A 72089-nucleotide genomic window follows, 5' to 3' on the forward strand; every position below is an offset into this window, starting at 1 on the left:
ACGGTGAATAGACCCTCAATTTTATCGAGCCCTCCCTCAGCATGGTTGGGCGAGATAATCTGCGGCCCTCTCGCCTCGACGCCATCATTCACATCCTCCACCGTATCTGCGTCACCTCCCAACGTTACCCCATCAAGCCCTCCACCAACAGTAAGGTCCACAACAGTATTCTCCTCCTCCCCCACTTTCTCGGACTCTCCCTCGCTTACACCCCCGACCTCCTGCGGCTCCTCTACCCTTTCTTTGCCATCCTCATTGTCAGCGTTTTCAAAGGCACCCTTCACTAGTTCCGTACTCCTATTCTCCACAGTTTGTGTGCACATTTTTGGGACAAACAACACCTTACGACACCCAACTATTTCCTCTACCTCCTCCTGCATTTTTTGAACCCCTCTGCGAGGCGTCGCACGTAAAGTTTTTGACCAACCCATAACCTTGTCCTGAGCATCATCATCCACATTACAACAGTCCCTCTCACTGTGACCAATTATACCACACAGAAAGCAAAAAAACGGCAAACGCTCATACGCAATGGCCACCCTCACGACACGACCATCCCTTCCTTTTATGCTTTGGTATCGACACAAAGGCTTAGTAATATCCATATCAATTCTAACACGACGATACGTATCTAAATGTAAAGGGTTCTCCTCTAAGTCCATAACCCGTCCAATTTTTCCCGCAATGGCAGTACAAACAGGGATAGTGCAACAATTAAAGGGAAGATTTTTGATACGAATCCAGAACGGAGAATGTGTCAACTGTACCTCAGATGGTTGTTCGTTCCCTGTTATCTCGTTCAGGACCACGAGTTGATTATCGAAGCACCATGGCCGACCCGCCAAAACTTTCTCTTTATCTCTCCAATGAAAAAACTGAAAAACAAATCTGTTAGGGCCAATCATTCTAATCACCAATCTTTTTGACACCCCCCATGCTTGCGTTATAGTACGCTTGAATGCCTCCACATGAAAGTTACGATCAGTAACCACTCGACCCACAAGCAAAAGGGATACTTTTTCATCATTTGAAGCGTCCCCAAGGACCCCTGTGTCCAGCACGTCTGCCTCCGCATCATTGATTCGTAGACGTTGGCACTTTTCGATCAATTCTCCAGCCATGATTGCAGGAGAAAAGCTCGAACCCCTAGGGTTAGGGCACGCCTTTCTTTCGAGGTAGCGCTCGCCTTTCTTTCGAGGCAGTTTTTTGTATCTAATAATGGTTAATTTGTTAATTCAACCGTTATTGTCATTGATTTATCTAACTTAGGTTAACCCCTAACCTCCAACCACCACCTAATCCACTGTCCCACCCCTCAACCGCTGTCCCACCCCTCCAAGATAGAAGAAAGAGGCGATCAGGACAGCAGTGACGCAGGCAGAGGAGGTAGGAAGACTCAAGCTTAAGAGAAAGAGAGAGCATCGCCCGACCCCGAAACACCAGCATTAGCAAGGAGAAGAGAACAAAGTGTGCGGCGACGCAAAAGAGACAACTCCGGCGAGATAAAGGAAATGGCAGTGGAGATCTATGGAGGCAGCAGCGAAGAAGAAAGAGAGATTAAAAGATAAGGAAGTCATAGGAGGGAGAGACTGGCAGGCAGAGAGATAAAGTCACGGGAGAGAAAGACTGGCAGGCAGAGAGAGAAAGCCACAAGGAAGGAGATAGTGACGGTGTTATGGTATTTCCGGTTGAGGGGTGGTGGTGGGGTGGGGTATTAGTGGGTTAGGTGGTGGTTTGGGGTAACTTGGGTTAGGATAGTAAATATGTTTAATCAGTTTAACCATCATTAATGTCATAGTTGTATAATATTAAGTATATGGTTATTTTTTAAACTAAAAAAAGTGATTTACCATTATAAACTAGTTGTTCGTCCCGAGCTATTCTCTGGGTAAGGAATTTTTTTATTTATTAATATTATACTTTAAGATGATAATAATAAATATTACTTGGTCTAGTGGTCAAGACTTTAGTATATTAACTTGAAGTCACATTATCTAACCCTATACTATGCAATTTCTAACTTTTTTTATTGTATATGGATTACATAAAGTAAAACGTCCTCATAAAGAGCGTCACGTGGTGTGTATATATATATATATATAGAGAGAGAGAGAGCGAGCGAGAGAGAGAGAGAGCGAGCGAGAGAGAGAGAGTTGGGTTACACTGAGAACCATAACTTTTTACTTAAAACATTAACTTTTATCCCCAAAAACAGTTGAGAATAGATAATAACTTTAATTATTAACCCAAAATTGCAACTTTTAAACCAAATTCATAACTATCAGAGAATAATAACTAACTAGTTAGTGTCCCGTGCGATGGCCCGGATTGTTTCTTTTCGTAAGTTTTTGTCTTGTTAAGGAAAAATTGACGTGATAATTCAAAGAATGCAAGAAATTAGAGTAAGAGTTTATGTCTACGATAGTCTACTATCATTACCATTAATGTGTTAAGTATCCAACTACTTGTATAGTCTTTTAATGAGATATAATTACAAGACTTTATTATATTTTATTTTGAAATATTAAACAATGATGTTTTGTTGGATCAATAGTTAAGCTTTCACTTTCCATTTCAAAGGTAACGTGTTTGATACTTTCTAACCACACAACATAATTTTTTTAGTTGAGGGGTTTGACATGAAAATAGAGCATTTGCATTAGAACCTTAGAGGAGAGTGCCACATGGCATAGACATTCTTATGAACGTCTTTTAATATATTAGTATAGATTACTCAAAAATAGTAACTTTTGACCCAATAACAATAACTATTAGCGCTTCTCGCGATTCTCACCATAAGGATGGTTCTTATATGATCCTAGATCTATATATATAGTATATTAGTGCTAGGTTAAAAGATAGTTCAAATCTTGTGTGTCATTAATTTTTATTATTGGTTAATTAAAAAGGCATACATCACAAACATTAGAATGGCCAGTAACAATGGACAAATTAATTCCTACATTACTTCCTATTTATATACACCACACTGTACACGGTACACCCAACCAGGCAACCACCACTTCACTTTAATTTGTCCATTGTTACTTGCCATTCTAATATTTGTGATGTATGCCTTTTTATCAATATCTTAACAATAATCTTGCCTAATAATAATATTTTGCCAGCTGTTTAGTTATTAGTATTATCAGTTGTGATCTCAGCTTTGGGATGTCAATTTTGTGCAGCAATTAGCAATTCTTGGTTGTTCCATTTGGCACTTTGTTTGATTATAAATTTTATAATATTCCTGTTGGTTATAAATATTATCCTCACAAAAAATTGTTCTCAAATGACAAAATATTTTTCCAACATCATATTATCACCCAATATATTATTAATTTCGTTTTGCACGATACATCCCGAGCAGGGAGGGCTGCATTGTTTAAAAGGGACATTATCTACTCAGCTTCATATTCCTACTTTATAGTGAATAGCTAATTGAACCTTGTAGGAAAAATCATAATAAACGCTTGCAGTAGTATCGGTCCTCCGTTGTAGTCTAGTTGGTCAGGATACTCGGCTCTCACCCGAGAGACCCGGGTTCAAGTCCCGGCAACGGAAATTTTTTTTCCATAAATTTTGTTCATAAGAAAGAAGTTCAGATGCAATGGATACGTTTTTTTCCCTTTCATCCCCTCCCAAACATATCTTCGAGTCCTTTTATCACATGCAAAGTGTAACAATTAAAATGAATCGGAGGGAGTATATATGTTTATGTTGGTGTCAATATCTATGTGTTAATTTTTAGTTTTATATGAAAATGGGTCTGGATAAGACAGTAAGGAGGAGGAGAGTTTAGCCCGTTCAATCCTAAAACCAATTGGTGATAGGAGGAATAACTCCTTATCTTATAAGGTGGTTTATTTTCTCCTCTTTCTCCAATGTGGGATACTCACAAATGGGCACTTAATGGGTTTCAACACTATGCTAGCAAGTTAACAAACATCTACAAAATGAAAATTTTGAGTTTATTTCTCTGGCTAGTTTCGAAATTAAGGTTACATAAGAAATAATAAAAGTTAGCATAAGATAAATCAAATATGTAATACTTCCTCCGTTCTGTTTTAAATGAAACATTGGATGAAATGACACTATTCATTGATCAATTTTGACTCCAATTGATCGCTATTATATAAAGAAAAACATAGTCAAGTGGGATCTTGTTAGATTCGTCTCGATGCATACTATCAAATTATAACTTTTTTATATTTTTTACGCGTACACAACTATAGATATTAATGACTAAAGAAGCGCGTTGGGTTGCGTGAAAAAGCAAACGTTTCATTTAAAACGGAACGGAGGAAGTATGTAAAGTGTATCAAAAGTCAACATAATTCAGTCTATATTACTCTCTATGTTTCTTTTAATTCTATATTGTGTTTTGCACAAGATTTTAGGCAATGTCACTTTCAAACTTTTAGAAGGTATTTTTTGACCTATTTGATGTAAAATAAATGAAAAAGTTAAAAAAAAGTATTTTTTTTTGGAAAAAGTGAAAATAAAAAAAAAAAACATTATTACTCTAGTGGACCAACTGGTCACTCTCCAAATAAAGAAAATTTAAACACGGTAACAGTTAAAAAAACAATTATTTTAAAAAAAATCGGAGGGAGAGGTTATACGCACAAATAGGAACATGCAGTCATGCACCCAAGTGCATGTAGAGGATGGTGCACCCTCCTCTAAATTACGTCGTTTTACCATTGTTAAACTTAAATCTTGCAACTTCTTTTACCTTTTTTAATTTATTTTTTTTGTAAAGATTCCTTTTTCAAATTTAAATTTAAAAGATATATTCTTTTACTTTAAGCACATATGTTCATTTGTTATATATGTTCTTTTCATTATAACCAATGTTCTTTTAATTTATAAATATAGATTTACATATTCTTTAATTTTAAGTCGTGTGTTATTTTTTAGGTAGAAAAGTTATTAACAAAAAATTCGTATTCTTTTATATAAATAATATGTTTTTTTAGAGTGCACAATGAGGCATTGTATACCCTAATGTATAATTCATGCTTTAAACTTGTACGCCTCTTTTGATATTGCAAAGTGCTAAGTTTAAAATCATCGTAAAATGGGATAACTAACAATTTACTCCCTCCGTCCCTTAATAGAGTGCCCATTTCTTTTGGGCACAAGTATTAAGAAAAAAAGCATGTGTGGGACCTTAGTGGTATTAAATAAGGAGTGAAAATAGAAGTTGGTACACTTTTTATAAATTGTTTATTAAGGAGAGAGAATGTGGGCCCAATTATAAAATGAAAGCTAATATTATTTTAATTAGTGGATCCATACCAAATAAGGAAATGGGCAATCTATTTGGGACAGACATAAATGGAAAAATGGGCACTCTATTAAGGGACGGAGGGAGTACATACTGCTGTACAAAAACGAAAAAAAAAATACTTTAGGTTTACAGCTGGAAGTACTTTGCAGTTGAAAGATGGTGATGATTTATTATGGATGATGGGATGACTTTGAATCTTTGATATTGATAGTGGCAATAGGAAAAAGGAAGTATAAAGGGGACTGATTGATTTGGCTTGCTGTCATGGGCGTATCTGCAATTCTGCATAACAAGAAGCTATTAAGGTGGATCCATTTACAAAGAAAAATCTCTCATCAGAATTCATTCTTGTAATAGGAAAAACAATATTCTTGTTAATTATTTTATAGATTGTAATCAATTAAATTATGAAAATTACTACTTGTTAAACAAAATACTATAGACTTTGTGTACTACTGGCAAGTAATACGTACCAAAAAAAAAAATTATGTAATGAAGGCACTATCTAATCTATTATAGGTTATCTAATTATTTACGAACTTTTTTACAATTGTTTTTATTCGAGTTTTAAACGATTATCTGTATTAAGAGTGAGAAGAATTCACATTAATCACATATGAGTTCCATGTTTAAAAATGAGAGAAATTACCAACTTATAAGCTAAATGAGTTACTTATACTATATTCAATTGATTTTCGTATGAAACTTCATTTAGACTTGTAAATATAGTTTGAATATTTGGGGAAGGCCAGAAAGAGTAGTAATATTATCTTCGACCCGAGAGTTTCGAGTTAAATTGATCTCACTGTATAAGCTATGTTCTTTTGGGTTGAAACGAGTTGAACTAAACTGAAGTAAAACACTGAGGAAAAAAAAACGCTAAACTAAACTGAAATGAGTTTGTAGGAGTTTTTTATAATGAGATGATTGGAGTCAAATTTCATAAGTTGGCACAGTTAAATCAATAAAAGAGATTAGGAGTACAACAACAAAGATTAACGTATATCGATTTATAGGACAATAATCAAAAGGGGAGGATTACACTTTTTCATTAACATAAGCAGATGACTAAATAGGAAAGAAAGGTACAGAGAAGAGCATCGTCATCCAAAACAGTGGTGATAGAGGTGAATAAAAGCACCAAAAGGAGAAACATCCAGGAAAAGTCTTTGGAACTGAGTAGAGAGAATCTGAGTTTTCTGAACAACAACTATATAATCAAATCTTTTTTTCCCATTCTCTGCCATAAAATCCCTGCATCTATACCTCATCATTGCTGATGTCATCCCTCCTCATATCAAATACAAGTACAACTTCAAGTATGTGATTCATGATCTCAACGCAACCTTTCACTCACGTGACCATGTCCTTAGCTTTCTTTTGGCGTCTCCTAGTAGCAGGGCTGGCAATGAGTTGAGACAGCTCGTAAGCTACTCGAACTCGGCTCGGTCAAAGCTCGAACTCGACTCGACAGGTTAACGAGCTGAGTCGAACAACTCGATACTCGACTCGTGAAACTCGATAATTTTTTTTTTATATATATATACTTTTAATTTTTTTAAGAAATATTAACTTTATTTTTTTCTATAAAAATACTTGTACTTTTCTTTTTTAAAAAAATGAAAAAAAGTATATAAAATGACCAAAGAGCAAAGTAAAGAATTTCTTCTATAAAATATAGAACTATATCAAATGACCAAAAAGCTTGAAACGAGTTCGAGTTCGAGCTTGAAACGGGTTTCGAGTTCGAGTTCAAGTTTAGGTTTCGAGTTTGTGTTCGAGCTTGAAAATTTGAAACTCGCGAGTTTTCGAGTCGAGTCGAGTTTGAGTATGAGTTTTCGAGTTCGAGTCGAGTTTAGTCAAACTCGAGCTCGACTCGCATCATTGTCAGCCCTAGCTAGGAGTAGGGATGAAAGTTATTCGAATAAAATCTAAAATTCAATTCAATCTAATTCGAATGAGTAATTCGAATCAGATTCGAACTATATTCTGATTGGATTCAGATTGAGCTTTTTTGAAAAATTAGATTTTCGGATTGGAATAGATTAAGGGTAATTGGATCTAAAAATCCAATATAACCGAATAGTAATATGCCTTGTATTATGTATCCGGATTGGGTTTAAGTGTTTAACTGACTTTTTTTACGAAAAACCTACTCCATAGCCTAATACCCATAACACTTCAACTCTTCTCCTAAAATACTAATTGCAATTAATTCCTCATTTCCTAAATCTATTAGGCTGATGTTGTGCTTAATTTATTTCATCGAAAAACTAGAGCTTTAAAAAAAATCAGATTTTCGGATTGGATCCAATGTAGAGTATATGAAATTCAGATTGGATTAAATCGGATTCAAACCCTAATTGGTTTGGATTCGGATTGAAAATCTGAAATCCAAATTCTATTCGGATCGGATTGGATTAGGCCCTAATTCAAACCGCACACCAAACTTTCATCCCTAACTAGGAGAGCATTTCATAAAAGTAGCGGTTATTGTAACTATTAGCTAGTTGCTTGTTGTGGTAATTGTTTTTTTTTTTCTACTTCCTTGATCATCCAATACTAATAAAGAATAGATTTCCTTTATTTTCTATAAAATACTTCCTTTGCTTTTTTTAATTTGCTACGTTGTTGTTTCACTAATTTTTAGAAGTTGTCTCTTTCATTCTTTTTTTTGTACTTTTTTACCCTTTTAGCATTAAATGAGGTGGAAAAAAGTGAAAAGTAGTACCTTTTTGGTGGAAAAAGAGGGAAACAAATATAATACTACTCCCTCTATTCCATAATATAGTAATCACATTCCTTTTAGGGTGCCTCAAAATATTGTACCTATTTTTTTATCAATTTATTTGGACTAAATTATCCTTCATTTCTACATAAACTTTCCAAAATACATCTATATTTCTTTAAAATATGTACCCTTATTTATTGTTTTACACCATTGCAATGAACAATTATTACTTTTTTTATTTTAATTATTTAAAGAAAAAAGAAAGTAAAGAGTTAGTTTCAAGACAAAGTTAGCAATAAAACACTTATTCCTTCCATTTTTCTTAATTCTCGTAAAAAATGAGAAGTAAATACTATATTATGAGATGAAGGGGGTATTATTTTTTGGTGGGCCAAGTCTCCTAATAAGGAAAGTTGAAACAATGTAGCAAATGAAAAAACAATCATTTAAGGAAAATATAGCAATTATAAAAACGGAGGTAGTACTTCACCCAATTTTTTTATAACAATTTTCAATAGACATGCATTTGACTATATATATCTTTAATTACTTCCTTTATCTCTTAATGTTAACTTTAGGCCATTTCTTTTTTATTTATTTTGTAACAATATTTTTCAGTGGTTATGTACTTCTGAATTCTTGTGCATAGTGTATGAGAAGAAGTAGATAAAGATTATCGGGACTAGGAGTGCTTATCGAGCGAGGCGAGCCCGAATAGCACTAGGCTCGGCTCGAGCTCGTTTAACTTTTCATGGACTCGGCTCAGCTCGTGAGCTCGCCGAGCTTGGGGGAACCGAGCTCAGCTCCAGCTCGTGATTAGAATTTGCGGCTCGAGCTCGGCTCGTGAGCTCGTTTAGGCTCGGCTTGTGAGCTCGTTTAGGCTCGACTCGTGAGCTCGTTTATCTTTCTTCTATTATATACCTTAGTTAATATCTTAAAAGAAATACTTAATATAATTTTCAATATATATAAATAATTTTTTAATATATAAACAATTTTTTAATATAAAATATTATTTAATATATATATTTTTAATTTAAATAATTTTTTAGTACTAAATAATAATCGAGCCGTTCACGAGCTTTACGAGCCGAGCCCGAGCTCGAGCCGAACTTTGACCAAGCCGAGCTTTGATTGAGTTGCTCGCCAACTTGTCAGGCTCATTATCACCCCTAATCGGGACCATGCATGTCAATCAAAAAGAAAATGGAATAATTTTTAATTTTAGGAAGAAAACTAAAAAGGAAAGTGGGAGTAGTCTTATAGCGGATAGACAAAAAGGACTGTATGTGTTAATTTAGATTACAATAAGTTTATGAATTTATATTTTTTTTAAAAAAAATAAAGCTCCAATAGTGCATTAATCAATGGACAAAGCGTCCAAGAGTTCATAAATACAAATCTCCGTCGGTCAATGATTCTCCCACACTTATTCTACTCCAAAAGGCATTATATCTTAGCTAAGTGATTAGCTACAAAGTTCACACTCCTTTTTACATGCGACTATACTATGGAACTAGAACTAGAGTTATGAAATAAAATGTCTTCTAAAACGTTATCAACATTAGACATAAAAACTACAACTTTCGATAAACGAGACACTAGAATTTTGCTATCTGACTCCAGAATGATATTTGCATAACCATGATGTTTAGCAAGTTTTATAGCAAGGAGTGGAGCACGACTTTCATCAATTTTCGGGGGCCACCAATTGCAAGCACGAACTCTTCTAGTAGCTGCAAAGAGCACCTTACCATCCACACCCCTGGCTAAAACACCCATTTCAACCCACCCCTCAATGGCCAAAGAAGCATCCCATTGATCTTCACCACGCCCAAAGGTGGGGTAGTCCAGCTATGCGTACTAGGGGGCTGTCGAGGCACATGGTTCTTGTAAACCTGCTGGGCGTACATGTTATGGTCCAAATTTTGCCTCGCCAGACGAGCTAGTATCACCTCATTTAGAGTTGTTTTGCCTTGAAACACCTTCTCATTCCTCTCCCTCCATATGTTCCACAAAAGTATGGCAACACATTGGCGTTGGTTGCATCACCCTTCTTCCAATCAATCAGCGTTGCACTTCAATCATCCGCATCACTTCTCGCCAAAGCTTCACAACCAGTAGTTGATCACAAGTAGCTCACCCGAGGATAGTGGATGAGAGCATGAAGGCTCGTCTCCTCGACATTCTCACACCATGGACACACAACATTGTCAAACATATGTCTATATTTAAGCAAAGCTCGAGTAGGCAGAGTTTGAGAGCAAAGTCTCCAAAGAAAATGTTTTAGCTTTGGCAATATTCCATTCCCCAAATTTCCATCCAAGCTTCATGAAAATTCTCCAAGTCTCCTCCTTTTTCTAGCATGTAAGTTGTTTTTGTTGAATACAACCCGCCTTTTGAGTATGCCCAAGTAAGAGAGTCACTGGAAAATCTTCCACTGAGCGGGATAGACAAAATACAACGTTGATCTCTTTCATTAAAAATACGGAGTATAAGATCATGCTTCCATTTCATACTCAAAACATCAATTAATTCGCTTACCTTGCTAAGATCATCAAATTCACAAACTTGTGATAAATCTACCCTCTTCACCAACAACCCAAGGGTCATCCCAAATGCTTACTTTAGATCCATTCCCAGTGCACCACAATACACCTTCTTTAGTCAAAGCGTTGACACTCCATATGCTACTCCATGAATAACTTCATGCATAACCCAAAGTGGCGTCAAGAAACGACATTTTGGATAGTACTTCGCTTTTATCACTTTACTCATCAAAGACTCCTCGTGATGAACTAATCTCCAAACTTTCTTGCCAAGTAATGCATCACTAAAAACTCTCAAATCCTTGAAATCCATGCCCCCAAGAATTTTGGAGTGCACATATCTTCCTAGCTCTTCAAATGAATATTTCTACTTGGCCCAGTTTTCCCCCAAAAGAAGCGTGCCACAGCAGAACTTATTTTTTCAATGATCGAACAAGAGACTTTATAAACACCCATCAAATAATTAAGTTGGAATCCCTTGGATAATAGACTTTAGAAGTATCTCTTTCTCAGCACGTGACAACGTTTCTCTTTCCACCCCTGCAATTTCTCTACACTCTATCCATAAAAGTTTCAAACATAACTTTTTTAGACCTCCCGGCAACAGTAGGAAGACCTAAATATTTACTATGCCTGTCAACTTGTCTCATGGTCATAATACCCATCAACTCTTCTTGTTGTTCAGCACTGATTCCTTTGCTAAAAAGACACCTCTGACTTTTCATAATTAATTTTCTGCCCGAATGCTTGTTCATACTATGAATTATTGTTCATACTGGTTAAGAATATCAACTATAGTTCTGCATTCTTGTCGGTTAGCTCTTGCCTAAAGAAGACTGTCATCAGCAAAAAGAAGATGTGATATTTTCGGGCCATTTCGACTAGCCTTAGCGTCATGAATTTTTCTTTCCTGCACTTTCCTCTGTAACATATGAGAAAAAGCATCGGCTACAAATATAAACAGGTAAGGAGAAAGAGGGTCCCCTTGTATCAGTCCCGAGAAGGAGTCACATCACCAATTCACCACATACTCTTCCATTCAGAATAAAAAAGTAAGACACTGAAGAAACACAATCCATCACCAAGTTCACCCACCTGCCATCAAAACCCATAATGAGCAGCAATTTTCGCAAAAAATACCATTCAACTCTGTCATAAACCTTGTTCATATTCAAGGTTGATAAAACGAATTTCAATAAGTTCCACATAATAATACTTTTTTCTTCCATAATAATGAATAATATGGTCAAGGTTATAAACTTTTGAAAAAGCAAACAAGTAGAGTATTGCAAGATAAAATGAGTTGTTGCAACTATCAAATTATAGCTACTGAAGATTAGATGTCAAAATAAATTTAAGAAAATTAGCAGTAGATACAAAACCAAACCGTCGGATTACATGTTCCACCTTCAAAAGCTTCAAAAGCAATATTATTATTTTGCCTTTTCCAAAGCACTATTTCAATAGTTAAGAGCTATTTTAAATTTAATTTAACATATCTTTTCACATTCAGGGGTGTTGTCTTATAGGCTTTTTTTTATTCTTCTTGTTTGCTTTATCACATTTGTTTATGCAATATATCTATTTACATATTAGTAAAAATTATAAAAGTTTTGATATTCTTAATGTAATCGTTGAGACGAATCAAACAAGGTCTCCACATAATAGTACTGTAACTTGTAAGACTGTCAAGATTACGTATATCAATTTATATATTGGAATGAATTTAGACAATTCTCTTAACTTTCAAATATTACTATCAAGATTTCAAATAGGAAGAACAAAAAAAAAATGGAGGAAGTATGAACTTCTACAAACTAATATAGAACTTAATTTTATAACATTCTAAAAGCTTTTTTTGAAAATATTTAGAAACTTATAACTCAAACTTATCTCAACTAGATAAATATATGAAAACATATAGTATGAGTTATCTATCTAAATTTATTGGAAATCCTAATTTATTTTTAGAAGGTAAAGAAATTAAACCCTTGTTCATGTTATGAGTTGGTCAAACTTCTAAAGGCTACTTAAAATATTATTGGTGAAGATATTAATTCAGTTTTGAAAATAGAAGAGGGACATGCAATTGCAAGTATAGATGGTGGTGGGTAATACCGTAATAGACCCTATCAGGAACTGTGGATCAAGGTTCATTTTTTACGGATCTAGGTCAAATTTTGGATCATATGGATCCGGCCCGTAGGGTCTGGATTCGCCTTAAAAAAAGGATTTGAACAGGATCCTAAACTATTAACTGGATCCAGATGGCTTTTACCTGTTTTTATAATAATAATATTATTATTAAATATTATTTTATCATAATATTATAATATTACTTACTATATATGTAAAAATGAATTTTTGCTTGAATTTCGAATTATTGTTCTAAATAATGTTCAATTTTTGTGTGAATTTACTGAATAATTGAGTTCGAAAATTGGGTTGATTAATCTACAGTTTGATTATTGAATAGTGGTAAATAGCTGTAATGGGTATTTTTCAGAAATTAAATATAATTTTTGGTTGATATTGAATGAATTTATTGTTTAAAATCTTTAATTATTGTAAAAATTAGGGTAGTTTGAAGAAAATAGGCAAGGATCCGTTTTAAACCCGAATCCATAATATCCATAAGAATCTGAATCGTCATTCTTATTACTTTATGGATCCGGGATCAGGATCCTGTCCAGATCCTACCCATCTAATGGCAACTAAAATAGCTAGGTCGACAGTTGAGCAATGAAAAAAAGGAGAGGGGAGATAAGTAGTGTTGTACTCCCTCTGTTTATATATAATTACTTGCTATATTAATATTTGCTTTTCAATAAGAATTTAGGAGAGGATAAGTATGATGAGAATTATAACTTTACCGAAAATGACAAATATTTAGAAAATATAAGTACCAAAAAGACAAATTAAAGGAAAATATTGGTACTTTTAAGTGAATTATAATTACCAAATATGGAAATATAATAAGTGAAAAAAACATCCATTTAAAGAAAATATACTAAGTAAAAAAAAAACGAAGAGAGTACAAGAAGAGAGGAGTAGCTAAGCTAAGGGTGACAAGTTGACAACTTACATATAACGGCGTTGTCAGTAGTAAGTAGCAAAGCTGACGTAAAAATGGGAAAAGATGTGGGGATTCATGTAGTAATCAAATCTAATCTAAGTGCATGCAGATGAGAATATAATCCTTTCTTAATTTCTTTGTTGTAATTATACATACGCAGCGTTCCAATCCATAAATAATAATCAAATATTTATAGATATGGCTGCACTATGCAATCATTTCATACCCTCTTCTACAGTCCATCCTAATTTCAAATCCTCTATAAATTGCATACTCAACAACATTCCTCACTCGCTCATAAGTCATAACCTCTTACTTAACAAACACTACCTAGTACTCACTATTTCATTATTCTCCTTCAAACTCAAAACATGGCTGCTACTACTACTAGAACTACGTTTGTTCTCATCTTCATGCTACATTCTAGTCTTCTACTCATCCATGCTTTCGCACCCGCTTCGGATTTTGGTGTCTTACACTACTCTAACAGAAAGGTTTGCTTCGCATTAATATTGCATGCATGCTCGCTCGAGAAAACGTGCATTAATTAAAAAATGAAGTAGTACGGCCTAATGCTAATACATTCAAATCGAAAACAAACAAACAAATGATACCCACTCTTTTGACGTTTAATTTGCATGTTTCTTTCTTTTCATGCATCTCAACTAGCTAGTTATCATTTTTTGAATGCAGATTCTGATGGGAGTTCCAAAAGCTGAGCTGACTGCTAGGCCCATTTATGGTGTAGAATTGAGGGATGTTCCTTCTGGTCCAGACCCATTGCACCACAGTGGGAGTCCTCAAAAGAGGCCCAGAATCAGCCCATGAAGCTAGATAGACCCAGCTAGATGTTTTATTTGTGCCATATATATGCCATCTAATATTTGTAGTTTTTTTTGTTAATGGAAAAAAGTTGTTTTGAAGAATTTTGTAATATCCATCCATCCAGCTTCATGTATCATGTATGTGTTATGCTGCAAGTTTTTATGAAATGCAAGTATATTTCAACAATGGTAGTTGAGTATGAGATTTAAATTAAGATATGGTGTACAAGTTAATGAATAATAATGAGGTTCTCTTATTTTAAAAATGGCAAAAAGATAGCAAGAGATAATGGTCTTGCACGGGAAGGGAAAGTGGTTGATATGACAAGAATACATAATACATAAAAAGGGAGAGTAGAGTGTGGTAGTGAATGTATGAATTGCAGGGAGAAAAAAAGGATTAATTTGACAAGATTTCATTTGGGCAGCAGAGACAGAGAGAGATGATGATTGTTTTAACAAGGTTATTGACACAGTGCTGTAATTTTCTTGCGTCATCATGCTTTTAAACTGATGCTTTCGATCAATCTCAACTTTGAAGTTGACCTCTTCATCTAATTCCATTAAGAGCAATACTTTTACATTTGTAATCTGCACTACCCGTAACATGAAATAAGCATCCTAGCTAGTAGCAAATTCGTGATACACCATACACTACTATAAATTTATTTCACCATTTATCTCTATATATATACCTTTAATTTTTCTGTTAATTACTAATTTGAGAACTATATAGACATCAACAAGTCTTAGTTCATTTTATTGTTTTGTTCAATAAGCATCAGCTAAGCCCCTTTTTCCCTTTTATTTTCAGTTTTTAGTTCATTTTATTGTTTTGTTCAATAAATTAGTATCTCTTTATGAGATTTTCTCAAACCCTTTTATGGGGTTTTAGTTTCTGTTTTGGAAATCTCTTTCTCCCCTATGGGAGTTGTGAGTATGTTTTTAGGTATGAGAAATTATTCTCATTGGTTGAAGTTCGAGATTCAACCTGAAGAATTAGGGTTTCACAACTTCTGTAAAATTATGGAAGACTATCGGAGTACGTTCATCCCAAAATTTCCGCATCTGCAGATCGTATGCCGAACCAGAGCGAACTCACAGATTGCATTGCTTCAGATGAAGATTTTTATTAAGGCAAAATTAAGTCAAATCTGCGATGTTTACATTTCTAGGGTGATATGTATTTCTATTAGAATTTTATGTTTTTCAGAAATGACTTGTAAGTGCCGTTTGGCGAAATATTAATGAAATCCCTTTTCTTTCAAAAAAAAAAAAAAAAAAAAAAACAAGTCTTAGCTTGTTAGATAGTATTTCTTCTTTTTTTAGGGGAGAAAGTCTGTAATAAAGTTGTTAAGTTTCGACTTTATTATCATATGACCTAATTAATAGCAAATACGGAATATACACTCGTTGGACATTTGGAATGAGGAGAATGGTTATGGTTGGTATGGTCATCAATATAAATAGTCATATTACTTCCCTTGTTCTATTCCATGTGAAATGTAAGGTCTTGGTACATGGATATAGGAGAAGAAAGAGATAAAAAGAAAGAAAAAGAGTGACCTATTTGATGAAGAGAGACATAAAGAGAAGTAAGCAACAAATATAGTAACGTTTTATTTATTCTAAAACCACCTATTTATTTTTAAATGGAGGAAGTATCATTTACAAAAGAGAATAATAGAAGTAGGGGATTAATGTGGACGACCACATGATGATATAAATCTTAATTATTGATACGGACAATTCATCTTATCATAATTATGATTATAGTGTTGTAGTTGTTGAATGGTCTTACTCAAGAGCGAGCAGACAATTCAACATTTAAATTAGTTTGTCAGTTGTCCTAGAAATTAAAGCAACATAGAAATGAAGTATAGAGAGAGAAAAAAAATATTTGAGAAACTCTGTGTATATATTCAATTGTATTTCATCAGAGAGAAAAGGGGGAAAGAAGAAGCTACTTATAGTAGCAAATTACAACAACTAACTAAGCTGTTAGTTACTTAAAACAACTAACTGAGTTTGTTGTTACAATAACTGAACAAAATTAACATAAATAGGTTTAAAACAACTAATCAACTATATACAAGTCTTATTCTTCATATCCCCTTTAAGATGGATATGTGACAAGTCCACAAGGCCAAGCTTGGAAGCCAGATAGTATTGATGTTGTAGTCTAATAAGAGCTTTAGTAAATAAATCAACCAGCTGTTGATGTGTAGAAACATGATATGTTTAATCTGAAGAAAGCCTGCTTCAATCTGCTCTCTTACATAGTGACAATTCCTCTTCAAGTGCTTAGTCCTTTCGTGAAACACTGGATTTTGAGCAATGTGTTTAGCAGTCGTGTTATTACAAAGTAAAGATATGCTGACTAACTTTTGCTTTTTAGTTTTCCAAGACACAAAATGAGATCCCATAAATATACAATAAGCACTAAGTGATCTACTTGTGTAAGCAATAGTACTCCAATCAGCATCACTGTAAGCACAGAGCTTCAAATAACTTGTAGCAGATAAAATAATCCCAAAATTGAGGGTATGTTTTAAATATCTCACAACATGCACAACTGCCTGTAAACGTGGCTTTCTAGGACAACTGACAAACTGACTTAAATGCTGAGTAGCATCGATAAATCAGGTCTGGTGATGTTAAGGCATAACCATCTATCTATATATCAATAAGCTTTTTTTATGGACGTTAATCAGTAAAATGTTCACATATTGAGTACTAACTTTAATTTCTGCTCATATATCAAATGATGCAGGCTCCTATGTCATATACACTACAATCAATGATTAACATTAAACATACCCCTAATAGTTATCGACCACTCAGACACTCACTAATGATTAACTTACTTAGTTGTAAACATGGTTATTAGACAGGATAACCCAATGACTAAAAGATTAAGGTCAATCTTATAGGGTTTTTTTATTAGACACGACTTTAATGGACAAAGTCATTATAGGACCAATAAAATAATCCAAAAATTTTGAAAAATAAAATAGATATTGCAAGAAAAATTACATGAACGGATTCCTGTTCAACTATACTCACTCTTATCTCTCTCCGTTCACTATATTTCCTGCTTGTTTCTTGACCCGTCCATTATCAACCTGATAATGACCCCCCAACCCGCACCGCATTAACGTGACCTACTATGACCTGATTTGCTTTAACTCGCACTACCCCTGACTCAAGTTAGTCAAGTACCCAACCCGTCCAATAACCAAGTCTACCTTGTTGTAGTTTGTAGTGGCGGATCAATGTCACGCTGGTTCGAAAACACGGGAATTACCCCTCTCTCTCTCAATTCTCAAACGCACGACTGACGACACTTCGTCGCCGACCACCGACGAGCAGACCTGCATTCCGGCGGTGAGGAGGCGCCCCCCCAATTCACTTCAGTCGAGTTGTCGACTCACACTCTCAAAAGCCACAATACACAGTAAGTTTTGTGTTAGGGTTTTTATTTTTGTTTTTCAATTTTCATATGTTCCTACTTTATAAGTTTATATATATTAGATTCTTGGATTAATTGAATATTTATATGTAAATTGTTGAATGTTGATATTGTTCATTAATTAGTTAGGGCTTGATTATTGAAATTCGGAAATGAAATCAAATTTTTGAAATTGAAATTGACAATCAATTAATTTTCATTAATTCAATCTGGAAATGAAAAATGATGCACCCTAGTCAACTAAATCTTATGTATTGAACAACTTTTGATATTTTAATCAATTCAAGTTTCCCCTGCTGGTAAAAATTCAGGAAACCTTGAGGCTTGAGGTCACTTTCAAGGTTTACATTAGACAGAAATACCAGGATATTGCATGACTACTTTGCAGTTAATTTGCAACTATGTGTCCACAATATTGATAGTACTCTCTCTCTTTATTTCTCTTATAAGTAGTTGTTACTTGTAAAGCAGTAAATGATAAGCAGATTCCTTCTTTAAATCTACATACGATTCTCGAATACTTTACTAACTAGACTAGATATTACTCGTCTCATGTTATCTGCTAGTATTTAGTAAGCTGTAAAAAAACACAAAATAAAATCAGGCTATGATAGATATCTTCACACAATCTACATATTGTAAGTTTGTAGGCTCCTGATGATACAAAATTCAAAGTTCAAAGTATATGACTACATGTATACAATTAATAGTTGAGGTGTTTGATCATACTATCATAATTTATCATGAAAGTAAATTGAATCAAAAACACTTTTTTAGCGAACAAATACTAAACTTAGTTTAACATAACCTTAGAATGATTTACTTTATCAACTCCTATTTGATTATTTGATGAATAAAACTACTCCAATAGTTATCTATATATCGTATAAATCTATATCTTTCCAAAGCTCTTCTTATCGCAAGATTTATACTAGGTGACTGTTGTGTAGTATTATTGTTGAACAAAATCAATGTTTTTATAATTTGGATATTTTGCTAATAAGACTTATGTATTGAGTAATTTTTGTGAACTTTTTCCCACTACTTTTGTGTTTGTTGTACGTCCGTATCCCCATATTCAAATTATTGGGTCCACCACTGGTAGTTTGCTGACTTGCTCACTATTGGATGTGGCAATTTTCTAGATTTATATCTCCTACAACATTATTGAAGTTGCTATTAAGTGAAATGTATATCTCAGGGCAAAAAAAATTATATGAGCTTATCATTATTTCCTTGTGGGATTGGTGGTGTTGGAGCCACGATAGGTGGGATTGGGGTGTGAATGGGTGGTGCAAGATGGCAGGGGAGGGGGAGAGAGAGAGAAATAGGTTTAAAGAATCTTAGCCCTTGAATTATTGAGAATTTTCAAACTCTAACCAAAAAATATGTGTATTTAGATTTTTATTGCCCATTGTCTTCATCTTGCTATCTTATGTTTTATACTGTATAATGTGCGACATTTACTTTTTCATGTTCTCCAACACGCTTAATATATAATAAAAATAAATGTTGGAGAACATGCTTCAGTAAATGTTTTTTATATATAATTTTGAGAGAATATATCCAAAGTTGGTCAATGAATAATGTCCAAAAGTTAAATGTTGCATCTAAAAATCAGTGGTAATATATAATAAAAATTATAACATCAAATTAATTTATTAATGTAAGCAATTATTGTGCCTGATAGTTTTGCGGTATGCCAATTAGCTAACTTGTCGATTTTAAATTTTCAACTACTATATTATGAATTCTATCTAACTTGTGAATTTCAGCTTCTTTTCAGCTATTATTGCGAAACATAGCCAATATATGGAAGTATATATATCCAGCCGATGGAGAAATAACAAAAAGAGATGCATTTGCCTCAACACATTGCAGCTTGTGCTTCACTTTTGGAACTCTGTTGCACAACTAAGAATCTCCAGCAACTCCAGCAAATCCACTGTCAAACCATAAAAATTGGCACTTCTTACAATGACTTTATTAGAGCAAAGCTCATCTCTTCTTACACCTCATGTGCTCAATTGTCCGATGCTCATTATATCTTCTCTGTTACAAACCGTAAATCTACCTTTCTCTATAACACCCTGATCAGAGGCTACGCTTCCAGTAAACAATTCCATCTTTCTCTTTCTTGTTTCCATCAAATGATCCTCGCCCGCAAATCCATTAATGTCAACACCCTCCCCGCCGTCCTCAAATCTGTCTCTGCACTTTCGCTCTTTACACTTGGCCGACGTATCCACACTGTCATTTTGGTTCATGGCTTAAGCTCCGACCTTGCCCACTGCAACGCCTTGATTACCATGTATGGTAAATGTGGTGACTTGCATTCCGCACGCACACTGTTTGATAGAAGGCTTGAGAGGAACTTGATTACTTGGTGTGCCATCATGGGTGGGTATGCAATGCATGGGAATTTTGATGAGGTTTTCTTCTTGTTTGATAGGATGTTAGAATCAGGTGTTTCACCTGACGGGGCCATATTCACTACGCTTCTTACGGCTTGTAGTCATGGAGGGAGAATTCAGAAAGGGAGGGAATGCTTTCAAATCATGGTTGAGAGGTTTTGTTTGAGGCCGAGCATGGAGCATTATACTTGTATGGTTGATATGTTGGGTAGAGCTGGCAAAATACAAGAAGCTGTAGAAGTGGTTGAGAAGATGGAGATGGAGCCTGACGAGGCTTTGTGGAGAGCATTGCTTGGGGCATGCAGATTTCATGGGATTTTTCAGATTACAGTTAGAAAAAGGATGTTTATATTAGCAGATCAGTGAATCAATGGGAAGTTCAATGGGAGTGCTTCAAAACTCACAAGATAGAGAAGCAATTTGATGTACAGTGACTCATGCTTATTTCCATTGATTTATAACTTTTTTATGTTTTTACATACAATTCAAAAATACGTGCACTTCAAAATGGTTATGTCCTGAATGCCTGGTGCCTGTTGGCCATCAAAAAAAAAAAAACAATAACACAATTTTTTTTGGTGCAAGCACACATAATTATTACTCACGGTCAAAGTGATTCAAGTTACTAAGGTCCTCTTCTTTTGGATTTATTTTTAGTTTAGTTAATATCAGTTTAATTTAGTTACTTTCAGTTTAGTTTGGTCCAATTTCTTTCAGCAATTCAGTTTTTAATAGTTTATTTCATTTCAGTTAAGTTCAATTCCTCTTAGGGTTTGTTCTCCCCAACTTATTTTCAGTTCAGTTCAATTCAATTCAGTTCAGTTCAGACCAGTTCAGTTCAGCTCTTGATAATACTTTTACTCTCACATATCACTATTCATTTCAGTTCAATTCAATTCAGTTCAATTCAGTTCAGATCAGTTCAGTTCAGATTAGTTCAGCTGTTTTATGCCGAAGAGAACAGACCCTTAGTCTCAAAAAAGGGACCTAAATTCTATATATAGGGCTTCAGAAACAAAACTCGATGTACGCTACACTAAGAAAAAACAAAATTCTTTGTCAGCCACAAAACAAAAATAAAGGTACCAAAAAATCGTGGACATTCCAAAGAGAGGAAAAAAATTATCTATTTATACAGTGGAGCAAACTGAATTGACTAATAAATTGACGGGCATCGGCTCTTAAGTACAGGAGTCTGCAAATCCAGTAGACCTATCAGGTATACATCCCCTGGTATAAACTCGATGTATTCACTCTTGTGCTGCAGCAATTTCTCTTGCTTATATCCCGCTTCATTCTGCCAGCCGTGTAACATCACTCGGAGTGGCAGATTGAAATCGATGCCTGAATAGTCTTCCAAGTCATCAGCAAACGCCTTCAATTGATCAACGAGTGAGCATGCTCCATATCTGGCCGATGGCCATGCAGTGCAGTGCAGTGCAGTGCAGTGCAGTGCAGTGCAGTGCAGTGCAGTGCAGTGCAGTGCAGTGCAGTGCCCTGCATGATCAGCTATGATGGTTATGATCTCATATGCTTCTCCTTTGATATCCAAAATCACTTAGCTAAATACCGACTCTCTTCAGATCGTTCCTCATCGAGTGCCTTTAATCCGTCAGAAGTTCCATCAGTACCACCCCAAAGCTGAATACATGAACTTTAGTTGTCACTTGCCCTGTAACTGAGTCGAGAAAATGAGGTTGGTTAAAATGAAAATTTGAATTTTTTTGTGCAAACAATTGACAACGTTTGAACACTAAGGTAACATTGAGCATTAAGCTCAGTAAACTGTCAAACAATAAAAGATAATAACATGAAAGGATTTTTCAAGGATGGATGATAAATGCAGTAGTAAACACAACAAGTGACATAAAATTTACAGCTACAATATCCATCCAATGGAACTAATGAAATTAAAAGCATGCTGCTCTTTATCATAAATAATTCACATAATTGCATATTTTCAATGAACAAAAAGCTAAAGTACTATTGTCAATTTGTCAGCCTAAGATGTATACAGAAATATATCATATAGCTTGCTATTTTAAATTCAATACAGCGAAAATTTCATCATAATTTCTGTAACTCTGTAATCCGTATTAGTACAAGAGAAAAAAATGGTTTGAAATGAAATAATAAAGTAAGATGGGGAGAATAATTGGAGAGATAATTGTAACATACCAGCTTATTTAGGAGCAGGATACCTTCCTGCAAGCTTAGTGCTTTAAGAGATAGAGAAGCAATTTGATCTACAATGAAGGATATGCTTATTTCCATTAAAGTTCTGTTTTTCCTTACAAGTCAAAGATACATGCACTTCAATTTTGAGGGTCACCTTATGATTCTGGTAACAAAGTTTCTGGAATATATCCATATATCCCCAGGTCATAAGACAGAAGCTCCATAATTTCGTAGATTGAATCTGTCCCACTATGAGATTTATCACCGGCCATGAATTCATGAACGCCACCCTCTATCTCAATTGAGCTTATTCCGGGTTTCTTCTGTATCCCCCGAGTTTTCATTTTCCTTCTAACCTTACCTGCTCCCTCCCAACTTCCAACAGCAGCGTACATGTTTGCAAGCATCACATAGTTGGAATCTGAGCTAGGATCCAACTCAACCAAAAATTTCATAACCATCTCTGCTAAGCCAATGTCCCCACAATTTCTACATGCTGCCAACAGCGATCCTAAAACAACTTCATTTGGCTTCATCGGCATATTTTTGACTACACGTAATGCATCTTCTAGTCTCCCTGCACGGCTGTAGAGATCAACTAAGCAACCATAATGCTCAATACGAGGAGGAAGATTGTGAACTCTTTTCATGTCATCAAAGTACTTGAGCCCTTTATCTACAAAACCAGCATGACTACAAGCAGTGAGAGCTCCTGTAAAACTTACTCCATCTGGACTGAATCCTTCCCTCTGCATCCTATCAAAAAGTGTCAATGCCTCCTCAACATGGCCATTGGCAGCAAATCCACCTAGCATTGAGTTCCATGATACCAAACTACGAGTTGACATCTTCTCGAAAATATAACGAGCAAAATCTACACGTCCACATCGTGAATACATATCTATGAATGTGTTACACAGACGAATATTATCCTGAAAGTCCTTCCCCATAACAAACCTATTAGTCCACAACCCTAAACTAAGGGCACCTAGATTAGCACACGCCGAAAGCACCGCAATGACAGTCACATAATCTGGCTCAACCCCATCAAGTTGCATCTCACAAAAGCATTGCAAAGCTTTCTTATAAAGGCCCTTTTTCACAAATCCACCAATTAAAGCCGTCCAAGAAATGGTGTCTCTTTTAGGCATTTCATCAAACAGTTGAAGTGCATTATCAACCTTGTCATTTCTCATATAACCATCAATCATAGTATTCCAGGACACAGAATTCTTGTGGAAAATGTGATCAAAAGTGAGTCTTGCCAATTCCACAAGGCCACATTTTGAGTACATATCAACGATGGCGGTACCGACTTTAACGTTAGGCCTATCAAGCCCCAATTTAAGAACATAGGCGTGCATTGAAGCTGCAAAGTGATGACCTTGTGATGGATAATGAGCAATGCCAGAGAGAAGAGTGATGAAAGTAATGTGATTAGGTTCAATGCCAGAAATTCGCATTCGAGTGAATTCATTTACTGCTGCAGAAAGTTTGCCATTTTTACAGAGATGAGCTATGGAAGAGGTCCATGGAACAATGGGATCAACCACCTGTTTGTGAAATTGCTTAAGAGAGATGTTGTTACTGTTAGGAGAGATATTGTGTTGCTGTTGGACTTGACTTAAGGTGGCAGTAATGGTAATGGTAAACCCCATTTTTTTGTTTCTGATTTCCTCAATTATACTGCTGCGTAACCTTTGAAATTGAGATACTGATGCAAGTTCTTCCGTTCCGAATCAGATAGATAGATGATATCAGAAAGAGGTTGACAAGAAATTCTTTTATAATAGATTATTTGTTGGTTTTTTTTTTATCCATATGAGCCATGAAGGTAGTACAAAGTAGAAAGAAGGTGAAGGGGTTCTAATTTGTAACCTATCGTTCACTGCACATTAATCTTAAGTTCTTAACCGTTAGACTAAGATATCCTTGTTACTATTTGTTCCTATGTTAGACTGGTGCTGGAGGTGTTCCACAAATGTCTTACTTGAGTTACTTCCCATATTGGGAAATTACTGCACTTTGACTGGTGTAGTAGGCTAGTAGCTAATGAGAAATGCACTCAATTTGCTGCCTATATCACTAGATTATTTCTTGGTGCTAAATTAATTACTTGATGGGCATACCTGAAAATACTCCTTGGCTTCAACGGACCTTATATTATGGTAATTTTATTTGCTTCTTATACTCTTAAAAGTATTTTCTAATTGTATGAATGTTATTTAGTTTAATTAGTAATTTTTTGTGAGAGTGGTAGTTGGTATCTAAGATGTTGGATCAAATCTCATCTAAATTGCTGAACTTACTTACTCATTTACACCAAAATTTTTTTTGCTAATCGATCCAAGATTATTAACTATTAAAATAAATTACTTTAGGTTAACATTGAAGACAAGTAACAAGAAAAAACATATATGGGTGATAGAATATGATTATTGGTTAACATAATTTATTACATTAGACTACATTCGTTCCTAAATAATCTGCATACTTTATTTTCATTATAACCAAGTCAAAATGTGAAAAAGTATGAGAGAGAGCGGGAAGAATTATGAAAAGTGGGGAGTAAGAAGTACAAAAAATGGAGGCAGAGAGAATTTTTCGAAATGGAGGGATCAACTTGGACTTTCTGAAATTAATTTTCAAGGACAAAACTTCACCTGGTGCAATAATCGCTCGGAGCCAGAACGTGTTTATGAAAGATTGGATAGGGCTTATGCTACAGAAGATTGGCTGCATAGATACTCAGAAGCAAGGATATTGAATATGCGATTCTTATCTCGGATCACAGCCCAATTCTTCTCATTTCTCGCCAATTTATTCAAAAAAGAAGTCACCAATTAAGATGGAATCCTGGTGTTTGATTTCAAGGAAGTGGAGACTCTAATTTCCAATCACTGGAAAGTTTCATATAGTGGATCCCCGATGTACGAGGTAGCTCAGAAATGTCGAAGCGTTAGGTACAAGCTCTTTCAATGGTGCAAAAATTACAAATTTGAGAACAATATTAATTGGGAAGAATTTCTGTCTAAGTGTGGCGAGATTCAAGCTAATTTGTCTATGAGTGGTGGAGGAAAATTGGACGAAGAAATCAAAGAAGAGAGTATTCGCAAATTGGAAGTTCAATTAAAGTTCTGGCAACAGAGAGCGAAGAGCAAATGGAAGGCATGGGAGGACACCAACTCCAAATGGTTCTTTCGAAAAGCGAAAAGACGTAAGCAGAAAAACGAGATCTTGGTAATCAAAAATTCAGCAGGAAAATGGGTTTCATCAAAGCAGGACATCCAGGGGGAATTTCTTGGTTACTTTGCAAATATTTTTCAAGGATCACAACACACTCAGGAATACTGGGAAGAGTTGGACGGGATTAGGCATCTGGTTCCACAAATCGACATCATGCAAAGGGAAGATCTGATCAAGCCAGTTACAAGAGAAGAAGTCAGAAATGCAGTGTTCCAAATGGGAAGCCTGAAAGCCCCGGGGCCGGATGGCATTCCAGCCATTTTTTACCAGAAGCACTGGTCAATTGTCGGAGAGGACATATGGAGAGCGGTATCCCATTTTTTTTTACCTCTGGATTTATTCTTCAAGAATGGAATCAGACAAATATCTGTTTAATTCCTAAGGTTGAGCGTCCGGAGCAAGCGTGTCAATTCAGACCCATTAGCCTGTGCAACGTAATCTACAAAATCATCTCGAAGATCATCGCCAACCGGCTAAAACCAATATTAAAGAGCATAGTGACCCCGTACCAGAACGCGTTCGTTCCAGGAAGGTTGATTTCAGACAACTGCCTCATTGCACATGAAGTTGTCAACCTAATCAAACAACGCAAAAAGGGTACGCATTTCTTAGCCGCTCTCAAGATTGACATGTTTAAAGCATATGACAAAGTGGATTGGGACTTCCTATTTTGGTTATTGACGCAAATGGGTTTCCCGCCATTTTGTCGACAATGGATTATGCAATGTGTCACCACTGTCTCCTATTCTATCCTTGTAAATGGTGAGCCTACTACAAGATTCAAACCATCGTGCGGATTACGGCAGGGTGACCCTCTTTCCTCTTACCTGTTTATTTTGATAATGGATATTTTGTCTAGATTGTTGCTAGATGGAGTTAGCACTGGTTCATTTCAAGGAATCAAGCTTTCTCGATCTAGCCCGGTTTTGTCTCACCTTTTTTTCGCAGACGATTCTCTAATTTTCTTCAAAACCACCCCCGAAGCTTGTGCAGGTGTGAAAGATATTCTTGCTCGGTTTAGCAGATTGTCGGGAGATAATCAATTACAACAAGTCCCATATCATGTTTAGCCCAAACACACCCCTCAGGTTTAAGAGATTCATGAGAAGTATTGTCGGCACTCCCTCTGAAGAGTCTTTAGGGAAATACTTAGGATGTAATATTGAAGTGGATGGTAGAAGTTCTAGAAAATTTCAACCATTGGTAGAGAAAGTAGAGAGGAAGGTTTCCAGCTGGCATCATCTAACTTTGTCACATGCGGGAAGGGTCATATACATTAATAGCATCCTCTCCATGCTAAGTTTGAACATTCTAAGTGTTTTCCTCATTCCTAAGACCACGGCCGATAAGATAAATGCGATTTTTGCTAGATTCCTTTGGGCCAATCCCAACTCTCCATCGCCAATATTCTGGAAGAGCAGGAAAATCATCGAACTGCCGAAAGGAGGAGGAGGGTTAGGGATAAGGAATGTCCACCTTTTCAACAAAGCACTGCTAACGAAACAAGCAATCAGAATCCATAATTCACGTCAGTCTCTGATCTCACAGGTCCTCTTAGCCAAATATAAAGCATCTCCAGTAGATATTGTTTTACGGAACAAAAAAATGGGCAGAGTATCTTGGGGATTGAGAGGACTCTGTAGGCGCGTTCAGGATTGTCGCGCGGGTTTCACAAGTCAAATTGGTGATGGATCAAATACAGACATCGAAGGTGATAAATGGATTAGGGAAGGCCCAGTCATAGTGAAATCTGGGATTAATCTAGCTCACATGGGAATTCGACAGGTGAAGGATCTTCTGAACACACAACAAAAAACATGGAATTCTTCGCTAATCTGGAAATGTTTCAACTCTGACACTGCCATGAAGATATTAGCCACTCATATACCGGCAGAAGACCTGCATGACAGATTTGTTTGGAGCGAATCAAAATCGGGTGTACCCAAGGTCAAGGATATTTATGCATTCTATCTGACCGACAAAGGAGAATTGAATATCACGCAGGAAAACAGACAATTCTGGAACAAACTTTGGGCCTCCGATCTCATACCAAAATGGAAGTTCTTCACATGGAGACTACTGAATAAGGCTCTGGCTACTAGCTCCAATCTCCTAAAAAGAAACATTTCGATACAAGAGATGTGCTTTCTATGTAAGCAATATAAAGAGAATGAGAGTCACTTATTCAGAGATTGCAATATATCAAGGCGTGTATGGGCAAACTCGCTTTTGGGAATAAGAATATGCCCATGACTGTCATATCTGTTGAAGAATGGATTAAGAACTTTCTCAAGCTATTCTGGAAGGAGGATGGCGTCAAGTCAACACGGGTATCAGAGTTCATAGCAACCCTATGGGCTATATGGATTCATAGGAATAACGTCGTCTTCAGGAGTGAAGAGGTGAATCCGGTCGCAATTATGAACTTAAGAATAGCTCTTCTCAAGGAGATTGAGAGAGTAGCAGATTCCGGGATAGAAACAACCCTCTCTCTCACACCGATAACTCAAGTTTGGATAGATGTCACGACTCTCAGCTTAGTTCTTCTTTTGACGAATGTATAGTTAAGGTTGATGGAGCTTGGAAGAGGCATAAGCAAAAGCATCCACGAGCGGGAATTGGATGGTCAGCCCTCTTGGACAATTCCAAAATTTTTGAAGGAAATGATGCAGTAATCTCTTTGTCTTCCCTACAAAGAAGCTCATGCAGTTCTCCGAGGGTTACGTGAAGCATACGCTCATGGTGTTAACCGAGTTCGCATTTACTCAGATAACAGAGTTCTCGTTCAAGCCCTTCACAAACGTCAATACCCTTTCGAAGTTGCATCTATCGCACATGATATACAGGCTTTGCGTAGTAAATTTTTGTTTTTGTAGTATCCATTATGTAGGTAGAGATGTAGTGGCCCCTGCTCATGCATTAGCTACAGCAGCCAGATTAGGTAGTCTCATATAACTTAAATATGTTTGTACTTGTTGTCAAAAAAAAAAAAAAAAAAAGAAGTACAAAAAATAAATAAAAATATAGAGCAGAGAGAAAAATTGAGTGGGTGGAGGTTTTAAGTGGATTAATTCATTTGGTAAGTTATCATATGGGGCGAACAAAAGTGAGGAATAATGTTGGACATTTTACCTTATATAAATAAAATAACAGCGTAATCAGTAAAAAGGAACGATCCGAAAAGAAAAGTGTGTAGATTGAAAAGTAACTGAAGTAGTATCTATAAGCATTGTGGTCAATACGTACTCCATTGCTTCCTTTTTGAATTTACTAACTTTACTTTGAAATAGAACCAATGAGTATGTCCAAAAGGTGGAGTGAACAAGTGAAAAGTGATAGAAATAAATTAAAAAGGTGTAGCTGAGCTATTATATTAAAAGTGGATCACACGGATGGAAAAAGAGAAGAAAATAGATGTGATATTTTACAAAAAAATAGATTAAACAATAATATGTAGATTATAAAAATAGATCAAAGAAAAAAGTGTATAAATTAAAAATAAACAAAGAAAGTATATAATACTACTATATAGGGCCAAAATGATTTGAAAACAAAAAAATTGTTGCTACCTCTTGTAGAATGTAGATGCAGTGATCCACTATATGATAGCTGTCAATTTTCAGAAAGAAGTTATTTCCTTCAATTTAAAAGAAGAGTTGAAGACAAAGAAAAGAATAGCTAAAAGAGGAACTTATCTTCCAACAAAAGCCACTTGAGAAGAAGTATAAAAAAACCAACACCAGATTATTATTATTTTGTTCTTTTCCTATTTCAGTAGCTCTGATTCTCTAACTCTGCAAGATACAATGTTAAATCTGCATACTGAGCCTGAAGCATATGACTAGTGCTCTTCATACAAATCAAGATATAAAAGTCAAAGAAAAAAAAGGTTGAGATTCATTAAAATTTGATGGTCCTGCAATCTACTGCATTCATGCAAGTTCCCACCTCATCACGTTAGCCAAACAACAGATATAACTCCATAAGTTACTACTCCCTATATGGATATATGCATTAGTGTAATAGTACAGTACACAAGGATACATCACCTTCTGGCTTCTATCACTTGCTTCTACATTCAATTTTGTAACTTCATTTATCAACCACCTTACATTTATGTTACTCAAACATGAATTGAGTATCTACTCGAATACGTGTGTCCAAGTGTCCGACTCGGTTATTTTGTAGAAAAAAGTCAAGTTTTTAGTTTAAAATGAAGTATCCAAGTAAAGTGTCGTGTCGAACACGACACGACACCCCGTTGCTGAGGTAAATGAAGGTGTCGGAGTAACACTGCCTTACATTCAATTTAACTGCTGAATCAATAGCACATATTCTGCACCAAACATCATTCAGATTAGTTCTTATAATTACCATGAAATTAACATCTTGAATCCAACGAATAAACCAAAAGAAATATGGGGAACATTTAGTCGAATATAAAGGGTAGTCAGATCAAACTCCGCAACAATAAATTTTTTAAGTAATATGAGATGTAGCTATTCTCCAAAAAAAAACCACGAAATTATAATAATACTATTAGTATTTATACAGACGATCACAAAGCGCTGTGGAATTTTACTACCATATTTGAAGAACGATTTCAGAAACAAACTCCATGTACACTAACTAAGAGAAACCAAAATTCCTATCAGCCACAAAAAAAAAGGTACCGGAAACTCGTGGACATCTGAATTTGCAAACACTACTCCAGATAGAGGAGAAAGTATGTATTTATTCAGTGGAGTAAACTGAATTGATTGATGAATTATCGAGCATCAGCTGAAGTGAAGGAGTCTGCAAATCCAGTAGGCCTAGCAGGTATACTTCCCCTGCTATCATTCAGGCTTGTGCTGCAGCTATTTCCATTGCTTTTATCTGCTTCATCCTGCCAGCCCTTTAACATCTCTCTAAGTGGCAAATTGTAATCAATGCCTGAATAATCTTCTACGTCATCAGCAAATGGCTTCCATTTATCGACGAGTGGGGCAAGCACACTTACAGCATGCCCCATATCTGGCCGATGGTTTGGGTCTCTGGCAGTGCAATGCCCTGCAAGATCAGCTATGATGGTTATGATCTCATATGCCCCTTCTTTGATATTGAGAGATGGATCAATTGCAGCCATCAGAGTCTCTTGGCTTGTTTTTATTCTCCAAAACCACTCAGCTAAATATCGACTCTCTTCGGATCGTTCCTCATCGAGTGCCATTAATCCAGTCAAAAGTTCCATTAGTACCACCCCAAAGCTAAATACATCAACTTTAGTTGACACTTTCCCTGTCACTGAGTTGGAGGAGCAAGAAAGTTTGTTAAGATTAGAATTTGAAATTTCTGATGAAAACAATTGATAAATTTAGAACATTCAGGTCAGAAAACTGTCTAGCCATGAAAGATTACAACCTGAAAGAATTTCTCAAGTAAGGATGATAAGTAGTAGTAATTACATAAGTGACATGGATTTTCAGTTATCCATCCAGTGGAATTAATGATTTTCAAAGCATGCTTATTATAATCGCATATCGTCGATGAACAAAAAAACTAAAGTGATCGACTGATCGTCAACATAGAGCGAACTGCATATGATTCATATTATTATATAGTCAACCTGAGATGTATAAGGAACAATATCATGAAAGCTTGCTAATGTCTTTAACTCCGTTATCGGCATTGCTAAAAAAGGAAAAATGGTTTGTATTGGAATGATGAAGTAAACTAGAATGATAATTGGAACAATGAATGTAACATACCAGCATATTCAGGAGCAAGGTACCCAAAAGTTCCTGCAAGCCTCGTGCAAACAGACTTCTCTCTGTCAGGAGCAAGTTTGACCAACCCAAAGTCGGAAACTTTAGCCCTAAACTCGTCATCCAAGAGTATATTCGAAGATTTGAGGTCACGATGTATGAAACTTTGATGTGCTAAGGTGTGAAGATATTCCATCCCTCTTGCAACATCCAAAGCAATAATGAGCCTCCTTTTCCATGACAACGGTTCTAACTCAAGGTCCCTCCAATGGAAGAGATGCTTGCTTAGAGCTCCATGAGGCATGTATTCGTAAACCAAAAGCCTTTCGTTGCCTTCAGTGGAGTAACCAAATAGAGATACTAAATGTCGATGTCTGACCTTTGACAACACTGCAATTTCAGCCTGAAATTCATCCAATTGTTTAGTGTTAATCACTCCAGCCTCCATTCTCTTAACAGCTATATTAGTACCATCTTCAAGTTCTCCCTTATAAACAATTCCAAAACCACCGCGACCAAGCTGATTTTCCGGGGAAAAGTTATTGGTCACTTTACGAAGGATCTGGACTGATATAACCAGGTTCCCAGAATCTATCACATGAGAAGTAGAATTTGTTATTGCACTACTGTTTCTACTCCCAGAACTGCTACCAGTTTGGGTAAATAAGCTTCCCGTGTTGTTACTCGAGACTGCAACCTTAACCATATTGTCTGCATCATATGGGTCCTTCGGATGAACAACAACAGAACAAGGTGCCTCAACACCGCCTTTATTCTTCTTACAACAGAACATATAGAACAGGACAGAGAGAAGAACTAACACTATAGCAGTAGCAATAGCAGCAACTACAATAAGGAAGGTCAGTCTTTTGGATTTTTGAGGTCTAGTATCCTCCTCCGATGAGGAAGAGCTAGAATTATGCTTCGAGGCAACAACAGGGGAATGCATCTTTTCAGGTGACGGTGGTCTCACACTTCCTTGAGACGAGCCAGGGGATGAACTAGGTACTGGGGATCGAAGCATTGGCGGGCTAATAATCAAGGGTGGTGAATCATCAACAGGAGGTGGCAATTTTTCACTATGATTAGAAACAAGAAAAGGATTTCCATCAATGATGATTTTAACACCAGCATTGAATTTAGGCAAGGGAGGCTCAAAATCGTTTCGGGCTACATCTAACAATGTCAAAGACTTCAGCTGAGTAATGTTTGCAGGTATTTGGCCAGTTAGATGGTTTCCTGCCAATCTAACTTGACGCAACAAATCTAAGCTACCAACTGAAGGACTAAGAGTACCACTAAGATTTCTATTAGGCAAATTAAGAGCAACAACTTTGGAGTCAGAATTGCAAGTCACACCTAACCAAGGTCCTTCACAAGGATCATTACCAGACCATTCAGAAGCAAGAGCAGTTGGATAATTCAAGCCACCAAGAAAATCAATAAGAGCATTAACTTGTGGTGCACATTGAGCTCCAGGAATTGATTGACAAAATGAATTGAACTCATAAGAGACATTACCAGATTTGAACTTCGGAATCGCACCCATTAACATATTGTTGTTCAAATCCAATCTCTCCAACTCCATCAAAGCCAAGCTTCGAGGGATCGGTCCAACGAGCTGATTCCTATTAAGATCAAGATTTTTCAATGAGATTAAATTTCCAATACCTTCTGGGATAGTCCCAGTAAAGTGATTCCCATGAAGCCAAACCTCAGTAAGATAAGTCATTGAAGCAATGACATCAATAGGCCCAGTCATTCCTCCATCTTCTTGATCATTCAACCAAAGAATCTGCAACATGGACTGGTTGAAACTCAAAGGTATAAACCCAGATAGTTTATTATATGAAAGTCTCAAAACACTAAGAGATGGCAATGATCCCAGAAATTCAGGCAATGGACCAACCAAATTACAATTACTCAATGAAAAATTAGCCAATTCTGTTAATTTCCCAACATCATCAGGCAATGACCACCCTTTAGTTGCATTAAGAGGGTTATTATCCAATTCCAAAACCCTAATACTAATAAGCCCATCAAAGAAATCAGAAGGAATTTCATCAAAATTATTGAAATCTAAGTATGCAAATTCCAAGTCTGATAACCCACTAAAACTTGGTAACTTCCCATGAAAATTGTTCCTTTGAAGACCCAAATTTGACATCTTTGAGAGCTGATTTAGGTCACTAGGAAGTGTACCTTTAAGCCCTAAACTCTGAACCTGGATTTGGGTGACCCGATTACCCGAACAAAATATATGTTTCCATTTAGACCCACATGGATCATCATCATTCTTCGGCCATTGAAGAAGTTCTGGGTTTTCCAACCCTTTTCTGAATTCATTCAGGATTTTTAAGTCATTTGGGTCAGTTACACAGAAAACAGTAGAGATCAAACAAAAACCCAACAATATTACCCACATAAAAATCTCATCTTTTTGCATGATGATTCTTAATTTTGAAAAACAACACAATCCCACAAAAATTTACATCAATGTGAGGGATTTTTAATCAATCCCATTTGGAAATATTGATGAAAATGTGATCAAGAAGTGAACTTTAGCGATAGAAAATGAAAATGTAGGAATTAAAACAGCAGAAAAAGTGTAAGAAAAGAAATGAATGTGTGAGAAACAAACACAGAGACAAAGAAGATTGTACTGTATTAAGTATTTGTGTGATGGCAATGAAACTTTGTCTTACGTGAAAAATATAGATTTATGACGGTAAAAAATTAAAAAAAAAAGGAAAATAAAATTAGAATGGGATAAGAATCATGAAGAAACTCTAAACTGATCCACTTTCTTTATTTGTAAATTTGGAATAAATTTGAGAATCCAGAATTTTTGAGGAGTTTTTCTGGGGAATGCCGTACTACTACTACTACTACTACATTTATGTACAGTTGAGTGTAGTAATAGAAAGTGAGGAGGAGAGAGAAAGAGAGAGAAGATGTCAGATGAGTAAACAGTGTTAATAATTTATTATTAAGTGGAAAAATCGGATGAAAAAACGGGATTTTTCGGTTTGATTTATATTTGTAGAAAATTTCCAGAATATAATTTTCACGAGGAAGAAGCCATGTTATGGTATCTGTCACTATTGATATAAATAACGCCTTTTTCTGAAATGCCGCTTATTGAGGGTAAATTGGTAAAATCAAGTAATAATAAAAGGAGAAAAGAACAAAACAGTAACACCCTCTGCCTTTGGAAGTTGTCAATATAAGAAGCTTCTTGCCGACACATGTCACCTTTATACTATTATCACCTGAAGATCCAAGGGTTTGGTTCATATTCTACTACCATAAAATAAAAAACAAATTTTTTATTCACCATTTACCTTTGATATTTTAAATTTACCGTATATCTAGGGCCGGCTTTTACCATGATCAACATGTTCCATAGAACAGGACCCCTTAATGGTGATGGCCCAAAATAGAGAAAGTCCAAGTAGTAAAGAGAAAAGGTTTATCTGCTTATTTGGACTACTCTTTTTTCATAATCATAATTATATGAAGTGAAGAATCAAGAATGGACTAGCTATTACATTATTGAATCCTTCAAATATGAGTTTGCACAGGGCCTCTATATAGTTCGAGACGGCCCTACGTATATCATTTAATTTCTTGATAATTCACCATGTATTCTTAATAATTAAATATTATAAAGTTTTTTTTATCATTAACCCCTAAATCTGTTACCAAATCCTAATTAACCTGTATTTGAATCGTTAGTCGTAATTGAACACCATTAAAACACCATAAACTCTCTAGTTATTTTCCTCCATAACTCTCCTGCTTCTTCTTTGACCTTATGATGTGTTGTTTTAATGCTAATATGTTAGGGTAAATGAGTGAAATAGAGATGAAATAAGGTTTAGTAATGGAATTAAGGCTTAATGATTTTAAAAATTGATAATCGTTATCATTAAGGGTACATGGCAAATCATCAAGAAATTGAGGGGAATACGATGAGTTTTGAAAACATAGAGGGTATATGGTGAAAAAAAAAATTGGTCGAGAGTATAGGGCGAAAAATCCGTTTGATAAAAAAAATTGTCGAGAATATATGGTGAAAAATCCGTAAAATAAAACTAACTTGAAATGCCATTTTTCTTCCCTACTCATAAACCATTAGCAGCATCCTTTTTTAAAAAAATGTTTTTTTTTGTAAAAATAAAAGATTTAGGTACTAGGTTTAAGTAAATTTGTAAAGTTTTAATAATAAGTTTCATAATCTTTTAGTAAGTTCAATCATTCTAATATCTTTTGAATTTCAGCACATTTTCAAATAGGTTTATATAAATAGTGATAAATTAATTCTAATAAGTTCAGAAAGATAAAGGGAAAAAAAAGATGCTTTTAATTTCCTAACCAAAACTCTGCATAATATATCCACTTCTTGAAATGTTAAATTTTTTTTATTGTGCAAAATAGATTTATAAAATACTCATGTCGTTCCATTTTGTTGCTCATTTCTGAGATATTTTCTTGTTTTCTTTAAACTTGAATTGCAAACATATACCTAATAGGAGATGTCGAGATGGTATGAGTTATAGTGCACTTAAGAATGAAAGTGGATCAGAGAAGATACCTTATAGAATAGTACAAAGGTGTTATATGGAGATCATGGATGATTCGGGTACCAAAATCCTTATAATGAGATCTAACTATCCTCATATAATGATAATCGGTCAATAGAGAGAATCACTACTATTTGAGACAATTTTTAGTCACGTTGCAATGAAGCACTTATGTCAACAAAATACCAGTCGACATATTTAGATAGTAGATCCCCGTGCAACTATCATTTGGACAATATCCTAGATCAAAGAAATTTAAATTAGTACATTATTAGGGCTTGTTCTGTTTTTTTTTGAATTAATTTATCTAGACTTGAAAATTTATGAACTTTTCTTATTTGTTATGAACTTTCCTTAACTTTTCTTCTTAACTTTTTTTCCTGAACTTTTGCTCTCTTTTTTTTTTTCTGAATTTTTCTCTTCTCTTTTTAATCTTCTGAAAATAAGCCAAATTAAGGTGAAAAAAACTAGCAAGCATTGCTTATTACATGTTCTAATTATTGAAATTTAATGCAACGGTCAATTATTCAAGTGAAAAGATTGCAATATGCAGACAAGGTACTAGCTTGACAATAGCTACTTCCATGTCCAAGAGGCTTGTTTGTGGTTCAATCCTCACCATTAGCAATGTGGTGACGATTTGAGAGAGCGTGTGGCCGTGTGCCGTGTGTAATACTGTAGGCTCGCTTTATATATGTTTATAATTTGAGAGAAGACATGCAATGGTATGACAAATTATGTCTAAAAAACGAAAAAGATTAAAGAATGAAAACGGGAAATTCCCCCTAATTAATATAAAATTTATTCTTCTATTATAAAAAGAAGGTATTTCGACCAAATCTCATAATATCCTTAATTACAGATGTTGCGTAAAAAACATCTATATAACCGTAGTTAGCAGATAAAAAACTAGTAAAGTTCCACCTCTAGTTTTTGCTTTGCCAAATTCAATAATAGTTGAGATAGAAAAAAAGGAAAGATTGATGCAAGTTGATAATGAAGATGTGGATTTCTTATATAATGGGATTTAGATCCTATCTTTATCATGGATTCTCCCTGCTTACTTGTGGTGAGGCAAATCTGGTTATTGCTTTACTTTATGAAGTTGGTCTTAATAATCTGAGAGAATTAATAGTATACGTAAATGTAATATCCCACTTTTTTGTTTGTTTGTTCTCATTGGGTCCTTTTCATCTTAGGTCACTCCCCAATCAAAGGATTTATCCTTCATCACACAACGCAAATTTAGGTCTCTTTGGATATTATTTATGTTGTTTAATTATGGTTACTTACTTGCACCTATATACATCTTCTTCTCGCTACTTTTTATACCCAAATTAATTTTAATGTAATAATTAGAGGCAAAAGTTCAGTATACGGTTTGAATTAAGACCTAATCCAATCTTATCCGAACAAAATTTGGATTTTCATTTTCCATTTCGAATCCAAACCGATTCGAGTTTGAACCCGATTCAATTCAATCCGAATTTTTACACTCTAGATTGGATCCGATCCGAAAATCCTTTTTCTAAAACTCTAGTTTTTCGATGAAATAAATTAAACACAACATAAGCCTAGTAGATTTAGGAAATGAGGAATTGAGTGTTGTTAGAGTTTTAGGGGATCGGAAGGGTTGAAGTGATATGCTTATTGGGCTACGGACTAGACTTTTCTAAAAAAAAAAAATCAGTTCAGTACTTAAGCCCAATCTAGATACATAGCATATTGCTATTCGGTTATATTAAATTTTTGGATCCACTTACTCTCAATCCAACCCGATCCGAAAATTCATTTTTTCAAAATATCTCAATCCGAATTCAATCCAAATATAGTCTGAATCCGATCCGAATTACTAATTCGGATTGGATTGAATTGGATCTTATCTGAATAACTTTCAGCTAAGATAATCCATAATTTTACTCTTGTAGGACAATTAGTAGGCTTAGGCTATGTTTAGTCCACCTGAAATTTTCTGATCTGAACTTATCTAATATGATATGATATGATATGATCTGAACTTATTTTTTCTGATCTGATCTGAAATTATTTTTTCTGATCTGATCTGATTACAAGATCTTATCTTTTAGATTTCTCTCTCTATATAAGAGAAAATATAGTCATGTCAGGTATTGTTTGATTCGTCTCAATGAGTACTTTATTAATATTCAATAATTATAATTTTTACTAATATGTAATGAAAGATATTTAATAGTAAAAATGAGTTTTTAAAACTGACTGATCTGATCTGATCTGAACTTATTTTTTCTGATCTGATCTGATTAAATCTGAAATAAGCAAAAATAAGGTGAACTGAACATAACCTTAGTATAACAAGCAACTTAGAAGGTCATTAATTACTTCTTGAACTAAATAGGGATAATATATAGTCAAACAAGAGTTGGAGTACAGTCTACTATCATACCACTACTATTTTATAAGACACGTCTATGGAGAATCTTTATAGTAAACCTGGGTGTACCATGCTCATGGTACACCCAAGGTTATTTTCGTCAAATGAGTAAAATGGGCAAATAATCAAATGAGCAAATGATCAAATGAGCAAATGAGTAAAATGAGCAAATGAGCAAGTATTTTTACTCATTTAAGAAAATGAGTAAACACTTTTACCCAAATGAGCAATCTTTGTCATTTGCTCATCAACATCTTCATTACTTTCAGATCTGGAAATTTCTTTTTTTTTTTTTGCGAATTCAAAATCTCCATTGTTGGAAGATTTGGAAGGAGGAGAGAGAAGAATTGAAACAACAACAACAACAACAAAACAACTGAACAAATAAGCAACGATTAAAACAACAACAACAGAACAAATATGCAACAATAGCGTTGGAAAATCCTAAACCCCCAATCATCATGAGAAATTTCTTAAAATTAATAAAAATGGCGAAAAAATGGGAGAAAAATCATGAGAGAAAAAACGAAGAAGAAGCAGGAGAAGAAGTGGAGGTACTGGAATGAAAATTCGAAAAAACTCGCGTCGCCGTTAATGAACAGCACTGGAATGGAGAGCAGATGAAATGGAGGAGAGAGAAAGAGATTGATGCGTTGATGATTATGATTAATACGAATTGCGGTGATAATCAGCGTCATGTTTCGAGGTTTCATGGAGATTCAGATGAAGAAATGGAGGAAGCAGATGATGATGGTGGTGAAGATTGACGGAAAGAACAAATTAGAAAACTGAAGTTTTAGTTAATTACGAAAATGTCCCTGGGTGTACCATGCTCATGGTACACCCGGGTGTACCATGAGTGGACTCCACGTCTATGTGTTGAGTTCAATGTATAACAAGTTAACAACCCACATGCATGTTTAGACATTAATTGAGCCAAACGAACATTTCAGCCGGATAATCTTTTGTCTTTTGTACTATTGTTTTGAGGAGGGGGGAGGGGGGATTTGGATTTTTTCTCTCTCTGATATTAGTTCAATAATGGAATAAGAATAAGTCTATCTAGATGTACGTAACCTACTCGAGCGTTTCCCAAAAAAGCCCAGTAAAGATAGTAACGGATCTAGAAATTATATACAATGTGGTCATTAATTATAAATGAAGCCTCCACCCCGTGCAACCCACCACGAGCAAGTCGTAAAACCCAAAAAAAAAATTCACCATGGTGGAAACGTCAGGCCGAACGTTTCCACGGTGGACTTGAATTTTTTTTTTGGGTTCTGTTGGTGGTTGTGCGTGGTTTAGTTGGTGGTGTGCGTGGTCTCGGTGGTGGTTTGCGTGGTTTCAATGGTGGTTGTGGGGATGGAGGTGGTGGTTGTGAAAAAAAAAGAAAAGAAAGAAAAAGGAAGGGTAAAATTGAAAATATTTGGTAGAAACAGAGCAATATTAAGTAATTTTGGAACGATATCTAAATACATGAGTGGATAACAGGCAGTCAGGCACTACCACAAAGCTTGGCGACAGAAGGTTTGAGTATGAGAAAACACAAGTTGGGATGAGATTCAAACTTTGTTCACTGTGAAAACAAAAATTCCACAAGATGAACAAATTTCCATCTATAAAATTTTGACACATAAGATAGAGAAGTCGAGAAGATATGCTACTGTTTCAACTGAACAAATGCAAGTACAATAATTTCTTAAACACAACATTATTATTCCATTGTCCAGTCAATGCTTTTTGTATTTTCATTAGAACAAAAGAACCCCATTGATTGAAGACCTCATTTTACCTACCTTTCAAAATGTTCAATCATGATTCATAAAGTTATCTAGGACCATGCTTGTCTGCTAATTAGTTGAATCATCAATTTTAGATTTCAAAGCATGCCAATATCGTAACTAAGTATCTTCTGAATGATATATGCTTGCTCCAATAAATCAGGCTTTTATTGCACCATGAAACCAAAAGTCTTTTACCATTTTCACCGTCAATCTGCATTGTAAAACCAGTATGATTGCAGACACACAGGCACAAGGCTATTCTCATCATATTATCACCATCAAACCCAATGAAATTCTCAACCCGAAAACGAATTTTTATAACCATGTTTTAAATCCGGAGAGTTATTCCCTCATCTACGTTGGATTTTGGTAGTGAACATCACTTGGGCTTCGGGATTTTACACATCGAAAACTCCAAATTATTCTCATATATGGAGTCTGAGACCCATTTTACAAATATTAGAAGTTTATAATAGTTTCCGGCTTTCCGCTTCTTTTCACTATGCACAAATTTCCTAGACATTGACAAAAGAGTCTCTCATAAGTTTACTTTAACCATTAATTTACATGGCCTAAAGAAGCAGAATATGAAATATCAGAAAGAACAAGTTCCATAATTGCTCCTAAGTATTTTCCTTCAGAAAAGGAACATTTTTCGTGTAATGTTTCTTCATCTGATCAATGACCTTCAAAGTGAAGGCTTCATCCTCTGGGTAGTAAGCAATAGGATCAGATAATAAAGGGTTTTGAAGATACATCGCACCTTCAAGTGTCGCATGAAGACAATAAGCTGCATATGTGATGTGGTAGCCGCCTTCCTGGATGATGAGAAGTTGGCCATTGCAATGTGTATTGGCCAAGTTGCGAATAATTCTTCCTATTTCTCTGTATCCATCCATTGTCAAGCATTGTCTTCCATTTGGGTCAAACTGAGGATACACAAGTTATCACCATCAGAAGTTTAACTTTACCACACTATGGTTGACAGTTAGAGAATACTTTCATCCTAAAACAAGTATCTTCTTAGTGTGATGATTGCGAGAAAAATCTGAAGATATGTTACCTATTTCAGAAAGATGCTAGTACATAATGATTAAGCTAATAAATTTGAGGGAATTAACAGAGATGCCAGAAAGAGTGGAAAATGCTAATTTCTGGAAACTTATTGTTATAATCTTTTACTTCAGAAACCTTGTGCACATTCAACTGTAAACTACTAAGAATTTTAGCACCTCTAGTGGTTCAATACTTTAACCAAAATGTGTATCACAATCAATATTGATAACCTAAATCGGTAGCCATCTACTCTTGAGTCTTGACTTAGCAAGGGCTAAGGCAGTTTATCTCTCAACCTCCCTATACCTAGGCAGCTGCTTCTATAATATCGAGATTCAAGAACATAAATCAATCAGCAGTCTTAATTCTATTGTACCCAACTGACTGAAGCATGTCGCCGTGAGTTGTATATAGTGCATGCAGCATGTTTGGTTCAACTCATGGAATAGAAAGAGAATGGAATTAATTATAGGTAAGGAATGGTAACAATAATTGTTACCTTTATTGGGTGTTTGGTTCCACTATGGAGATGAATCACTTACAAGTTATAAGATTGAGGAGGGTAAGCTAATAGGGCGGAAATGGTTAATTTTTGAAAAAACAGACATTATTAGCCCCATCCCTCTTACCAAACAACATGTAATGGAAATGGTATCTTGTTCCCATTTCAACACTTAAAAATCTCACAAGTCATACCAAACATATGCTTAGTCTTCATGCACTACTTCAGTTTATATTTTGGTATTTGAAAGTATGATAATGTAGAGCATATTACTCTGACCTAACACAACCTGAAATTGACCTGGCCCTACGCCTCTCGTTTATTTATAGAGGCCCTTATGGCTCACACAAAACCACACAGGTAGGACTATGATTAGGAGATCATATGCACAAGCCCATTAAAAACATAAAATGCAACACCCAGGAGGACAGAGGTTGAGCAACATGAGGATCAAAGGACAATCCTACCTATTAAAAATTGAACTCCCTTCAGTTTTCCTATATATGATGGACATATCTATGACACACCTTGGAGCCTGGTGGACTGTAGGAAAGGAAACAAGGCTACAAATGAGCTCAATATGTAACAGGAATCTCAACTCATGAGATTCAGACTACAAAGCATTAATGAGTACCTTAAGTCTCAATAAAAACAACTTACCGCACTTGAGTCTTGTCCAACAACCAAGACAATCATATCTGGTTCAAATTTTTGAACAGCTGGAATAACAAGCTCCTTCATGGCATATTCATATCCACGATCCCCACTTCCATTAGGCAAAGGTATGTTTATATTATACCCAAACCCCACTCCTTCACCGAGCTCATCAAGGGTTCCGCTTTGGGGGTGTGATGGTCCCCAAGAACCATGATTCATATGAAGGGATATTGTAAGAACTTCATTGGAACGATAGAAGCCTTCTGCAGTCCCATTTCCATAATGAACATCAATGTCAATAACAGCCACTTTAGCACGACCAAAATCCAATGCTAATTGAATGGCGAGACCAGCATTGTTTAGAAAGCAATATCCATCCGCTTGAGTTGGCTGAGCATGATGACCAGGTGGCCTGACTAATGCGTAAGCAATGTTACCATGACCATCTAATATATGCTTCATAGCTGAGAGCGTAGTGCCAGCAGCAAGAAGAGCCGCTTCCCAGGAGCCAGGGTTTAGAAAAGTTCCACAACAAATTGTCTTCCCTCCAGCTTTATCTGCTTCTTCCAATTCGTTGATGTATTCTATGACATAATGGCCAATATCAGACTATCAGACATAAGTCTGTTAAGAAGCTGGGAATGATGAACATTTATTTTCACTAGTTAACTGACATAAAGAATCATTCTAAAATTGTTTACTTTACAATTATAAATGGCTTAAATGCATGGACGGAAATTATATAACTTGGATTACGCCTTGATGCAGTCTTGCGTAGTTTAGGTTTCAGAGAATCAGTTTTCATCTCCAAATGTTTATCAGCAGGGATTCATTTATTTGCACAACATCTTTAATTCTGAAATCTCCTGTCCTATACATAAACTGCATTAGTGCCCAAAACCTATTTCAACTGCTGGTTTGTGTCCAAAACCTATTTCAATCAGCTAATTTAATAGCTTCCTCTAGTAGCTACTCCCGCAACTAATCTAACAATTAACAGCTACTACAACAACTAGTTTTTCCCAACACATCAGGAATCTTCAGTCATATACATAAACTTTATTAATAGTTGTCTTTGTCTAACTCCTTAATAAATCAATTACATAAGTTCCTCACTCTCATGAAAGAAAGCATGTCACCCACATTGTCCACATATAGAAATTTCAGTCTATAACCAAACATGATCAAGAATCAATATCACCCAACATGCCATCCAAATATCCAATTATCCAATACAATCCCATATGCCCAAAAAGAAACTAAACCAAAAAGGATGTGTTATATGATAAACTTCATTGTCCCTAACACAAACCCCCGCCGAACGAGAGTTTGACCACAAACTAGCAAGATTCCATCCTAAAACAACTAGTAATAGGTGGAGTAACCCACCAATCTTTAATGTGGACAACTATCCCAACTCATATGCTGGATATACTCCTAACATTATGCTTCTCTGTTTCGAATTACTCGCTACACTTTGACTTTGACTTTGATCCGATGCACCAATACATTGACTATTAATATCATTAATTGTGTATTAGAGTAAAGTATAAAAAAATGACTTTACGAAAATATATTTTGACACGGATCCAACAACATATTATTATAACATTTTATTTTAGTAAATAATGCATGGTTAAACCTCATAGATTCAAAGTGGAGCGAGTAATTCAGAAGGGAAGAAGTAATATTAAAAAGATTTAACCTGGAGAGTGAAAAGAGTAGAGCTCGGATACAGAAGCATGTCTTCCTTGATGCCAAGAAATGAAAGGAGAAATGGGGCCCCGTTTTAAGATAGAGACCATGTTTCGGATCCTATCCCCATTTTCAGGGTGCTTTTCAAGGACGTCTAGGAAACCCGGGTCTGACCCGGTATCGAACACCCCACGACCCGTATCGTGCTTCAACATCCCCTCCTCCCAAAACACATGAATTTTTTCTACCTCTGCCATGGAATATGGATCAATGAATTACTGGAATTTCTTCTGGATTTTCAACACTTGAGTTGATAGCAGACTTAATCCGCCATTAATTTGGTAAGTTAGATTTCCAACTCTTGACCAGTTAGATTTCAATCTGGTATTGGGTACTTCAGTACTTGGGCTGAGGTCATTAGTTCATTTTTGTTTAACCTGCTTAGATTTGGGCCTATTTGGTAGCCCATTTGAAGAGACAACATCTTTACTTATTAATGAAACTGGTTGGATCACCACGTAACGTGCGTAGTGGACATGAGTAGGGTTTATCGTACGAGTTGAGTCCAAATTGTACTGGACTCGATTAGGCTTGTGAGCTCGACGAGTTTGATAAGTGAAGCTCGGCTTGTGTCATGAGCTTTCCTCAAGGTTCGAGCTCAATTTGAGGAAAATAAGAATAAACCAACACAACATTAAGACAAATAGAAAATTCATATTTGATATTTGACAAATCTTGTAGAATTATAGACTAAATTCAAAAAGTACAACGAATAGACTTATTTTATTTTATTTTACATGCTAACCAAATGAATTATCCCACTTACAAATATACATAAATAATCGACAAACTAATCTAAAAGGATAAAAAAGAAAAGATATGAATTGTTCAATGGAAAAAATTATATAAAAGGATAGGCATTATAACTTTTTAAAGTGTTTTAGCATATAATAACTTTTCAAAGGCTTTAAGTTAACTTAATTTTTTATATAAAATAATAACCAAGCTTGTTCCCGAGCTTTTTGGGCAGAGCTTGGCCTAATTCGTCTTGACCCGTTAAGGCGTCGAGCCGGCCCTGAACTCGAACCGACCTTTGACCGAGTCGAGCCCCAACTGTTCGCGAACAGCAGTTCTCGTTATCACCCCTAGACATGAGTTTCTAATAACTTTTCTAGATTCGAAATAATATATACTTCTTCCTTTTCAAAATAAATGAAACATTTTTAGAAAAAAACTCTTAAATAAAAGAGTAAAAATGCTGATTCAAGGCTGAAATTGACGAGAGCAAAGCCTTGCGTGAGATTAAAAAAATATATGCGAATAAACGACAACAATCAAATACTAGAATTCTAAGGGCTGTGATTTGCCCAAATATTATGAGAAAAAATGGTAATCAAAGGCTGAAAGCCTGAAATTGATGAACACACAAAAATTTAGCGACACCACGATGAAGGACAACAAAAAGATTACACAAAGAACAAAAAGGCTGAAATTTCTCCAACAATGTTCCCGGACAATCTTTGACACGCACTAATTTATACTCCTGCCGTTTTTATTTAATTGATAGATTTTCCATACATGGGTGTTTTTTTATGGTATCCAGTAGGGTTTTTCTCCAAAATTATGGATTTTAAATTTTCGTCCAAGTTGACAAAATTTTATGCACTCAACATAGGAATTTTCCCGAATTGTTTTACTGTAGCCAATGTGAGTTTAGACATTAAATGTGAAATTGTTTTCATTTTTAAGGACTTGTCAATATTATATAGACTAAAAATGTACAATTAAAAGAAAGTACCTCCAAAAGAAAAATGATGCAATTAAAAAATAAAAACACAGGAATAATTGTTTTCGTTGATTGATAATGGTTTATCATACTCTAAGGACGGATCAAAGATCCATATTCCACATTTCCACTATCATACATGAAATACTTGTTCCTTTAATTCTTTCTCCTACTATCTATAACTTTGACCTAATACTAACCCACTAAATTAAATTTGATTGAACTCATTCAAGTAACGATCTAATAGGATCCTTCTTTTTTTAATTAAATTATTAATGAAAAATTTGTAGCTGAAATAAGGTGGGGGATTATTCAAGGTCACTGGACAAATATATAGTTCTTTTATGGGTAACATTGTACAAACATGATAGAGCACTTGCTTTGTCTAAGAAAAACATGATAGAGCACTTGTAAGTTGTAAGGCAATGTGTCAATGTGTCAATGTGTCAATGCGCCAAATGACGTCAGCTTGCATCTGAAAGTATCCACATATAATTTCTGAAAGTTGCAAGGACACACAGAATTATACGGAAACTAATAAAGTGAGGTTCCTGTTGTTGGAATGATAGTATAATGAAACTATGAATCAGTCCATTTACATTTTACAGCAGCATGCATGAAAACACAGCTGACCAGTACTTATCGAATACAATGCTATCATGTTTCTTTAATATGTTTGTGTGCTGCTTCTCCATTTTGTTCGTGGGATCATCTCTTCGAAAATCCATCATTGCTCATTCCATTGTGTTCTGTAGAGTGTATGATAAGCTATGATAATGCTCGGACTCGGGTATCTTGTCTGACACGGGTATGTGTCTAAGTGTCCAACTCGGCTATTTTTGTAGAGTTTTTTCAATTTTTTGCCTCTAAACGAAGTATTCAATTGTCCCATCAATTTTCGAGTGTCGAGGATCGAATATTGATACTTGAAATAAAATGAAGAGCCCAAGCAAATGAGAAAGTAATTATGTACTCCCTTTGTTTCAAAATATAAATCGTTTAAGGTTTTTGCACACAGATTAAGAATTTAGTTAATTTTAGTTAGATTTGCATGGGTAACAAAAATTGACATTAAATATTGTACTGATAATACAAAATAACCTATAAGATCATCTTGATAATATAAATTTGCATTTAATCTTACATTGGTATTATAGAATGCCTTATGTTTTGAAACAAATTCTTTTAGCTAAAATGCCTTATAATTTGAAACAGAGGGAGTATATATATAGAAAGCGGGCCATATAAACATTATATTGTACATGAGTCGAGTTACGTATTTTGTTTGTCAATCTTTACTTATTTTACACAGACAAATTAATTAAGCAAGCATGCATGATATTCTTATATGGTTGTCCAATTAAGGTACACTCAAAAGTCAAATCAAGCCTCGGTTATTATCATCTACTATCATTTTCAAATATACTTCTATGACAGTAGTAGGCAACATCATTTGTAATTGGAAAGCTTTACAAAAAAAAAAAAAAAAACCTTTGGTTTTGAGTTATGTGTCATATACTCATATTGCTATAGCTTATATTTACTCGGAACTAGCAAATTAGAGTGGACAAGTATATAAAACGAGGGTTTGAGTTTTGACTTTATATCATAAGATGCTTTATGGAGTAATAAAATTTCTTTTACTTTTATTTTTAATTTTAGGTAGTCTCACATCATATATTAAGAGCTTCTGAGCTTGTTAGGTTAACATTTAAATATATGAGAAATTAGAATTTCCTAAGAAGTAAACATATGTGTTGTTGTTTGATTGGCAACAACATGGAAGTTCTATTTCCGACAAAATGGAGAAAATAACTTACCTAGGCCTCTAAGTGGAAATTTCCATAAAAAATAGAATTTCCTATGTCAAACCAAACAAAAAAATGTACTTCCTAGGAAATAAAATTTCATGGACAATGCAAATTCATAAAAAGTTATACTTCCCAACTTCAACCAAACAAGCCCTAAAAATATAAGTCGTAAAACTTATTCATATATCATTGATGTACGTCTGTACACAAATACTCCCTCCGTTTCCTAAAGATTTCCCTCTTTCCGTTTAAGGGTGTTTCCAAAAGATCTTCCCTCTTTTGCTTTATTCCTTATTTGGCAAAAGAAATTTCCCTATTTATCCTCTTATGTCACTATCATATGTCCACCATTACATTATTAATTCAATTTTATTCCCTTTCTCTATCCTACTTTAACCCCTTTTATTTGTTTATTTATCTTAACTCCTTTCTCTCTCCTACTTTACTCACACCATGCCCCACACAACTTGATTTTCCTTGGTATCTGTAGGAACAGTAAGTGGGAAGATATTTAGAAAACGGAGGGAGTACTCCTCTATTTCTTTAGTTTGCTTGTTTTGACAGTGCGCAATTGTCAAAACACTTAATTAATTTGACCTTAAATATCTTTCACTACATATTAATCAAAATTATAACAATTGAATATTAATAAATTAAAGTACTTATAATGAATCAAATAAGAGCCTCATGATTATGTTTTTTCCTTATATATTGAGAATAATTTAGAAGATTCCATCTAAAGGTGAATAGTGTCAATATTTCAACTGAGCAAACTAAAAGGATACAAAGGGATGAGTACTATTATAAAATATATATGATATATTGATAAGCCCAAAAATTAAATCCGCTTATAAACACATAAACTTATATATATGAAACAATTTCGAGAAAAGATTTCTAAGAGATTGTGGGGAAAAAAAGAGAGTTAATTTATAGAGGAATATTATTGTGTCATGAAACTGATTGCTAAAATAATATAGTATTCCATCGTTTCTTTTGATTCACTTCACTTTGCGGGAGAACCAAGGTGGAAAACTAATAAAAGTAAGAGAGAAACTGAAAAGCAAAAAAAATAAACTAAAAAAGTGGAGAGAAATTATAAGGTGGTCTATATTTAAAAGTGGACCACGAGGATGGAAAAAGTAAAAAAAAAAAAAAAAAAAAAGATGGAACATGTAAAAAAACAGTTTACATATATTAAAAAGAAATAGATCAAAAAGAAAATTCTGTAGATTAAAAAAAAGAAATGGAAGGAAAATGAAACTTTCTTATTCTTTTCGTTTTGTTATTTTTCATATTTTAAATTCATTGCTGAAATAAATATCTATAATTATTTATTAGTAATAAAAAGTAAAATTTTGAAAAGTTAGAAACTAAACATTCAAATGAATCTAAAACCCTTGCTATTATATATAGTTGGATTCTTCCTTCGTTTAGTGATCATAGTTGCTGATAGTATTCCAATTAAGCATTCCTCTTCATTTTGGTTTTTCTCCTCCCCAAAAGAGAATGGTAAAAAGTCACTAGTTGGTTAAGATTAGGTTAAAAGCTAGAGATCTTTGATTCTGAAGATTGCACACACATGGTGGGCTCGATCGAATGAATCGTGAAGTGTATCTGCCTATGAAGTACAACTGTAGTGTATATATTAATATCCTGATGTAATAATAGTTATAATAATAATAAACTAATAAAAATAAAACATATTAGTAGAGGAACATGTGATCCCCATTAGTGGGAAATGGTATTGATGAATCATGAATATCTATATCATGATGCATGTGTGATGGCAGCAGTAAGAAATTGAAGCTAGCTATGAACTCTCCGGACTCCGGTACTCGATCACTTTCCAAACACTTAATTAATAATGTTGGACTAGTTATGATAGTACAGTGTACATTAATGATTGGATTGCAGCCTAGAGCTGATTCTTTTGACCCCGCTCGACCCCTTTTTTTTGCGAATTTTGGGCGGAATTTTTGGTCCCCGGTTAAGTCCAGTCCAAAGTTTTTTTAGTTTAGCAAGTCAAAAATAGCTTTTTAGTCTATTTTTAGGTCTGGTCCGATTTTGATTCGAAAAACCTGCTCATTTTGATCCGAAATAGCAGACTTTGGTCACAAAAATTTGATCCGACCCGACTAATGAGTAATTTTTTTAGGCGCGGCGCGACCCATGTTACAGCCTAATCCCCTAATAGCTTTGCAAGTATAATTATTTCCCACGCCCTTCCTTTTTCCATCTGTTCTTGAAACTATTATCTAGTTTAGCATATAATGTGGAGTGCTTCATATGATTTTAGTACTGTTAACTCGAAAAGAACAATACAAGAGGAGTGTGAATTGTAGTGTAGAATTTAATGTCCAAATAATGTGGAATTTAAAACATAAGCAATAAGGAACTTAGAGTGCAAGAGAGATTTTTACGTGGAAACTTCTTGTCTCAATACACAAGAAGAAAAACCACGACCTGATCAGGATTTAAACTCTGCACTGTAATAGGGAACCTCCTTTATTTCAACCTATAACATACACAAGTTCCACTCGTAACTCCAACTCCGATCCTTCACAAGTTCCACTAGGACTCTAACTCTCTAGAATTAACTCTAATTAAGTCCCTCAAGAAATCCCACAACTCTTTGCAATGATTTACTCAAATAAACCCTTCACCCTAGATAGACTGCACACAAAGTCTACGCATAAACAACAACAACTTACTCAAATTCCTAACTCGAACTTGATACAAGAATTCACTCAAACTCATAATATAACCAAGTCCCTCAATACAAGGGTTCACTCACACCCTTTAAACCCAAACTCAAATACAAACACTTGATAATTTGATTTAACTCTAGTATATAGAAACTAAAGAACTGTAAAAGAACATGACTCTTGTAGGAACTTGGAACTCACAAAAACTGACTCAAAACAAGGAATAGAAAATATTATTCTTTTGTAACATTATTCCTTAAGCAGACCTTATGGAATGACACAAGTCATACAATTTGAAATGAAGACAAAAGCCTCTATTTATAGCATGCACAAGACTTCAACATCACTTCCACTTATTTCTCCACTAATCCATAATCAGTTAGTTGGGAGAAACTTGGGGAAGAAGCAGTTAGCTTCTTGGGCGCAACTTATGTCATGTTCATGTAAAACAATTAGAGTAAATATAGGAACAAAAAGAAAATAAATACTTGGAGAAAAAGTAATGTTTTATCAAAATATAATTCGAGAGATATTTTTCAAAACTCTATTTTCTTAATTATGCCAAAATATTTTACTGAATTTTTTTTTCATAACACTAACATAAATACATGACTTTCTGTTCATACATGAACTCACGTCTACAAGTTCTTGCTCTCACAAAAACTCATTATACGTATTATAAATCTAGGCGTTTTATTTTCCAAAAACTGATAAAATAAGATTAAATAAACAAAATATATTAAAATCAAAGATCAAATTTATTTAAAACTATTTTATTTAAAAATTATCATTTATTTAAAAATTAAAGTTTATCCTAAAACAACTAATAATGCATATAATCTAAAAATAATAATCAAGTAGAGATTTATTAAGAAACAAAATCTAATTAAATCATACATATTAAGATAATTGTTGTGCATGTCTACATAAGTTTTGATGATGAGAAGCAATATGCATGTTTTAGAATATGAATGATTGTAACAATGGTTCAAGAAAGTTTATCAAGCTTCGAAGTTAATGAAAGGATGAAGACTTTGAAGAAATGAATATTCAAGATTTTGTTACATGTTTAGTTACTATGCGCAAATGTAATATATTAGAACTTTGTGATATATTGTGTGCCAAAGATAGAAATGTGAAATTGGGATGATTATTATTTTCTTAGAGTTAAGGAAATAATCATATTGATTTCATATATCTATATTAAAAATAAAAAATAATTCAAAATTTAAGATTATCAAAGAAAATGATTTTGATAAAGTTTTGATAAAAACCGATTTATGAAAGGATTTTAGAAAAACAGAGAATAAATAGTTTTTGTGAAAATCGGATTTAAAAAAACTATTTTAGAAAAGAATTTCGAAAAATAAAAAGTGCGAGTTAAGATAAAAAGAATACTAATTTGGCTGTCAATGTTTTAGATGAACATTGATTTGAGAAAAACTTATCTTCTTAGAGTTAAAAATAAAGATGAAGAAGATAAAGATTGTTTTCTAAAAAGAAAAGGTTTTATCCCTTAATTATAGGAGTAAAAGATAAACATATCTTTGAAAAGGATTTTCGATCAGTCCATAAGCTATAAAAGGGATTATAATTCGGTTTCATAACTCACGTTTTCAGAGAAAAATAATCGAGATTTCGAGAGCTGAAAACAGTTTCTTAAGGCACAGAGTATAGCACAGAGTTCTAGTCAGTTTTGGTAACTATTCAACGTTTGTAATTGTCTTCTAATTTGCTTGACTAAGAAGCACGATTTTGAGGATCTTTTCTTTATGTAATTTCATTATTATAGAGAGTGGCAACACTTAGAGTTAAGTGTTGTGGAGCACTACTAGGGTTAGTAGTGGGGGAATCTTATTGTATCAAGAGTTTATGATATTTTAGGATTCAAATAATAAAAGAGTTTAATTTGTGTGGACGTAGATCCCAGAGGTGAGATTGAACCACGTTATTTCTGGTGTTTGATATTTGTTTTCATATTGAATTACATTTTAGTTTTCGCAAAAATACAAATCGGAGAATTACGAGTAAATAACACTATGTTAGGCACAGTGCTATAGCAAAGTTTTTGTGAAAAGCGATTAGATTTACTCACTCAATTCAACCCCCCCCCCCCCTCTTCTTGAGTGTCACCTTGTACTCCAACAATAATAATATGCAACAGACTCGCTGAACCTTAAATACTTACGATTTCCTTTTGACACCTTGTTCCATTACCTTTCACATTTCCACATGCTTACATGAATCCTAAAAAATACTCATATTTTCTGCCTTCATGCTCCATGCTGCTCCAACTCAAGAACTGCATGTTGATAGCTCCACCTCTGGAATTTTGACGTGTAGTTCCTCTAAGGATCTTCACACTCATAGTTTCTGCTCAGGAACTTCTTGTTTTAACTCTGAAACTTCATCTTGCTGCTCCCACTCAGGAACTGCTTCGTAACTTCATATCCAATATTCCTCTTAGGATATACATAGGAACGCGTTGTTTGTGTTCCTTTTAAGAACTATTTTAGGAACTTTGTTGCTGCTTGCTTGTGTATCAATTTTCTTGAACTCTTCATATTTGGTTATAGTTTAGAATCTTACATAAAGTCTAGCAACACATTTGTATAATCAGACTTCTTCTCTCTTTGAATTTCCTCCTCAGGACCCTAACTTAATGAAATTCCCTCATGATGTGATATATTCAACCTTCCATGACTTGTTCTATGTTAATGTAATATGCAGATCGATGTCTAACACACATGCATGTTAGTTAGAAAATCATCATTTGCTTACAATCATCAAAACATTACATGACTCAACAAGCACCAAGTACCGACACTTGAGCATAGACTAAATTTATATACAAATAATAATAGTACTTATTGATGATAAATATATACCCAATTCTTCTGTCCAGACTAAAACTATAACTTACCTAAAGTAAGAAAATAAATCATAAAATTATATGTCCATTAGTAGATGATCAATGTATCATGAGGACCTAAATCTTTGATCCAAGATCAACGAGCTTTTTTTTTTTCTGAAAGGAGATCAACGAGCTTTATTCTCTGCATAATGTTGAATAGATTTGTCTGTTTGTAATACCTCTTTGAATGGCTTTTGCTCATTCTAGTAGTGGGATGGGACCGAAAGTATGAGTTTGAATGGCTTTTACCATTTCTTGATATGTAGTTTTATTCAAGTGAATAATATCTAATTACCTAGTTAATTATTATGTGTAATGTTTCCTACATAAATTATGACCTACCTTATGAAAAATCATAGCTTGTATAAAATGTGAATATGTGCTCCTTTTTTCTTTTTCTTTTTGTGTGAGGGATATGTGTTCATGTATAAGTGTATATATATAATCTTGATTAATAATTGGTATTATTGAAAATTATTGATCATAACCCCATGAACAGAAAATTAAATCTGCCTCATTACAAGAACTCAACTTTTAACTTTCGACCATATAATCCTAAAAAATGTCAATTATGTATATTCTCATAAGAAAAATGTTTCACCATATCGTACCTAGTACTAAAAATTATGCATAGACGTAGTATATTACCATTTATTTCAAACATAATGATATAAAACAATTTAGAACGATATATATATTACTTAACAATTTCATTTGTCATTTTTATTTTTTAAGAAAACATCCTCCTGGGACTATTGTCTGAATATAACAAAGGAAAATAAAATCCTTGACCTCGTTATATGGTCGGCCATCACTGATTGTCATCATCATAACTATCTTGATTACCGGATTCAAGTGTTGATTTAGGTGTTGTTTGGTTGGAAGCTATTTCCCTTGGAAATAGAAATTCCTAGGAAATGCATTATGGGTGTTGTGTTTGGTGGGAGGGAAATGGGAGAAGCATAGGAAATACAAATTCCAAGGGAAATAGAATTTCCCATGAAACATGGAAACACTCACCAAGCCCCCCTTGGTGAGTAATTTCCTAGGAAATGCAATTTCCTATGGTGTCAACCAAACAATTTTGTCTAATTCCTAGGAAATTAACAAGGGAAATAATTTCCCATGAAATGTAAATTCCCATGGGAAATTACTTCCCATGTGAACCAAACGAGACCTTAGGCCTCGTTTGGTTCACATGGGAAGTAATTTCCCATGGGAATTTACATTTCATGGGAAATTCTTTCCCTTGTTAATTTCCTAGGAATTAGACAAAATTGTTTGGTTGACACCATAGGAAGTTGCATTTCCTAGGAAATTACTCACCAAGGGGGGGCTTGGTGAGTGATTTCCCATGTTTCATGGGAAATTCTATTTCCTTGGAATTTGTATTTCCTATGCTTCTCCTATTTCCCTTCAACCAAACACAACACTCATAATGTATTTCCTAGGAATTTGTATTTCCAAGGGAAATAGCTTCCAACCAAACAACACCTAGTGTTCGAATTATTGGGTGCTTTAGTTGGCAAATGAACTACAAATACTCCCAGATTAATATATACAATGTCGTGAATAAATTTGATAATGACATGAAAAAGAAACTAATGGTGTCATGATCGATCGGCTAAGAATAATAGGGAGGTGTAAAATTAATAGTCCCACGTATAGATTTAAAATAATCAAGTCACTATTTAACCTAAGCTATATTAACTTTATTAAGCAGAAAAGACAAAAGTACAAGGCCTCGTTAGCCCGATGTCATTCGTTGTACTTACAAGTACACAGGGGCCGGTCATTACCAACTTTTGTAATACACCATCGTCACACCACTAAAACAGCTTTTCTTACTATTATAGTCTATATTGAAATAATACTTATATTATCTTCTAGAATTGACGTTCCAAGTGCGTATAGCACAAGGTATTTTCTTGACCTCAATCATAATTAGCAGTGAATTTGGATTTTGAATGTCGCCATTTAAAAAAGATAGACGTGTGACGTCCACCGAAGATGCAATATACACACTATATTTTTATACTATAAAAGAAAAAAAGTTTTTTTTACCAGATATTGCTGTGGTTTTTCAAAATTTATGGGGTATCTCTTATTTTAAAAAATGCACCAACTACTCTTACTGTTTCAATAAAATGCACCAAATGCCCTGAATGACTAACGGTGTTGAGTTTCCGTTAGTCATTAAGGTTAATTAACCTCTCTAATCCTAATTAAACCCTCTAACCCTAACCCCAAAACCCTAACCCACTAACACCTCACCCCACTCTAAACTCTAACCCTAACGTACTATCCAATCGACAACCACCACAACCCCCCCTCTACCCTCCCCACCCATGTACCCGTAGCCCCCACCACCACCCACTTCAGCCCACATTGGTAGCCTCCTTCCCCCACCAACGTACCCGCAGCCCCACCACCACCCACACAACCCTCACCACCACGCACCACCACCCACATACTTCCTAGCCCCCACTGCCTCCCCGTCAAATTCCCAATCCCCAACCCTCACCGCCTCCCCGCCGAATTCCCCAGCCCACACCCCCTTCCCGTTGAATTCCCAGTCCCTACCCCTCCCCTTCGAATTCCCCTAAAATCTAAGCGAAGGTGGCGTTTGCAGACTAAGGAGTGGCATTTGCAGTCGTTGGAGGAGAGAGCCCGGAAGATTTGGGTCGTGGGTCGAGGGAGAAGGTGAGTGGATTATAGGGGTTGATTTTTTACAGGTGGGGGGATGGGCAGCGACAGAGGGGACAGGAAGGGGGCTATGCTGGTGAGGGAGGGGTGTGGGCTGCGGTGGTAGAGGGGATGGGAGGACGTGGGGGCTGGGCTAGCGGCAATCATGGTGGTTGCAGGGGTGGAGGGAAGGGGGAGGGGAGGTAGGAGGGGGGATATGGTGCCTGGGTGGGTGGGTAGTTAGGGTTAGGGTTTAGGTTGGGGGTGGGTGTAGGGGTGTTAGAGGGTTAGGGTTTAAGTTAGGGATGTGGTGTTAGAGGGTTATGGATTAGGGTTAGAGGGCTTAATTAGAGCTAGAGGTTTAATTAAGGTTAATGACTAATGGAAACTTGACGCCGTTAGTCATTAAGGGTATTTGGTATTGAAACAGTAAGGGTACTTGGTGCATTTTTTTAAAATTAGGGGTGCCTCATGAATTTTGAAAAACCACAGGGATACCTGGTGAAAAAAACCGAAGAAAAAAAAATGCCAATTATAGAAGTAATACATCATGAATTATGGGTTAAATTTTCTAATGTCTATATGATGATGTGGTGTGTTTCATTAATAAGATCAGTATCTCAATAGTTGTAATCTTTTAAATAAGAATAACTAAAGTATTCATCAAAAGTAAGATGACGATCGTAAATATCTTGCTCTATTTTCTAATCTTTTACAATATTAGTAAGGCCTTTTCAGTATTGTACTTAATTCAAAGGGTAAATTTTGTCGCAATAATAACCGTCTATAAACTTACCAAACTAAAGAACCAAATGAAATAGCCGACAGCCACGACGAGGGAAGATTATTGTCCTAAAAGACAATTTTGCGCTAAAACGAACAATGCAAGCAAGTAAAAACAACACGATCATCCTTCAGGATTAGTAGTTTAGCACGGCTCTGTAGTTCGTGTGCACTCACAAACAACGCACGATGGAGATCAATATGTGCCCATATCAGAGAGAACATTTGTGGAATGAGAATATCGAATTTTTGGTGTGTATACAACAATGCAAAGGGGAAAATGGAACAGGCTAAAATCAAGGGAGGAAATCAATTAGCAAGGTAAGAGTCTTGTATATAACAGCTAGTAACCCACGCTAATAACGCCAAGGCGAGATCCTTGTAATCAGTGACAAACCAGCATGATTGCTGGGGTCCAAAAAGGACCATAGACCCACAACCCCTAGCCACATTCCAAGAGCCTAAGCTCGACCTCAACCTCGACAACACAAGCATTACGAGCAAAGAATTCATGATTGATATTGATAAATGTCTAACAATTAGATGCCACAATTACATGTAACAAATAATTATATAATGATTATATTTTGGTAAAATAAAAGAGAGACGATAAAAATTAGTATCATATAAAAAAACATAGATACTATATACCACAACATAAACATTATAAAATTATATGTATATTTATGCGTCAGATGCAACAGTAGCATCTAAAAGATTTATAACTTTCCATCCCATATTAATTGGGGATTATAAGTAAGGATAATGAGAGCAATGATGCTAAAAAAGAGGATTCGTTCCACCTTTCGAATAGGGGAACAAAGGTTCATCCAGATGTTTTTCTTTTTTGACATCGGGAAATCATACATAAACTAAAATAGGAAGTACAACCTAATGCTAATGCTAATACAACCCAAATTAAAACAAACAAATAAACCTAAAGGATCCTTAAGAGCTCGTAATATATTCCACCTAATACAGAAATAAATAAAAAAGATACAAAGTCGTGTAGAAAGGGGAGCGTCGCTGGTCAATGCTGATGATGGTGGATGCAAACCTCGGCTAGCTGATGGAAGTGGTAGAAGAAGCGGTTGACGATCACAATTCAGACAACGAACAACCAACAATGAGCGTCGCGTCTCGCTGTATGAGCAAACCCAACGATCTGCCATCACTTGGGATTCTAAGCTCATGACTATTTGAGGAGTCATGTTCCATTGTGACTCACTACTCTAAAACGAGAGTATTTCACAGTTCTCCATGATGATGGAGAAACGCTGATGAGTGGGTGTGCTGTAAACCCCCAGACACAACTGGGGTTTCGCCTGAAGATTTGAAGTTTTCAAGGCAAAGACCAATAAGATCAATGCCAAGCTAAAAGGAGAACCAAATAAGTTCAGCCCTCGAACACATCTTCGGTACAATTTTCAAAATCGGTTAATATACATCCCAACCATGAAAGCCTATTAGCACCTCGTCCTTGCTCACGATCATCGTGAGTCATCTTGTCCCGCAGCACATATTCCAAAAAAACGACATACTTAACTTTTACTACCTTGAACCACCAATCTTGACCCAATTGACTAACATTTTTCGATGGCCACAACCAACCACCGATAACCACTTTAGTAACTCGAAAACAACGCACTCCTTTCATTTGGATATTAAACGCGTATTTTACTAAAAAAAACTGGACATACTGACAGCCAATAGAACTAGTAGGAGAACCTAACACTAACCTTGGAGGAAGGAAAAGGGGAGCCCGACACTAACAGGAGGGTAGGGAAAAAGGGAGCCCAACACTAACAAGGAGGTAGGATACAGGGGAGCCCAACACTAACAAGGGATTAGGGGAAAAGGGAGCCCGACACTAACAGAGAGGAGGAGAAAGGGGAGCCCGAAAATACTATAGGGGAGGGGGAGCCCAAAACAACCACAACAGTAAACAGGGGACTGTTCCTATCAGACGAGAGGATGGGGATGGGGACCATGGACGTCAAACCAAACGGACGGCGACGAGGAGGGGGTGATTGACCAACGCGCAAAACCAGAGACCACCATTGTAATACTCCGTATTTTTAGTAAGTTAATATTTATATTTATAGAAAAGTTTTGGTTTTTAAAAAGACTTTTATATATTTAAAAGGCTTTTAAAAGAGGTTTTTAGAAATATTTTGAGTATTTAAAATAAATTTTAGTCCAAATAGATGTTGTTCCTAAGTTTACTAGTTTTAAAACCTATGTACTTTAGTAACAAAATTTAAAAATGTTTTAAAGAAAATTCAAAAAGGTTTGCAAAAAGAAGAAAAAGGAAAAAGATTTAAAGAAAAAGGATTTAAAAAAAAAAAAAAAAATTCCGCGGCAACTCACGCTGAGTGACTTGATATGTTTCATAAGTTTTGTTTTTATTATCTTTTAATTGTTTTATCTTATATAATTATGTATATGGGATGATTTATATCTTTTCGAAATCTTAATTGGATAAGCGTAAATATTAGTTATATCTTAACTAGATTAGTTTATCTTTTTCCCTAAATCTATCTTTTAATTTCCTAATCCTATTCCGATTCTACTTTTCCAACTAGTATAAATAGGGGTCTCCACCCATCATATTTTTCACTTTCCCTCTTAGCCTACCTTTCTCTTTCTCCCTAGTAGTTATTGTTATTCAAGGTGCGTGTATTTGTAGATCTTTAATAATTGTTTTGCAAGTGTAGTATCATGTTTTTAGTAAAATACTTTGGATTCAAAAAACATGTTTTATGAGTTTTATTATGAACTGCATCTGTTTTATATGAACATGTTTGAATGTTTATAAATTTTACTTATGAACTTTGAATTATGTCTTTCGTATAATATATTTATAAAGTTTGATCTTTGAATTTATATTCAAATATTTTAGAAGGAGTTTGATCTTTAGATTCATGTTTATATATTTAGAAAGGAGCGTTTTTGAACTATTATTATTTTTCAAAGGTTAACCCTTAAGCAAGTTATTTTATTTATGCCTTTATATGGCTAAAGTTTTATATAAGAATTATTATTCTTTTTAAAGGAGGATTATTTCCGAAGGATTTTTATTAATATGATCTTTTATGATCACAATTATAAAGAGGCCATGGCTTGTTATTTATTAGCAAGAACGGTAGCTATTATATTATTTACCCATATACTTTTTGTATAAGTCATGTGGACAAGGTAGTTCCCCTCGTAATAGACTCAGTAAGGAATACTAAACTTGGGGGGTGTGCACACTTTAGGCAAGGTACCTAGGCAAGGAAAAAGGATTTTTATCAAGGTTATATACTTTATATTATTCATATCAAGTATCCAAGAAAGGTTTTTTTTTTGAAATTAAATATTTCAAAAGTTTAATTAAATAAAGTGTTTAATATTCCGCATATACATGTACTCAGTATTTTTACTGACACGCGTTTTGTTTTGTTTTATGGCTTTGTCCCTGTGATGACCCTTTTGGTGAGCAGATTTTACAGGTTGATATGATGCATACTTCATATGGGGGAGCTAGTGAGGAATCATAATTAGTCAAGGAGTTGTTATTTTATTTTCTTTAATCCATTGTTATATAGTTGTACAATAAAGTTTATATTAATAAAGAGAAGTTATTTAAGTTATTTCCGCTGCATTAGTTTAAGTTCAGTTAGTAGTTAGTATTAAAGCCTTTAACGTTATCACGTGGCGGTAATACTCTCAAGTTTCTCAACGAGTTTTATATTAAAATAAGTTTCCAAAAGAGAGAAATTTGGGGGTGTTACAACCATGGTGCGAACAAACAAGCACTACACAAACCTAAGCAAACCTAACTCACAAACAAACTATACTCAAACAGGGGATGTAGATCAAACCTAAGCCACTAAGCTATTGAAACTAAAACATAGGAGGGGAATACGTACACGGCAGCGACGGTGACCCTAACTCAGTCGCAGACAGCCAAACAACCACCGAACAGGGGACGGGGACGGGGACGGCGAAGGGGAAGTGGGCGGGGAAAAGCGGCGAAGGAGGGGGGAATAACAACGAGAACTGGGCGGGGGAAGCAGCGGGGGAGGGGGGGAACACTAAATAGGGAACTACCTGACCGAAAACCTAAGTCTAAAAACTAACAGTCGACGGAAGTAGGGTGGCCGGCAACTAGGTTGAGATATTAGCCGCCGCCAAGCCTGGGAAGGTATGCGACTGGTGAGTTTTGTGTTTTAGGGTTTGGGGGGGGGGAGCGTTAGTGAGAGGCTAAAGTAGTAGTGTCTTTCTTGTCTAGTGGTTCATTCAGATGTTTAAGACATAATAAAGACATAACTTTTTCCATCTCTTGAATAAATTTTTTAATCATATACCCTGTTATGTGCATCATATATATAATTTTTTTTTTATCTTTGCTTATTTGCTTATTATGGCCATCCAAATGAACAAATTAGCTACATGATACACATTCAAATGTGCAAATACTACAAAAAGAAATGAAATTATAAAACAGCTTTATTATTTGTATGTAAAATCGATCGTGTATACAATATACTCAAGTATAAAATAACTGCGTAACATTTGATCAATTCCTTTATTATTTCTTCCCAAATACACTCATCATCTTCGATATAATAGTTTTGTTGGTAGCTGACTCTACCTGTGGTCTACAATCTTCGTCAAACAAAAAAGATAGTCTGGATCCCATGTTGACTTAAATAAGCATTGTATATATGTATATTAACCCACTAAAAACATGAACAAATCTATTCAAATACTAACAAATAAAGGAGGACGACTATATGACATTGCAGTACTCCCAAAACACACATGATTACTTCTTCTTTCTTTTTTTTTTCGTGAATTTAGAAACTCGAAAGGTAAAAGCAACGATAAGTAAAGTAGGTATAAGTCACTTTATATGATAAGTGAATGAGGGTCGTTGATATGTGGTCTGATAGGAACCTTTAGTGGACTCCTTTGAAAAAAAAAATTAGACATGGAAGTTTGTCGTTTTTGCTTTTTTAGGGAAAGTCTACCATCACAGTCTACCCACGACAACATGTTACCTATGCATGTAACCATGCTAAGTCCGAACCATGGTTTTCACCTGGTTGGACCCGCCCTAGCATGGTACATGGCCGGGCCTGACCAAGTGAAAGCTTTATCGGGGCAAGCCCAAAACCGACCCATTGCCTTTTTATATGCTACCTCCCCTTCCTGACGTTAGCTGCACAGTTCGACGAAAAAGTCTCATCGTCGAAAAAGCCTAAAATGGCTTATTACTAGTCAGGTTTCTGGTGTCAAAAGTCTTAATAAAATACCTTTGCGGAAATAAAAATGGGTCAACGAGTCTAACTCACCACTATGCCGTGATCTTTAGACTTTTCAAACCATCTAATTTCATTTAGGACCCGAAAACATTTTATTAATTAATTTCCATATTTTATTTTTGCTTGATTAGGGTTTTGTTTAGATTCTTTGGCTATTGCCTTCATCATTTGTTAAAGAGTTCCAATAATAGATAATTAGATATACTAGATTTATCTTAATTTTTATTTCATTTTATATTTGAGAAGCATATATCTTAGAAAGAAGTAAGAGGATAACTAATGCAAGACCATAAGGGCTAATTTTCACATAAGACCATAAGCATAAGTGATAATTCTAAGACTCTTATGAATAAGTTGTTGGGTATATTGATTAATATGGAGCTCATGGAGGTGTATGGGTGCGGAGATGAGGTTGCGTAGAAGGAAAAATGTCAAAAATATTGTTAAAGGGAGTTCGCCCGATCGGGTCGGGCAAACCCATAAAGAATTCTGCAGCAGGGAGTTATGTGTTTCACCTGATGGCTTCGGGCCACTTTGCCCGATCGGGAGGGAACAACGAACAACGACAGGGCGTGTTTCCCCCGGTCGGGCCCGCATACAAGACATGACTTCGACTTAAGTGCCCGATCAGGTGGTGGGTGTTTTAGGTCGTTTTTGACGCGAAAACGCGGTTTTTCGAGGGGGCATCGTCTATTATTGTATCCTACATCATTATTCACATAATTAAGAGATCTAGAGAAAGCTATAGAGAGTTCATGGAGTGTTTTTGTAATCTTTCTTGAACGTTCATCGATTCCTAGTGCATATTCGTGGTTTTTCCCCCAGTTCTTGAGTTTCCACGTAAAAGTTCTTGTGTGTTATTTATTACTTTTTTTATATGTTGTTCTAGTATTGTTTGCTATTACTTACTAGATTGATACTCAATAGAACTTACATAAGTGATAATTAATGCAAGACCATAAGCATATATATTGCATATGCTACTTCTGAATTCTGAGACTCTGAGTCATTGTAAATGTTGTATAGAAGTAGAGATTAACAACTTAATTTCACTTACAAGAAAATCATTACGTGCATATGCTTTATAATAATGCAATTATATGATCATAAAGAACAAATTGAATATTATTAAGAGTTACTAATGATGATTAATGAGTTATTTATAGCTCTCCATCAGCACTGATAACTTAGAAGTAACAGTGGTACACTTAGACAGCTACACATATATAATATTTATGGGGAACTCTTTCTTTCAGATTCTGCTGATGAAGTCCCTTTTTCTGCGACATTATTCTTATCATCAGTGACATCTCCAACAACAATAATCTCGGAGAGTTCTTTTTCTGGGACTACTACACTATCCATGGTCTTAAAATCTGCCATGGAGGCCAACTCATGTACTGCCTCTAATATATTTTCTACACAATCTACAATATCAATAAGTATTGAAGCAACTGTTAATGCTGGTAAAGCATCTAAAAGATTTAAACTTTCCCATAAACTTCTGTCTTCAAGCAAGGTTTTTAACTCTTGAGCTGCTGATTTTGTATGGGTCAAGTGTTCTTTTACTGTTAATGTCTTCTTCATCTTCTTCATCCCTGTACCTACTTCTTTCAGTACTTTGCCTAATTCGCTGCTCAATCTTTTGCATGCTTTTTTCATCTTCTCTTGAGATTCTGGTGTTACCTGGTAGTTATATAAACATATTATTGAACGTACACATGTTAGCTAGGTCAAAATTTATATATAAAACTATGTAAGTTAGATCCATTTCCATCTATTTTTTCAAAATATCAATGTTGTATGGTATAGAAATAAAATGATTAAAAACGTATTTTAGCAATTTGAGATCATGATAATTATATTGATGACAATGTTGCATGTACTTAAATAATGGAGGAAATAAATATTATGTTTAAGTTGCATACTTGTTGAATGTCGGAATAAAGACAATTTTTGAGAGCATCAACTCTGTAGGCGCAATGTCTAGTTAAGGCTCCAATCTTCAGGTATTGTTTCCATGGATGACGAAACTTGATCTTACCATGGCTAGGCTCCCATGAAGCTAAGTTTGCCTACAATATGATCACACATATATATTAATAACTGAACTTACCTAAACTTCTTTTTTTTTGGTGTAAATGAGCGACTAAGCACAATGATGTAGACAAGATTCGATCATATGTCTTGGGTACTATCCCCACAAGACTTTACCTACTAAGTCAAATGGCATCGACACTTAATTAAACTTCTTTAAATGAAGTGAAATGGATATGAGCTTAATTACCATGGTCTCTTCAGTGCTTTTTGTACCTAGAACACTTTTGTATTGTTGAAGGAAAGACTTCTCTTCCTTTGCCTTTTCACCGTTTGTTTCCAAGTATTCAGTTCCAAATCCTGTGGGTTTTCGCGCATTATTGAAGATTGATGAGTTAAAAAATTACTATACTGATCTATCTCAAAAGTGAAAAAAGGGCAAATAGTGGGTGCTTAGCTTATTGCACTAAAGTTGGCTATAATTTTACAAGCGAACTTTTGCAGCAACAAGCATCTAGTCAGATTACTATATTAGTTAAACAAAAAACATCGAAAGTAAAGTAGAAGATGTGCAAAATTACCATTTGTATTAGTACTTGGTACTTATTACGTATCTTTAATTAACTTGTTAAACTTCTCTATATATTTTTTTATGTAACTAATAGATGATCGAACTATGTCAACCATTTCCACGCAACAAATTGTGATTATCTTATGATAGCTATAACGCTTAAAATAATTACCGTTAGCTCAGTAAGACAAGACGGCATTAGTTGTTGCGATATAAAATTACTAAGATCACCCGAAACTCATAAGAGCTTATGAATTTGGGGTAGGCTTGTGACGAGACGACCTACTCGTTTTTCAGGTTTTTATACTACGACGTAATTGGAAGTCCTTGAATAGGACAAAAGATTTAAAGGTGATTTACCTTCTAAGAAGTTGCCAAGCTTTTCAATATTAGAAGCAATGAGATTATGCAATTCAGTTCCCATCCAAACAGGGGAAATGAGTATGCAAATAAGCATGGCGATGCAACTTCCTATGATGATCGTCGACAATCTTTGTTGCGCTATTTTTATCACCTCATCATCTCGATACCCAGATACGGCCACCAAAGAAAATGTTAAGATGAAGATCATAAGTCCATAGTCATATCTTGCCTTCAACTTTGGAAAAAACCTCATGAATGTCAATATCACAGCTGCACCCAAAAAATTTAATGTTAGTTTACGTTATGATCATAATTAGAGTATAAATCTATTCATGGACCTCAACCAAAAACTTAAGCCGATAGTAGTTGGGACCCCAAGAATAGATTTATACTCTATCGTTTTTTTTTCCCACATTTCTAACCTTTTGTGGTAAATGGTAATAGTAGTATATATTTACCTACTATAAAGGCAAAGAGAGCAAGTAAAATGGGCTCCCCTATATCCCCTGATAGATCCGCCAAGTAATGAGCTAACACCCCTAGAAACCCTGCTACACATGTCGAGATCATCCTATTTAAACCCTTCCCTAATGTTGCGCCTGCATGCCACACAAAAAATTTCACATCATCAACAATGATAATGTCAAAATATTAATCCCAAAGCAATAAATCAGCTGCATGAACAAAAAAAGTTACGTGTAATGTAAATTATGTTACTCCATTGCATGGTATAATCTCTCCGTTCTAAATATAAGTGAAACATTTTTCTTTTTTATATGAAATCTTTTTAAAAGAAGTGTTTCACTTATTTCAGAACAGAAGAAGGATATTAATCAAAGTATATATTAGTATTAGTAAGATTAAAGTAGGTATAACGTTTAATTGATTAAGTCATTAAGAGCCTGTTTTCTTCGGCATAAAAGAGCTGAACTGAACTGAGTAATATTTACTTACCTACGGTAAACTCGAAAACAACTACGACAGTTATAACAGCCCACATAGCGGAGACACCAAAACCATCATAGAGAGGTTGGAAATAGTAAAACAAGGAAACAACTGTGATTGCAAAGCCAACTTTTAAGGCATGGAAAATCCTTCTAGGATCATCTTTTCCTAATTTTTTGGCCTCAAGGGCAAAGTTGACAATATTATCCTTTAATCTCTTAAACAAAGACATTACATATTGGCATGCTCGGCTAAACCAACCCATATTCTCACTATTTTGATATGAAATGACAATATTAGACTCGATTTTGATCGTTTTGGCCTTTATTTTGCTGCTTCTCGATATTTTTTAGCAGATTTTTTTTTTTTGAGAAGATGAGCACGAGATCAGTGGAAGGCAAGCAACAGAAGCACTATGTCACCTGTATTTATAGGGTATATAATGGAATGAAATATGAATTAAATAAAGAAAAGGATGAGTTTTTAAATATGAGATGAACTTAGTGGTGTCGTTTTGAAAAGTTAAAAGCGTGTGCAAATGGTGTATCTTACAAACTGAGGGAGGAGAGAGAGTGTGCATGAATTGAATTGAATTGAGAGGTGAGTGGTGTGCCCACTGTCGTGCCAAGAATGGTGACTGCTGCTGCTAATCAGCACTTAGCTGCAGTGGGAGGAGACGAAATTAAAGTTGGCTTAGTAGTTTATTAGGAGTAATCAATAGCGTTGTAATATATTTGTACGTGCACAACCAATTAAAACCTATCAACCAGTAGAAATTTTTTACTACTTCCTTCAAAGCGTGGATTATGGACTAAGGTGCACAATGCTCATGGTGCACCCAAAAAGAACATATAATTAATATAAAAGAACACGAACATTTTTCAACAACTTTTCTAGTTTTGAAAAGGACACACGGCTTAAAATTAAAGAACGTGTAAATCTATATTTATAAAAGAACAAATGTTATAATGAAAAGAACATATAATAAATGAACATCTACACTTAAGGTAAAAGAACATATACCTTTTAAATTTAAATATACATTGAGACGGATCCAACAACATATCAATATATCATATAGCAACGTACGGTTGATTTTATCCAAAACTAAAAAAAAATGCATGGTCAAATATAGTAAGTGAATAGTGCAATTTTAAAAGTGTAACATTTATTTTGTTACGGAAAAAGCATATTTTATTAGTGCAATATATGTTAATATATTTAATCTCCTTATCTAGAATCATGTACTTATGTAAAGTAGTTGATTATGGTAAGTAGGATTGTATGAACTCTTGGTTAACATACTAGTTTTCTATGCACACGATGCGTGCGTCGATTGTTTGGGTCTATTCTTAATAAAGTTCATCAAAAATAATTATAGAAGTGTGATTTATAATTATTGTTATACAAAATACTGTGTAATCTATAAAGTTTTTAGAAATTGAGATAAATATTTAGAGGTAAAGTTTTGTAGTCAAATTAAATTTGTAATTTTTTTTATTGAGTAACCATTTTTCTCATTATGTCAAGTTACTTTGGTAATGCTTATTTAGTTTATTGAAATTTTTGACCCTTTTTAAAACTAGGAAAGGATATAATTGTACAAAATCTAAATATTCAATTAAGTTTATATATATATATATATATATATATATATATATATATATATATAGCTAAGGATAAAAAAGACATTTCACTAATATATTTTTTATGTAGTCAACATATTCAAATTTATTTATATCTAGAGTTCATGAGAAGGTTGCTAAGGCCATGTTTGGCACTAGCGTTTGAGGTAGCGGTTAGCGGTTTGACAAGATTAAAATACTACTTAAGAAAATTATGAGTGTTTGGTAATGTAGTGGTTGTAGTAGCGGGTAGCAGCTGGAGTAGATTATGAGTAGCGGTTGTAGAACGTTACTACAAGTAACGTTTGAGATTTAGAGGTAGCGGTCTTGCAAATAAACACTATATATAGCATAAGTTAGAATTATTAATCAATGTTTTTTATTTCTTTTTTCTTTTATTGTTTATTAATAGTTTTATTTTATGGCAATTCAATGTTTATTTTACAATAGCAAAGATGTAATTCAAAATATTTATTTTAAAGATAAGATATTTTACAAGTATTTTAGTAAAATTGGTAATATAAAATTTTTGAAGGTTGAATATTTTCTTAGATATATACATTTCTTTGAGCAGTTAAAAAGTTGTATACTCCTTTTTGTGTAACTTCTTTGAAAAAATAAATCTTGAATTTAACTATTGAACGAACATATGAAATTGTTATAGTTCATTTCATATTAGAATAAATGTCATTTATTGTCTTTCACAATTGTCAATAGCTACTTTTGTCAAATACTTCTAATTAAACAACTAATTTAATCGCTGACAGATACTAGTGGATAGGTAGCAGCTACCCTCAACAGCTACTAGAACCGCTAATTTTGCCAAACATGTTCTTACTTTGCCACGTTATGTAACCGCTATAGCGCCACATAGAAAATCTTTGTTCACTATGATTTTTGAGATACAATTAGAATTCCTTTTTTTTTTCCATGGTACTAAGATTACTGTCTTACTTAAAACCAAAAAGTTAAATTTAGGGACTAACTATACAAGTCTACAAGACTATAAGTCCTTGAACGCATGCCAAATTAAGGGTACAATATACGTACGGACTTCTGTTGTCTGTTATGCTACGCGGTTTGGAATTTGGATCCATCTAATAGAGTTCCAACTTCCAAGAAAATTCTACCACATATTAGTTTGAGTGATCTCAAATTTTGTTTTAAATCTATGGTGAAACATCAGTCCACAAATCACAGTCTTTTAAGCGAAGAGGAAGAAGAGAAAAGGAAACGTAACACTTTCCTTCTTCCTAGTTAGTTCCTTCTGAAATGCAGACAAACGCCATTATTCCCGCAAAAATCCATCTTCACATCTTAACAAATTTCAATATTACCTCCTTCACTTTGTGTTATCTGAAACAAATTACTCACTACACAATTTCTGTCTTCGTGGACTAGTGGTGGTGACTGGTGACAAGAGTTGGAAGGGACGAGGTTGGAGCGGCTGGATGAGAGTGTCTGAGAATTAATTCAACCAAAAGATTATACCCAACACTAAAATATTCCACTTAGATTTGACTAAATGAGAGATGGATGAAATTAAACTTTTATATTATCAGAGCATCCATTCAACCAAAAGTTTAAAATGATAGTTGAACGTTATAAATAGTTTTATACTCCATTATTAGGGATGATCAAAGAAGAAAGTGGTAATGTGGTAATGGTAAACAAAAATTTCAATCATCTATTCAATTAAAATACCTTCCTTATCACTTATCTTGAAATGAATTTTAAGTATCTTCCTATTTCACGTAGACGATAGAGCAGAGGCACCAACTAGATACAGTGGGCCAGTGGCGGATGTAGTGTATAACATCATGGTGCACGTGCACCAACATAAAAAAAAAGAAAAATAAAATCTCACAACCAATTCACTCAAAAAAAACTCCCTTTTCTCATCACCTCTCGCGTTTTCTCCCTCTCTCTCATACAATCTCAAATCTCATTCACTTCCACTTGTTCCAACACGTGACGCGTCACCGCCTCACCGGAGTGGCAGCCTCAACGGCCCCCACGAACTCCTGCTGGTTGCTTTGAATCGATGTTGTTGTCCTACTCAACGTTCGTGACTCGAACCTCCTGTCTGCAGTGGCGGATCCATGAATTTCCTAATGGTGGTTTACCACAATTATCGTTCACTAAACTAAAATATTTTTTTAATAAAAAACACTGCAAAATAAATTTCAATCAAAAAGAAAAAAATATATAACCAATGATAATAATACAAAATACAACCAAATAGTATTAGAAAAATCAAATATCCAAATAATACTACAAAATACAATCAAATAGTAAAAAATTAACTAAATCAAGATATATCTCACCAAATGCAACATGCTGCCAATTTGTCGTAGTGTCATCTCACCAAAACCACAATTACAAATGTATTAATAATTAGGTCAATTATGCATTTTTGTAATCTAACATTTAATTTGTGCAAAACTAATATGAAATCTAACATATAATCAACAAAATCAGCATAACAGTGATACACCCAATGCAAACATAAATGGAGAAGGTTTGGAGAGCAATGTCCTCTATGGACGGTCGACGGACAGGCGGTGGACATTTTTGAGTCGTGACTAGGTACATATTTCTTCTTGATTTGTAGTGGCTTGTACTTATGTACTATTATGATATTTTCGAAAAAAGAATACGGTGCAACTATTTTGAAACGGGGAAGTATATATCTATCGTAAGACCAATTCAAACCAATTCTTTTTTGAATTCAAACCAATTCTTGCTTACAATATCAAAAGGTGGTTATGACTTATGACTATACACACTATAAACCTTCGCAGCACAACTGCTCCCTTAGGTCACGAACCTAAAACGACCACGGCCCAAGGCCCAATCATTCATATCTTCAACAAAAATATACTCACCAAATGAACTAGAAATAAAATAAGAATAAGAGCACATTTGCAATCAGGTGAAGATTACTATCAAGATACTACCAAAGTCTTGCAATAATTTTCGCCAGATAAGGTGATGGGTCCCACTCCTACGCCTGATCATCTTTTCACTCATCCCATATCATTTTTTTTCCAATCACCACTCAGTCTTTTTCTCGCTCATTATTAAGAGCACCTTTTTAAGATCAAGTACTTGATCTTATTTTTTTCCATGCATCATTAAGGATGCTCTAAAGAGCGTAAGATAGAGAAATCTAGAGTAGGTAATAATGTAAACTTAAAAGTAGGCATGTTATGTTGGAGTAAATCTGGTTCAATATAAATGATCTCAATTTGTTGAATTTTTTTTAATACCAGTAGGAGACAAAAACCTTTGCAACCAAAACGATATAAAAACTAAAGGTTAAAAGATGTTGGGCTATAAGCCTATAATCATATCATATAAGATGATCAGAATATGTTGCCTAATATTCTTATATTATGCTATAGAGGTTTTTATTGTATGAAAGTATAATAAGGTGGCCTTCTACATAGTGGATTCAGTATCATATAAGATGAGAATGTTTCCTGATCCAGAATGTAGATGATAAACTAAGCAAACCATACCAACTAGACAATTACGTCCTAAAGCTCAAATTACCTAATTTTAACAAAACCCATCTAACAAGCATGAATACTAGTTGCATACAACAAAGTATTCGCGCATACCTTAGTATAAGCAATGACAAATTCAACCATCGTAATCACATATCTAATCATATTATCACACAAGTCCCAACTAGTCCCAACTAAAAGTCTCGCATCTAATCTCCACCATATACACTAGCTAAGTAGTCGATGTCCAAATTTAGGAACCTAACATTAGCATTACAAGAGGCCTAAATCTTTTGCAAGAGCTCGAACTGACACTATAAGGACGTGTTCGGCAACAATAGATGTAGTAGTAGGCTAGTAGCTTTTAGTTGTTAGCTGTGTTGGTAGCTGTTAGTGGTTGGTGTGTAGCTGTTAGCTGTTAGCTATCCAAGTAGCGGTATAAGATATTGATGTTCAGTAAAAGAAGTTGTCAAAGTAGTTGTTTACAAATAATTGATTAAAAACTCAAACAAAACTTTAATATATAATTCATGCACCACTAAAGCTACCCCAAAAGCTATAAATTATAGCTTTTCACAAACACTCCTAAAACACTACTTGTAACACTAAAAGCTACTTACACCACTGCCTTGCCAAACACTAGTATTTTTCTTAATTGTTTTGACCTAGTCAAGACACTAAAAGCTACTTAAAAAACTTGTGTCGAACACGCCCTAAAGCTAGAATCCAAGCTGCTATGCCGAAGAATGTCAGTTTCCAAGACAAAGATTGGCTCAATAGTTTGTAATTTTGAGTGTTTTTTTTTGTTTCTAGA

General features: G+C 34.8%; 5 protein-coding genes and 1 non-coding gene across 8 annotated transcripts; 2 read left to right on the forward strand and 4 right to left on the reverse strand.

Annotated features, from left to right (window-relative positions):
- The first annotated feature begins 3491 nt into the window (after positions 1–3491).
- Positions 3492–3564, forward strand: TRNAE-CUC (transfer RNA glutamic acid (anticodon CUC)). Its single transcript has one exon. It is a non-coding gene; the product is annotated as a tRNA-Glu (tRNA).
- Positions 3565–17679: 14115 nt separating this feature from the next.
- On the forward strand, positions 17680–21122 carry LOC104899846 (pentatricopeptide repeat-containing protein At2g02980, chloroplastic). 2 transcript variants are annotated; one of them, XM_010687126.4, is made up of 2 exons: positions 17680–17933; positions 19724–21122. In XM_010687126.4, exon 2 carries the CDS (start codon positions 19805–19807, stop codon positions 20726–20728), a length of 924 nt encoding a protein of 307 aa, XP_010685428.2. In that variant the 5' UTR covers positions 17680–17933; positions 19724–19804; the 3' UTR covers positions 20729–21122. The 2 variants fall into 2 exon arrangements, with proteins under 2 accessions (XP_010685428.2, XP_010685429.2); XM_010687127.4 differs by having other exon boundaries at positions 19735–21122.
- A 292-nt stretch (positions 21123–21414) lies between these two features.
- LOC104899847 (pentatricopeptide repeat-containing protein At1g05750, chloroplastic) lies at positions 21415–24702 on the reverse strand. The gene is made up of 3 exons (XM_048648662.2): positions 22695–24702; positions 22541–22608; positions 21415–22040 (listed from the first exon to the last, which is right to left on the reverse strand). Exon 1 carries the CDS (start codon positions 24196–24198, stop codon positions 22696–22698), a length of 1503 nt encoding a protein of 500 aa, XP_048504619.1. The 5' UTR covers positions 24199–24702; the 3' UTR covers positions 21415–22040; positions 22541–22608; position 22695.
- Positions 24703–30282: 5580 nt separating this feature from the next.
- On the reverse strand, positions 30283–34579 carry LOC104899848 (receptor-like kinase TMK3). 2 transcript variants are annotated; one of them, XM_057396168.1, is made up of 3 exons: positions 33248–33388; positions 31537–33161; positions 30283–31072 (listed from the first exon to the last, which is right to left on the reverse strand). In XM_057396168.1, the coding sequence occupies exons 2-3, from the start codon at positions 33119–33121 to the stop codon at positions 30555–30557; spliced, it is 2103 nt and encodes a 700-aa protein (XP_057252151.1). In that variant the 5' UTR covers positions 33122–33161; positions 33248–33388; the 3' UTR covers positions 30283–30554. The 2 variants fall into 2 exon arrangements, with proteins under 2 accessions (XP_057252151.1, XP_010685432.2); XM_010687130.4 differs by having other exon boundaries at positions 31537–34579.
- A 6130-nt stretch (positions 34580–40709) lies between these two features.
- Positions 40710–44613, reverse strand: LOC104899849 (histone deacetylase 8). The gene is made up of 3 exons (XM_010687131.4): positions 44234–44613; positions 42532–43112; positions 40710–41242 (listed from the first exon to the last, which is right to left on the reverse strand). Exons 1-3 carry the CDS (start codon positions 44478–44480, stop codon positions 40937–40939), a joined length of 1134 nt encoding a protein of 377 aa, XP_010685433.2. The 5' UTR covers positions 44481–44613; the 3' UTR covers positions 40710–40936.
- Positions 44614–63318: 18705 nt separating this feature from the next.
- Positions 63319–66550, reverse strand: LOC104899850 (aluminum-activated malate transporter 2). The gene is made up of 6 exons (XM_010687132.4): positions 66148–66550; positions 65652–65792; positions 65191–65463; positions 64510–64619; positions 64151–64297; positions 63319–63908 (listed from the first exon to the last, which is right to left on the reverse strand). The coding sequence occupies exons 1-6, from the start codon at positions 66401–66403 to the stop codon at positions 63456–63458; spliced, it is 1380 nt and encodes a 459-aa protein (XP_010685434.2). The 5' UTR covers positions 66404–66550; the 3' UTR covers positions 63319–63455.
- Positions 66551–72089: the final 5539 nt, after the last annotated feature.

This window comes from Beta vulgaris, chromosome 7 (genome assembly GCF_026745355.1).
Source record: "Beta vulgaris subsp. vulgaris cultivar EL10 chromosome 7, EL10.2, whole genome shotgun sequence".
NCBI classification, from domain to species: domain Eukaryota; kingdom Viridiplantae; phylum Streptophyta; class Magnoliopsida; order Caryophyllales; family Amaranthaceae; genus Beta; species Beta vulgaris.

What these genes read in the sequence shown, in the direction of transcription:
- LOC104899846 (XM_010687126.4), top strand. Translation starts at nt 19,805, where the DNA reads ATGCATTTGCCTCAACACATTGCAGCTTGTGCTTCACTTTTGGAACTC.
- LOC104899847 (XM_048648662.2), bottom strand. Translation starts at nt 24,198, where the DNA reads ATGGGGTTTACCATTACCATTACTGCCACCTTAAGTCAAGTCCAACAG.
- LOC104899848 (XM_010687130.4), bottom strand. Translation starts at nt 33,979, where the DNA reads ATGCAAAAAGATGAGATTTTTATGTGGGTAATATTGTTGGGTTTTTGT. An exon ending in CCTTGCTCCTGAATATGCTG is followed by an intron (nt 31,073 to 31,536) that starts GTATGTTACATT and finishes CCTCCAACTCAG; the next exon opens with TGACAGGGAAAGTGTCAACT.
- LOC104899849 (XM_010687131.4), bottom strand. Translation starts at nt 44,480, where the DNA reads ATGGCAGAGGTAGAAAAAATTCATGTGTTTTGGGAGGAGGGGATGTTG. An exon ending in CTACTCTTTTCACTCTCCAG is followed by an intron (nt 43,113 to 44,233) that starts GTTAAATCTTTT and finishes ATTATGTCATAG; the next exon opens with AATACATCAACGAATTGGAA. An exon ending in TTGGACAAGACTCAAGTGCG is followed by an intron (nt 41,243 to 42,531) that starts GTAAGTTGTTTT and finishes GTGTATCCTCAG; the next exon opens with TTTGACCCAAATGGAAGACA.
- LOC104899850 (XM_010687132.4), bottom strand. Translation starts at nt 66,403, where the DNA reads ATGGGTTGGTTTAGCCGAGCATGCCAATATGTAATGTCTTTGTTTAAG. An exon ending in GCTTGGCAACTTCTTAGAAG is followed by an intron (nt 64,620 to 65,190) that starts GTAAATCACCTT and finishes GAAAACCCACAG; the next exon opens with GATTTGGAACTGAATACTTG. An exon ending in TTTATTCCGACATTCAACAA is followed by an intron (nt 63,909 to 64,150) that starts GTATGCAACTTA and finishes TATAACTACCAG; the next exon opens with GTAACACCAGAATCTCAAGA.